Consider the following 72089-nt stretch of genomic DNA (forward strand, 5'->3'; position numbering starts at 1 on the left):
AGCCTCTTATAGGCTGATGCTGTTGAAAAAGACTGTGGACAAGGCTGTTATTTTCTGTCAGAGAAGGTGGAAAGTGTTTTTTTTTAAAAAAAGTGAATTCTTACCAGGCAAGAGGGATTTGTATTGCTCTGTATAATGGAGCATTCATTTCATTTGTATTAGGATTGCAAATACGAGTTGGTTACCATCCCTCAAGGGAACGTATCAGCATATTTAATATAATACTGACCTAAACAACAGTATTTCTGGAGGGAAAAGGAAAAACTTAGGGTACTTGGAAAAAAAGGTGCTCTCCTCACATGCCCTGTGCCCTTCACACTCTCTTTTCATGTCAAAACCAGATGTAGTGTTACAGATGAAAAAGATGTGTATGATTTTGTATAAATGTGTTGGAGTCTTTGTAGGGAATCTTAGCCTGCTTGAAGCCAAGGGCATTGCCGGGCTGCAGCAGGTGATCTTTCAGCATCAGTCTGCTACTTCCCTCTTACCAACGTGATGACTAACACAAGGAAAGAGAGGAGGGTACAAAGATTTATTTGAAGGACTTTTCCAAATATTTCCAGGCACATGGGAGGGAATGGTGAGAAGCCATGTTTCTTTTAAGAGAAAGGGCCTGAAAAGAAACTGGGACCTACATAAGGAAGTCTGGAGAATATCTTTGCAGTTGCATAGGTACTTTCAAGAGCAAAAAAGCAGTTTAGGGAAAAGAGCTCTGAATGTTGCTGGTCCCTAATAAAGACAGCTTCTGCTTCAGATTTTAAAAATATTGTCATACTCAACACCATTCATTAACTCTAATTTGGCCATTAAATTCCAGCCACCTTTGCCCTTTCCTAATGATTGTGACAAAATGCTGTCTGCAATCAGCGAGACTCAATCGTTGTGGGAATAATTTGAATAAATAATCAAGTCTGCAGCTCATCCATCACCTTGACTGATTTCTCTATTCCCTGTTCACCTCCTCATGACATTAGGCAGGTCACTTGATATAAAATATGCAAACAGTGAACTGAAATAGCCCAAGTCTGCTGAAATATGCTGACTGAACCTGTTGTCTTAAAGTAGCTATTCATCTTTGCACATACATTTTCTGTAGGCTTCTTTTCCTTATCACCTTTATTTCAAGTAGGAAGATATTTGTCCCCTTTACACTCACAGGACTTGTACTTACAAACCCATCTGTCTCATGTGAACACAGGAGTTGCCTGTTCAATCTCTTGGATACTTACTAAAAGATAAGAAGAAAGGAAGAGTGAGCAGGAAGAAAGACAATGGTGAGGAAATCAAAGGACTGAAGAAAGCAAGTAAAGGAATGTGAGGTGAGAAATTGATGAAAAATAATATGTAAAATCTATCTTCTGTTTTAATGAAATAAGTGTAAATATTTTTAATAGGGTTAAATAGGCTACAATTGAGTTATATTAAGGGTACCTCCAGATTGGATCATCTGAGTATTTCCAGGGCTATTTGGGAACTTACTTAGTGACAGCCTGCTATCCACCTGCCTCTCTGCCAGACTTACTGCCCTGGCTATGTACTGGGCAGCAGCCAGCACACACTAGCTTCCCTGCAGCCAGCTGCTGCAGAACTCAGCCTGGTATACAGGCACAAGGCTAAGCTGGAGTTGGTTCAAAGCAGCATGCTGGTCTGCGAATGATTGTGCTGAGGTATGGGCATATATGCTCATTTCCACCAGCTGTGCTGTGTATGGCGAAAGGCTCTTCTGGCAGTGAGGGAGGATATCAGCTGGGAATAGCAACCTCCAAAACAGTCAAGAGCTCACCTGGAGGCTCCTTAGGACTACTGTCTCAATACAAGTAAAGTAATCTGAATATCGCCCTAGGAGAACGAAACATAAGCATAGTTTGGGTTTTGACTCTTAATTTTTTTTCACCTCCTTACTTAGATCATTCTCCTGTTTCTTCCTCTTTTCATGGTCTGTGTTTTCACATACTAGTATGTTAGCATGTGTTTATGCTTCTTACATGCTTATGAAAGAAATAGAGACAGAGTCATGTTGTGCTAGTATTTAATAAAGCTCAGCATCAAATCACTTTAGACTATGGGCCTTTTTCTGTTAGTTTCTGTAAGGAAGCCTACATCATTCTGGTCAAATCTACCCTACTGTGTAATCAGGAATGATTCTTGGTCTGCACAGGTACTAGAGTGTATCAGCGATCACCTGTGAAATACCTGAGTGACAGAAGAAAGTTAAGCATCATCGGTCTTACCTGTTCTCCATAAGCAGTCCTGATTCCAGAATTTAGGGTTTAAAGTACAAAACCAGACTTGTTTGGGGAGGTACAAACACTGATTTCTCTTCTTGGTGCAACTGAAACCAAGTTTTTCTCTAATAGCACAGCCTAGAACTGACCCTACTTACTGATTTCTGCCTTTCTTATCTGTGTTGGTAAGCTCTGTTGTGATAATTGTATTATAAACCAAATAAATTAAAAGAAGTAATTTCAAAATAAGCCCACCAAAGGAGGAGTATTTGGAAAGTCTTCTTCAGCACTCATTTTTATTATCAGCACAGACTCAGTTATGCCATTAAAGATAATACTCATAGAGCTACATCTCCAATCATGGAGAGTAGTTACCCACTTCTGTCTCAGCAGGTGTTTCTCTGGCTGCTCATTTCTGTCCTCTTGCTACCACCTGCACTTCAAAGATACAACCAGAAAACAGGATATTAAATATTTTCCAGCTAAAAATATAGTGTGTCCCCCACTTCCTTCTTTTCTAGGACACTTTCAGCCAAGCCATATCCCGTACATCCTGTGATTGCACAATCGTCTGCACATAAAGGACGGATGAATGGGGAAGATGTCTTAAAACAGCTGAAGAAGTACCATCTCTAAAGTAATAACATCGACAGAGAAGTGGGATGAGCTCCCCCAGCAATGGCAGTATTGTTACCAGGATACACCACAGACAGCTAAACTGCTTTGTCTACATCTAAGTTATATTGCAGTATAGGCATGCACAATGTGTGAAGTTGTTTGCTAGTTCAACAAAGAAAGAATATATTCTACTTTTGAATTATTTGACTTTTATTATGCTGAATAAAAAATCTGAACAAACTTTCATTATATCAAAAAGATGCATATACATAAAATAGTAAAATTATTCAATAATTTGATACAAATGGAATTCAATATAATGTGATTTAAAGTAAAAATGCTTTTAATCTTCAAAGTTTCCATCTCCAGGTATTCCACGACGCACTGTAATAAAACAATAATAAAATAAAAAACAAGAAGGAAAAAAAAACCTACTTCTTTTGAGAAGATATGTTCATAAAAGCAAAATAACAAGCTAGTGAGGTACGATAAATGTCTCGAAACAACTGATATCTTCATAAAAATGACATACATTTTGTTTGACAAACATTTTATTGCATGTCTCAGAGCTCTTAAATAATTCCCAGTTTAATTTTCATTGTGTCCTACACAGTCAACAGTAAAGATTGTATTCCCTTGGTCTCTTATATTTTCATCTATATTCATAAAGAAAACTTTCAGGTTTTATGTTCATTTCTTTTTCATTTTGTATGCAGAACTCAGTAACATTTTACCCTGAGACTCAGTTCTTAGCTTATACGATGACAAACTTTCAGCAATTAGATATATGTCCTGCATCTTTCACCCTCTCTTTTAGGCCACGTAACTGGAATGCATGAGAATAAGTAAGCTCATCACTGGCAGTTAAGAACCCATTTTTTAATTTCTTTCCAGTTTCCTGTAATGTGTGGTGAGCTCCTTAGACTAATTTTGGGTCTTACCATCATCATCCAGAGTTGTGTGGTTTCCCTTTGAAGGTACCAAACCACAAAGATTTATCTTGGCATAGTTGGATTAGTCAGATACTGTACTGGGGTATCAAGGGGTCTTCCCTGTCACAGCAAAACACAAACACCTGGGAGACCTGCAGAGGCTATAAGCCTTGTCCCTAACACTTGCGCTTCTTCTGAGGCACTCCATTGCTGCATGGTAGGGGAGTACTCCTTATAGCTGATACTTCAATGTTTTGTGAGTTTTGTGGCAGATAACAGGCAATCTTGCTGATGTGTCCCTGGTGCACCTTTCCTCTGGTCAGTGTGTCAGGACTGCTTTGAACTCAGGAGTCCCCAGTTGTGAATCTGTGTGCCATTCTGCTGCGTTTCTGGACCCTGATCAGGTGGAGGCAAGAAATAGAAACTCAGCTGCTCACTACATGGTCATCCCAGGCATGCACAAAAGCATTTGGAGAACTTTCAGGTCAAATTTGGATACCTCTTATTAGGGTAAATGACTAAGCAAATTCTTTCTGGAGTACAGTGCTGAACAGGGACCTCACTTCTATTCTGGCAATATTTTTCAACATATTAAAGCAGAAATGTATGTGACTAAACAGAAATAAAAGAAGTCTGCAAATGCTCAATCTGATTTGTTCATAGGAATGTTTCTCCTGATTCCAGCAGAGATAAAATTAGGTTTCAAATAAGTAATTAAATAGCATGAACCTTGGAAGCAACCTTTGTCTGCAGAGAATTATAAACAGTAGTATAATATACATGGAAAGAAACCGGCCCTTCTTACTTAATCTTAATATACCTCTGTAACACCTGACCACTTTTCTCGCGTGTGACATGGTTAAACATTTATCAGATTGTGGTTAGAATCATAGAATAGTTAGGGTTGGAAAGGACCTTAAGATCATCCAGTTCCAACCACCCTGCCATCGGCAGGGACACCTCACATTAAACCATGTCACCCAAGGCTCTGTCACACCTGGCCTTCAACACCACCAGGGATGGAGCATTCACAACCTCCCTGGGCAACCCATTCCAGTGCCTCACCACCCTCACAGTAAAGAATTTCTTCCTTATTTCCAATCTAAACTTCCCCTGTTTAAGCTTTAAGTCATTACCCCTTCTCCTATCACTACAGTCCCTAATGAAGAGTCCCTCCCCAGCATCCTTATAGGCCCCCTTCAGATACTGGAAGGCTGCTATGAGGTCTCCATGCAGCCTTCTCTTCTCCAGGCTGAACAGCCCAAATTTCCTCAGCCTGTCTTCATACGGGAGGTGCTCCAGTCCCCTGATCATCCTCGTGGCCCTCCTCAAGACTTGTTCCAACAGTTCCATGTCCTTTTTATGTTGAGGACACCAGAACTGCACACAATACTCCAGGTGAGGTCTCACGAGAGCAGAGTAGAGGGGAAGGATCACCTCCTTTGACCTGCTGGTCACGCTTCTTTTGATGCAGCCCAGGATACGGTTGGCTTTCTGGGCTGCAAGCGCACACTGAAGCCAGCTCATGTTCATTTTCTCATCAACCAACACCCCCAAGTCCTTCTCCACAGGGCTGCTCTGAATCTCTTTGCTGCCCAACCTGTCGCTGTGCCTGGGATTGCTCCGACCCAGGTGTAGGACCTTGCACTTGGCATGGTTAAACTTCATGAGGTTGGCATCAGCCCACCTCACAAGCGTGTCAAGGTCCCTCTGGATGGCATTCCTTCCGTCCAGCATTATCAACCGAACCACACAGCTTGGTGTCATCAGCAAACTTGCTGAAGGCACACTCAATCCCACTGTCCATGTCAGCGATGAAGATGTTAAACAAGACCAGTCCTAACACTGATCCCTGAGAGACACCACTCATTACTGGTCTCCAGCCGGACACTGAGCCATTGACCACAACTGTTTGCGTGCGGCCATCCAGCCAGTTCTTTATCCACCGAGTGGTCCATCCATCAAATTGATGTCTCTCCAATTTAGAGACAAGGATGTTGTGTGGGACAGTGTCGAATGCTTTACACAAGTCCAGGTAGATGACACCAACTGCTCTACCCCTGTCCATCAGTTCTGTAGCCCCATCATAGAAGGCCAGCAGATTGGTCAGGCAGGATTTCCCCTTAGTGAAGCCATGCTGGCTGTCACCAAGCACCTTGTTGATTTTCATGTGCCTTAGCATGCCTTCCAGGAGAATCTGCTCCAAGATTTTGCCAGGCACAGAGATGAGACTGACTGGTCTGTATTTCCCTGGGTCATCAATTTTCCCCTTCTTGAAAATGGGGGTTATATTTCCCTTTTTCCAGTCATCGGGAACTTCACCTGACTGCCATGATTTTTCAAATATGATGGACAGCGGCTTAGCAACTTCATTTGCCAGCTTCTTCAGGACCCACGGATGGATTTTATCAGGTCCCATGGACGTGTGCACGTTCAGGTTCTTAAGATGGTCTCAAACCAGTTCCTCTCCTACAGTGAGTGCAAGGTCTTCATTCTCACAGTCCCTGCGTCTGCCTTCCAAGACTTGGATGTTGTGGTCAGAGCCTTTGCCAGTGAAGGCCAAGGCAAAGAAGTCATTCAGAACCTCAGCCTTCTCCAAATCTTGTGTACCTAGTTCTCCCAAGAGCTTCCTGAGGGGGCCTGCATTCTACCTAGTCTGTTTTTTATTTGCTATGTACTTGTAGAATCCCTTCCTGTTATCTTTAATACCTCTAGCCAAGTTTAATTCTAACTGGGCCTTAGCTTTCCTAACCTGGTCCCTAGCTTCCTGGACAACATCCCTGTATTCCTCCTAGGCCGCCTGTCCTTGCTTCCACCTTTTATAAGGCTCTGTTTTCCTTCTGAGTTTCCTCAGCAGCTCCTTATCCATCCAAGGAGGTCTCCTGGCCCTCCTGATGCACTTCCTTCTGGTTGGGATGCAACACTCCTGAGCTTGTAGCAGGTGATCCTTGAATATCAACCAACAGTCTTGGGCCCCCCTGCCCTCTAGGGCTATATCCCATGGAACCTTCCTAAGCAGGTTCCTGAAGAGGCCAAAGTCTGTTCTTTTGAAGTCCAGGGCAGTGAGCTTGCTGCACACTCTTCTCACTGTCCTGAGGATCTCAGATTTAAGCATCTCATGATCGCTGCATCCAAGGCTGCCCTGGAGCATCACGTTTCCAACGAGCCCTTCCCTGTTGGTGAGCCGAGGTCAAGCATGGCACCTCTCCTTGTCGGCTCCTCTATTACTTGCAGAAGGAAGTTGTCTTCCACACAATCAAGGAACCTCTTGGATTTCTTGTTCCAGGCCGTACCGTCCTTCCAACAGATGTCAGGGTGGTTGAAGTCACCCATGAGAACAAGGGCCTGCGAGCGTGAGGTTTTTCCTATCTGTCTATGGAGTGCTTCATCCGCAGGTTCTCCTTGATCAGGCGGTCTGTAACAGATCCCCACAGTTAACGTCTCCCATAGCTGTATTCCCTTTAACCCTGACCCACAAACTCTCTGTTAACTGCTCACCTGTCCCCAGACAGAGTTCCATACTCTCCAGCCTATCCCTAACATAAAGGGCAACTCCCCCTCCCCACCTGCCAGGCCTGTCTCCTCTAAAGAGCCTATAACCTTCCATTCCAACACTCCAGTCATAGCAGCCATCCCACCATGTTTCTGTGATATCATACCCCTGTAGACGTGCACACATCTCTAATTCCTCTTGTTTGCTCCCCATGCTATGGGCATTTGTATAGAGGCATCTGAGCCAAGTTCCAACTGAAGCCGGCTCATTGGCTTGAGCAGCTGGGATATCTCTACATTGCTCCGAGCATTTATTATAGGTGCTGGCAACTGACTGGGTGTGTTGGGATGGAATGATGCCCCGCTCCCCCAACACATCTAGTTTAAAGCCTCCTTGACCAGTCTGGCAAACCTCCTACCAAAACTGCTCTTTCCCTTCTTTATCATCAGACCACCTCCACCAGCCCCCACTAGATCTGGCCTACAAACTTGGGTCCTGTGTTCAAGGCATCCAAACCCCTGAACTACTGGTTCCATAGTTATTTATTATTGGATTTATGTATCACTTCCTAGTATAAAAACAGCCTAAAATAAGGCCAGCATATGCCAGCCTTGCAGTTAGATCAGGCAAAATATGTAATATGCCATTTACAGAAAAGAGTGGAGAACACCTGATGCAGGACAAAACCTGTCAGAAATTCAGGCTGAAGTCTGAACTGCCAGACTGATACACTAAGTCTGAGCTGTAGTGTGGCCATAGTGGTTGTGCTCTAGTTCTAAGATCCCTTACACTGGATTTACTGTACTGTTGACACTGAGCCTCATTATCTTCCCTTGAGAGAAATTAATGTAGGAATGAAAGATTTTATTTTGTAAGGGAAGACAAAAAATGTAATGGCAGGAAGCATCCCAAGAACAGTCAATAATATGTTTTATAGTTCATTTGTTTGAACAGTCTTTCAACATCAGATTGTAGCTCTGTCATCCTTCACTGCAATATATTTTAAAGCTCAGTCAGGTGCTCCTGGCTTGATACCAGGATCTTTAAATGTTTGCTTTCCTAGTCTATAATAATACTGAAAGAAGAGAAACTGAAAAGAAATGATACAGTCAGCCTATTAAGCAGGTGATGGTATATACTTAATGTTTGCATATAATTTCAGTTAGATAATTAATACTAACACTATTTCTGCTGACAGAATGATTTTTTTAGTCTGTAGCTCTCAATTTCTGTTACAAGATACCACAGCCTTTGTCTTGCACAAAGCAAAACTTAGAGTCAAAGAAGCTTAAATGACTTGTTTATACCAACACAGTGAGTCAGCATTACTGCCAAGCACGAAAAGAAGACCTTCCAAGTTTCCATGGTGCTACATAGTCTACTACAAAACATTAGTACTCTGGTCAGTATTGTATGTGTTACAATGCCTCGTTTGGTATCTGTTATCCTTTCCAACACAACGCACCTGAGTCACGTTGCAAAGATCTTTCAGTTATGTCTCCAACAGAATTGTGTAGTAAAATACAGAAGTGAACTTTTTCCACCCAGCTGACAAACCAAATAATTAATGTACTGAATCTCTCCACCCTGGTACTCACTGATGTTAAAGTATGGCCCTTCTCCCCAGCATTTCAATGTGCAGCTTGCAGCTGAATATGAAATTTAAGGTTGCCTTCTGGGAAATGGGAAAGCCAAAAGTAGTATCACTTATAAATTTGCTTTCACTGGGGAGATTAGGAAGTTTAAATGCAACACCTGTTTCCTAAAGGTAGCAGGAAAACTGCTGTGCTATTGCATTTCTTGTGTTTGCTAATGTTAGCTTGGCTTTTTCTCAGTAAATGGCTGTCCTGGCACCATGCTCAAATTCTGGGTGCAAAATGAAAAACACTGTTTGCTTCATGATGGGATCACCTGTGTTTAACTCTGGTATTTCTGAGGGGGGTTGTTTTTTTGTTAATATGAGCCCACAACAACCTAACAGCTCTTTCTTGCCCATCTTATAGTATTTGTCATAGGCTGAATACTATTTAGTCAAATGTCCTTTCCTTTCTAGCAGAGTAAGATCTATTCTTTACACTGTTTGGAAGCCAGCATATCAAACAAAAAAGTAAAGAATGAACACTCAAGTGAACACATCACTTTTACTGACCAAATTATAGTCTTACCAGTGTAGCACAGGAATTTATATGACCCCCAATGAGTTGTTTTAATTATTTTATTTGAAAATGGGATATTTCAGAGCTCAGACTTACAAACTGAGCCCTTCAAGTAGTTAAAGTGCAATAAAGATATCAGCAAACTGTTTGATGAAGGTGGTAGCTTTGGCTAAGGACTGTCAGGAGCATGAAATTTTGAATCTAGGTGTGGTACAGACTCCAAAAAAATCATACAAACTGTATCCTGAAAGAAATTTGTTATGATGGATTCCTCTAGTTTTATATATTGTGAGTTAAAAACCCAAGGGTACTAGTTCCAGAAAAGATAGGTGGTATTTTCTGAAACAAATAATCAGACTTGTTCTACAGAAGGCATTGGCAGCTCCCCTGAAGCAAAATTAAAGAGCTTTTCATCCACTGTATATATGCACTGTTAGCATGTCCATCCTGGGATTTCTCTTAGAAGTTCACATAAAAAAAGACAAGCAAGAAAATTGCAGAAGATAATGTGATTCTTGCTGGCTATGGATCAGTTTTGTATGTAGGAAATGATACAGTATCTCACATGATATATTCATTGTCAGCAAAAGTTCAGTGAAATTTCTGCTATCTTAACTAGTTGTTAAAAGCTACTGCTGATAGGATTGTCAACAAGAGGAAATTATTTTGCCTTTGTCCAGAAATCAAGTCGTTACAGGTGGAAAATACTATAACCTTGAAGACAGATATATTTCTTAAACCAGCAATAAAATTTATCAAAAGTTGACTTTGGAAAACCTTTTTTAATAGAGTTTTGTATCTGAAGTTAATGTCAGAGTCTAAGGCATAGGCATCATGGAGATCACCTTGACTTCGATAATTAAAAATGTAAGGAATCAAGTCTAGTCAGAAATAGGGTGTACTAAAGCATCTAAAGTGAAGACTGAGGAGTGCGATCACATATATAGATATTTCAGCCACTTTAAAAAAAAATCAATACAAAACCTGAAAACCTTAACTTCTGGCATAAAACCATTCTTATTTCTTTGAGAATACAGAGAGAGTATTGAAAATGAAAACTAGTGCTAAGCAAATTGCACAAACATCATACGCAACATTCAAACTAAATTTTACATTAAGTGCTACTAAACTCAGAGGTACTCATATATCTGAGAAAAACGTTTTTCCTAGCTGTCTTTTCATGTTGTCCACTGGTGTAGTATTGTTATCAAAGAATTAAAAATTAATATATATCTTGTATTACATAAATAACAATATTACATGAATAATATTTTAATTATAATTTATCAACATATAGCAATGTGAGACTAAAATGTATGAACTTAAAATTATTTTATATATAGAGATATGTATTATATACATATATAAATATTCACTGAAACTTCTGGTCTGCAATTCCCCTTCAATGTCAATGCAAACTGCCCATACTTATCCCAGCACATTGTCTGTTTTTTTCATCCTGTTCTTTTATAGAAGCGTGTAACATAAAGACACCTCTCCACATCTCTTGTCATGAGGAGCAATGTTCAGTTTTCCCCCTGATTTGTTTTGGCTTTCAGCCCCACTTCAGTTATACTCTCCTCATGAAAACAGAGATGTGGAAAGGACTTTCAGAGGTCATCTAGGCCAAGGTGGGAACTACTAAACCTACGTCACTGCTGACGTTCATACAAAATAAGGGAAATTTCACATCCTCCTTGCACAGCCTTCTACAGGACTTAACTGTCCCTGAGACTGAGAAGTTTCTTCCCAAGAACTACGTTAGATCTGTACTGCTGCAAACCCATTGCTAAAACTCTCTACACTGGACAAGGAGAACAACAATTTCCTTTTCTTTTCAGCATCTTTTCATATTTGAAGATTATTATCATATCGTCCCTCAGACTTCTCTTTATTCTGAGCAACTCTGCTTCCTTCAGTGTTTCCTGTCAGGCTGAATCTTCTATTAAAACTTGCTGCACACTTCTAAACTTGAACAAATCTATCTCAAGTGCCTCAGACCAGAGATATTAATCCAACTAGTCCTAGCCAGTGCTGAACAGGGTGGAAAGAATAATCCATGCTTTGCAGTCTGCACTCCTGTTAGTAAATCCCAGTGTGAAATCTGAGTTTTTCACAATAATACACTATTACTGATCTGTGTTCAGCTTATGATCCATTAATGAGGATCTTTCTTTAAAGAATCAGGATAATACCAGCTGTTCTCTGTGTGTGTGTTATTTTGCAGTTAATAATTCTACTTAAGTTCAGAACCTCATATTATTACACACAGAGTTGAAGTAGCTGAAGATAGACTTTTCTGGATTCAGGATGCCATTTCAAAGATCCTAATTCAAAAAATACATCCTTCCAGTTGGACTGTAGATTAATGGCAGCTTCAGTTGTGGTTTTATATTATTTTTTAACACCAGTTTTTCTCCAGATCTTTCCAACTTGTTAATGAGAATGCCACATGAGAATCAAAAACCACATTAAAGTCGAGATATATTACAGCTCTTGCTGTCCTTCTGTCCACAAGATCTATTACCTTATCATAGAAGAAAATTAGATTGATTTGACACAATTTGTTCTTGACAAATCCCTGTTGGCTCTTGTTCATCTCCCTTGTTATCTTCAAGGTGCTTACAGATAGCTTGATTATTTGTCCCAGTGCTTTTCCAAGAATTTGAGTTTGTTGTTTTGTAATTCTGTTTCTGTTTTCCTCTTGTTTTATCTTCTCTGTCTCTTTCTTTCCCTTCACTCCCTCATTGCCTCCTTATTTATTAAACCAGGGATTATGTTTACCCTTTTTAGTATTTTGAGAACTTCATCCCTTTCCCTGAGTTCCCAAAGAGAACAGGTAACAACTCAATTTTCTATAAGTGTTAATATGAATATGTGTTCATATATTAATAGGAATAGCCTCTTCAGAACAACTAATACTGGGATGGAAGGACCCAGGGCTAATTTAATATTTAATCTACCCCCACAACCAAATACCTCAGTTAACTTCATATAAAAGTGCATTTGAATTAAGAAGTCAAACCATTAACTGAAGCAGCTGAAGCTGCTTTTTCTTGTTTTATTGTTCCTGCTGCAGGGACAGTGACCTGGAACAGAAGTTCAGACTGATAAACAAGGAGCTTTATGCTCATCTGAGTTCAGTGTTACGAGCCCAAAGTATCATTAAACCAGTGCTGCACATTGCAGCTAAAGCCTCAATGAAATGCCGCAACACAAGACAACACTCTTGCCCGTCCAGTGACATCTGTGACCAGAGTTTCATCCCACTTAATAGTGAATCAGCTCTCACTGGATTTTCCACATACTAATAATGTATTTACAGATGTTTTCTTTTTTCTCTTTGTGGTCTTTTCTGATTGTACCATATTTCATGGCTTGGCTTTTCTAATTTTGTCCAGACATACTTACACTGTTCTTTTATCCTTGTCCCTGATATACTGACCTAGTTTCCAATTTCTTCCTGCTTCCTTTTTGTGTTTGAGGTTAATGAAGAGCAGAAGATTTAGCCAAGCTGATGTCTTGCGTAAGAATAGTTTATGATTGTGATCTTAATAGTGTTTCAGTAAGGAACTGCAAAATTTCCTTTTTTCTTTACCTTTGTTTCTCAAGAGAACTAACCTAATAATTCTCTGAAGGCAGAGCTTTTCTCAGAAGCTTTTAGCTCCATTTATTTTCCATTATTTGTATTTAAAATAATCTGTCCTGCTTCAGATGAGACAAATGGGACAAGCTGTCTAAATAAAAACACCCAGGATCCAGCCCATGAATGAAATTCAGCTGTTGACTGTGAAATAAGTCTTCAACATAAGTTTTTTCAGGTAGGCTCTGATTTTAAAACATCAGGGTATATTTCAAAAGTAAAATAAGAAACTGTGACTCATAATGGCCGGACTCCTCAGTTTCACAAGAAGAATGTACAAATACTAGCTTTCCCTTTCAGCAAGTTTATAAAACTCACTATTACGAGAAGGAATGCGAAAAGTTGCCCTGTTGCAGAAAACAGCTAATGGAACTCTGCAATTCATGTTCTACATTAAGAAATCTCTCTAAATTTTATTCTCCCTGAAATGTGTGAATTTCTTTGGTCTTTTGTGTCTTTACAACAGCTGTAAGGCTTTAAAGGAGATCACTTTTTAGCATTAAATCCCATTATGCATTGTATAAGCTTCTTTGATGTAGGATGTAATTTCAAGTATCCATATACTGACATAGCTTGCAGCAGTCAGCACCACCACTTAGAATTTATTATCGTGGGTTTTACATTTTGTAACTTTCTTTTAATCTTTGAAGTGTCTCTAGGGAAGTCAGTCATATTTCTCAATAAAAAGTTGAAACAGTAGCAACCTTCTGAAGGTATTATATAGATAATTTCAGTATTTTTAATAACATTGATTACTTAATTGCACTTCAAGTCCTAATATGGGAGTTTCCAATTTAAGGTAATGGGCTAATGGATTGCCCGTAACAATGTGTAACTAATACTTTTTATTGCTATGAAACACTGCCCTGAACCCAAGCAACCGAACCTGAGAAAACAGGAAAAATAAAATCTACTGCTCAGACACAGTCAAGGCCCAGAGAGTCACTCACAGAAGGTTGTATAACCTTTCTTGTACATAAGTGAAGACCTTGTTTATTTATCCATCAACTTTAACAGTTGTTATACTAGGTTACAAATACTTACAATAACAAAATCAAATTTGGGAAGTTCATTATAAATTATCTAGGATTGAGAACAGGTTTTGGAGGTGAATGAGAGAAAGTATATCTGGCATTTTGACCAGTCAGAAAGGAGATGAAGCTGATTTCTTTTGGTCCAAATTCTGTCAGCAATCAGAATATTGCAAGTACGAACAGTCATGGGGGTCTTGCAATATTTTTCTAATGAGATTAATACTTTAGCATGCAAGATAGAAGTGTGGATCATGATGTATTTGATAAAACTATTATGGGTTAATGTCTGAATTAATAAAAAATGCCTGTTACAAAGATACTTTGTTATATACAAGAGAACTTATAACTTTAAATTAGTATGTACTTCTATAAGTTGCACACATGTAAATAATAATCAGATATCTACTTTTTGTGAGGTCTTTAAATTTTCTTGACCTGTAAGACAAACTATTGACCAAAGCTAAGCTGAGGTCAGTATTCTTTCAATGTGCAATAAATCTCAGGGATCTCTGTAACATAGTCAATTCAATGTAAAGCTTACATTAATGCAAAGGTAATATGGCTATCACAGGCCCTGGAAAATAAAGTTGTTTCATGGGGAGTTTTTCTTTCAGTTCTACTGACTGTTTTACAGATGAGGAAAAAATAATTGTAATGAAAATTAAAAACTGGGAGAATAACTATTGTGGCACTAATAGACTTGTACAGCTGTATATTAATTAATAATTTATAGAATGTTAAACACCCTCCCATAATGGCAAAGTAGCTATAATCCTGGTAGTTATGAATTTGACAGAGGATAAAGCTCTGACTTTGTATGTGTAATAAAGAACTGGTGTAGTTGGCTCTGGTCTCTTCCTGATGCTCTGCTCCAGTAGCTTCTGAGGTTGCAAAATAAGCAATGGTTTATCTTTAATGTACTTCTGAAAACTACAGCAGTTCAGAAGCAGATCAGCAAGCTGCTTCACATCCTGACTGCTGGAGCAGAGCATAACACTCGCTGTGGAAACCTCCTGGGGTGCCTCAAACTAAACTGCAAATGTGTGCTAGCCCAAAGTAGGAGGAAAATTGCTGTTGTCTTATTTTGTTTGACTTCAGACACGGATTTAATTTTTCTAAAACCTTTTTCACTCAGATGCGTGGGCTTTTCATCAAAGTGATAAACTCTGATTTGCTACTACTCAAGAGTTTTCCCGATTGCTTCTGCAGCTTCTGAACTCCCATCAGGGCTGACATTTCTTGTCTGAGCTCTTAGTGATGTCACCTTGAGTTATGGTGATGTACTTCCATGCAGACAAGCAGCTTTGGTCCCATGAACTCTGAAAAACACAGAAAAACCTCAAGTATTCCCAGACTCTGTATTTAGTCAGTCACTGTTTATAGGTACGCGGTGGTTGCAAAAGAATGAAGTTTGACATTTTTGTGGCAACAAAATAAAAAAATGTAATTGTTTTCCATCAGGTGGAAGAAATAATTTCACTTGCTTTTGCTTGATGAGACTGAGTACAGTATATAAAATCACTAAAGATATCTTCAAAGGAGTGATGCTGTGATGCTGGTAAGAAACTAAACTAGCTTGATGTTCTGTGTTTGAGGGTACAGTGACAAAATTCTCTCTGAGAGTACCAGCAGGAAGGTGAAATCCTTGGGAGGAAAGCTGGAACTCAATGAGTGTAAGCCATGCTGAATGGGAACTATGACTCCATTAAATCAGTGAGGCTATTGTTTTGAGAATGTTAAAGCAGCAGAGCTGACATTATAAAGATATTCCCAGATGCAATTCTGACAGTTTGGAACAGGGCTTTGCAGATTCCTGGAAGTTTGGACTGGAACAGCAATGTACAATGAACAGAAATGTACAGTGTCTACCCTTTCCCAGGGAAGTTGTGTGCCTAAGTAAAGTAACGTGGTTATATCAATGGCCTCTTCTAGGGAGTCCAGTCTAGCTGGTTTTAGCTTGTTTTGATAAACACCCACAAAGTATTTGGAAATCTACAGTAACACATTTGGAGTTACATGGTAAATGAAGAGCAGAAAAGATCATAAGAGACATTGACATGCAGAAACATATTAGGTCAACCACTGGGGGCTCCTGACTATGGCAGATTCACTCAGTCAAGTTTAGAGTATTAAAGGTTCCATGCATTGCTGTAAGTGGGGCATAGGCTTCCTCTGCCTTGGTACCCAGCACCTGCAAAACTGAACATGTATCTTGGTCTGACAGCCTACCTCCCAATGCAGGTGTTGTTTTCCTCTGAAGTCAGAAAAATTGAGCCCCAGTCCTGATATAGGTCCCGTAAGATTAATTCATTGTTCAGTTAACAAGTTAAAAATACAAAGTGTCTTTCAAGAGTCTCCAGTAGTCATCTACTAATTCTATAGCACAGTCACTTATTTTCATTCATCTAAGGAAAAAAAAACCCTAAACACATAAATAACTGCTATACTAGTTTCTGGCAGTAAGAACTGTATGACTGAAGTCCTTTTTCAAACAAATAAATACTTACTGTAAATGAACTTTTTTACATGTTCATGAGGGTATTTAGACCTGCAAACATACCTACCCAAAGGAAACCCTTAAAGAGTCAGAATGGGATTATTTCACTCAAATTCATCTTTTCGAAATTTCTACATGTAGCAGGGTTATCTAGACTTTTTCCTAATACAGACAGGCAATTTGGATGATGCCCTCCTTGTCCCATCCTATTTTAAGTGCCTGAAATAATTGAAATCATTTCCCTTCTGAAGACATTTCTGTTTATTTTCTATAGGGAGATCCTAAGAAATAGCATAACACCATCCATCTGCATGTTGCTTCAGTACAAAAGCTGGCTTAAGAAGTCCTTGTCCATCACTGTCCACTCCAGCCATGCATTTATGTTTATGTGAAATTACCAAAGCCACTGTCATGGTTTAAGCTCAGCCAGTAACTCAGAGGTGACAAACAGAACAGCTCTGGGCTAAACATGACTGTTCAGTGGGTGGAGGAAGGCATTTCTAATCCTCTTTTGCAGAGATGTTACAGATCCAATAGCAAATATACCAGCAACACAGAGACAGAGCTAGGGAGAATAAATAGTATTACCTTAAATCAGAACCACAATCCATTATCCTAACTCATTTGCTAGGATACCTCTTTTAGTTGGTTTAAATGTGATTAAATCTACATTAATGAGCATAAATACATATAAATTAATAATTTTCTTAAAATTAACTTGTGTTTTTAAGCAAAAAATAGTAAATTTTGCAACATTTGAAAAACTGTTAACAAATCTGTTTGGGTCTTTTCTTTCTTGATACCTGTTATTTTTATGTTTTTCACATAGGTTGATGCAGGAATTTTACAATTCTGTAGGATAAATACTAATAAAATCAGCAGGACAAGAAGAAATGAATAACAGAATATTTTCAGTTACAGCTACCCTTGGGAGAAGTAGACAGTGTTCCAAGTGCAATAATTTTTATTGGATTAGAAAATAAATTATAATACAAAAGCATTTCAGGACTGACAATTGAAGCAGGAACTGAAGAACTCTGTAAAGTTATAATTGGTTTGTCGAATTAAATCAGAAAGTAAAATATTGGGTGTCACAACCTCTTCTATAGACTGGCTATTAAACAGCCATTTTTTATGGGATTCATCTTCTGATGAAATGAGATTCATCTCACCAAACTTTAAATATCTACTTCGTAGCATTCTACATCTGAGGTAGTCTCCCTAACATCCCTTTATGTCAGTTTTATATCAGATACAAAGGTCAGTTTAGAGTTCAATTCATTTGATTTATTCTGGTTGCCTACTTTGACATGAGTTTTATAGCACCCAGGAAGAACATGTTTTTTTTTTCCAGAGATTATTAAAAAAGCTATGGAAGAAAAAAAGGATTAGATATTCACGTCTATATCGTGGAGCTGAGTTTGGGTAAGTTCATTTGCATGGTCCACAGAACATAATTTTCATAAACATTTATTTCAGTTACTGGAGTCACTCATCAGGTGATTAATGGCTTGTTTGAAGGTAAATGGTTTATCTGAAAGAAAAGGGTATAGTGGCACAGAAAAATTGTGACTGAGTTGGTTGGTTACTTTTCCAGTCTTCTGAAAGCATTTAAAGTATTTCTACTCTCATTTCAAATTAACTGCAAAAATTCTCTATCTGTAAAGTTGTATGTATTCACTAGGCTTCATTGCTTGCATAAGACAAACAGGCTTTGAGATAATCCTACAGAAGCAGTCTTAGGGTTTCAAAATGCAATGAGAGTCACAAGAAGCCACAGTTGTGGGGTAATATCTTTTATTGGATCACGTAATATGGGCGGAAAGGGAAGACAAGTTTCCATCATACCATCTTGCCATATGCCTGCCTTCTTTTTTGTTCATATTGTGTCATCTCTGGTAGACAACAAGAATTTAGTAAGAGCTGGTGACACTGAGTTTGTGAAGGACACCTTTTAACTGATTACACAGGGAAGAATATTATGATCAGAGGCCTTGGGATGCAAATCAGAACTTTTCTTGTTGTGAACAATGTTTAGGATATCCCTTCACTTATACATCTGGGTTTTTTTTATGTATTTATTAGGTGAGAATTGTGTGCTTTTTGTTTCACACATTAAGCAGCTGTGTCTTCAAGCTTGGGACTAAAATAAGTTATTGATTTTACAAAAAGAACTGGAACAGGCACACAGATTTCACAAGTTCCTCATACAACATGCTTTCTTAAATGTTGTGGCTCCCTCGGACAGTTTAAGTATGTAGCCTCTTGATATAAATGTCTATACATCATGACAAAATGCTCTAGGAATTTTACAGAACACATTGAAAAAGCAGTGTCTACACTCAGAAAAAAAGAAACAAGCTGCAAAGAGCTATCAGAAGGAAGAATTTTATTGAGAGTTTCTTCTTTTCTATAAAAAGACATTGAGATTTATTTGTATGGTTTCATGTATGTTTAATTCATTTTCTTCACATAAAGCAAATCCTAAGGTGATTTTCCTTTGGAACCAATGGGATTTGCTGCACAAATTAGTACTGCACAGAATTTAGTAGTGCCATAATCAGTCCATGAGGTTTTGGCCCCTTGTGGATAGTCACAGATTGATGTGTCTCAGTCTCATTCCTGCAGCTCCTGGTGACCTGTTAGGTTTCTGGTTTCCTGAATGCCTCACTAAAAGTCTTCTTGATGGCTGCAGTCACCACATATGGGTTTCTGTGTGCCATCTTACCCTACCATGCCCAGATTCCTCTTGGGATGGTTAGGCCTTTCCCCTGCCTAAAGATCTGAATCTGGCATGCAGCCTTGAGAGGAAGTTTCACAGGAGAGTTCCTTGAGCTAGCAGTAACTCTTGATGAAGACCACCTTTGTAGGGGCTGTTACTTTGCACTTGAAAGAGAGGGAACGACTGAAGAACACTTCAGATACACTCAGCTATTTGATGGTGATCAGGACAAAGCAAATATGCATTACCTTCTTATCTGGAGAAGGAGAGAGAGTGTGATCTGAGAACTGGTTTATTTTGTACATAAAGTTTAAAATACAAAGGTAGAGGAAAAAAATATTTGTAAGAAAGGCTTCTCACACATTCCTGAACCTCAAAGTAACATTCCTGCATGTAAAAAGATCATTCAGAGGAAATTTAGGAGAGTGTTCTCATGAAGCTTAAATTAATGTTAGTAGTATGAGAAATGTCTAGCAACTTTCATCAGCAAAGACCATGCTTTGTGCGGGGCACATAAAATCTTTCTAAGAAAGAGCTCATTTCATATGAAAACAAAAACTGAGATGTTTGTTAGTCTTGCCACAAAATTTTAGACCAAGAATTTTTAGTCTCCCTGAAACAAGAAAACGAATCAAACGTTTCATAAAAGTAAATAGCATAAGAGTAGTAAAAATCTGTGGTTTTCTCTGCAGATCAATTCATACTGGAAAAGTGAAATAAATTAGCTGCATTTATTAAATAGAATACAAAACTTTGGGTTAATCTAGTGATTACAATTGTAAAAAGAATCATGTATCCAAATGTACTTAGCTGTTTGTTTTGGAAATATGATTTATGTTTCAAAGAACATTCTGCTGTTATTCACCAGTGGAAAATTTTCTCCATGTCTGTAGCTTGGAGGAGCCATTATGTGGTGATCTTTACTACAGCTAGGTATTTACTATAATTCCTAGACTTAGTTAGAGTGGAAATTATGGTAAATTTTTTAATGAGGGATAAACACCCAGATTGCAGTCACTGTTCTTTCCTATATCTGACTTTCTAGGTTTATGATACAGTCATAGAAAAGAATGACATGAAGAGACTGCTATGGTAGCAGAAGCTATTCTTAGCTAGTCAGCACTATCTGCAGAAACAGACTGATTCACTTTGATTGCCACTCAGCAGGACTGAAGGTAAAAGTCATATGTAAATAGATGGGCTAGAAATGGATGCCTGTATTCATTAATCTTTCATTAGACTCAATCTCAAAATTACCCAAAGGTTTTACAAGGACTTTTCAAACTCTAATTTGGCCCCTGGCCTTTAAACAAAATGAAAGCTATTGATTGATGTTCTGGCCAGGATGCAAATGAGCCCATCAGTTCCTGAATCAGGCTTTATTGGTTTAGATGCACTTTCTTATATCTGAACAGGAAAGCTACTTGGAAATGAAAATTTTTATGAAGCTTCATAGTAAGGCTGATGCTATGTTAAATTAACTAATTAAGCTCCAGTGAAAGCAAAGACTTATTCTATTATTTCCAGAAACACACAAAAATTTGCTTTACTGTCCTTTAAAAAGAGAAAAAAAAAAAAAACCCAGCACAGTTTTTAAAGACAGTAAATACATATTTTCCTGGTTAAATTTTAAAAAGCACAGATTTCTGGATGTAATGGATCTTACATTCATATTCCTTACAGAATGATCTATACTTCTAAAGCAAATATTGGTGTGCCCTCTACTATTAGAAGAATAGATGTCTTCAAATTTGGAGCAGCAGGCTTATTATTTATCTATTTTCAGCGATGAAGTGTCAGGATATTTTTGTTACTATTGGTTTTTTTTGTCTGTTTTTTTTTTTTTTTTGGTTGGTTGGTTGGGTTTGGGTTTGGGTTTTTTATTGTTAGGAGGACTTAGTGCTCCTCTGTCTCTGCTCTTTTTGAATAGCCAGGCAATAAAAAGGCTCTGAGAAAGTGACCTGGATTCCCAGACCCTCTCAGTATGAGAAGGTCTCTCTCCTTTTCTAGGACCTAGTCAGCCACCAGTCTCCAGGATGACCTCATCAGCAAATCAACTACAGCAGAGAAAAGAGTGCAAGAGAAAGCAAACAAAAGAGTTCTAGCCCAAATTAATAGAAGGGAAGTCAAGTTACCTGACATTTATTGGACAAAAAATGCAAAAAATAGTCATAAACATAAAGATTACCACCATCTACAGCTTTTGTCTTATCTGAATGTCTTGTACACCAGAGGAGAACTAGGCAGCACCTAGGTGAGTGTTCTTTCTCTTAGTGTGACTCTCAGGTCAGAGTCATAGAGACACAGCCAGAGAAGGAAGAATGGGCTTAAAAAAACTCAGTGTCAAAGGTCATCCCTGAAGAGTTGTGAGATTCAGTAACCCTGAATTCAGATCTTCACATCAGGAAGGAGTATTCCAATACATAAGATGGCAGCAGTAGTCAGGACCATAGCTACATTTTCAGGGACCTTCAGTGACTTACTGCAGGGTTTACCCTCCATAAACTGAGTACACCACCCATTTTGCTCAGAGCTGGCATATAAGGAGAGCTACAGACAGTACTCTGTGGTATTTTAAGCCAATCATGGAGACACTTTGTGAGGTTAAGAGCAAATAAATACAAAAACTGTGTTGTAATCAAAAGTATGGATAGTTTCTGAATTTCTGTTACAGACAGATGTTATAAAGCACTAAGATTACTTAAATAGGTCTTGGACCAGATTTAAGTTCTCCTTGTGGCTATGAAAACTCATTACTGCACAACTACTTAATGTGATTGCACTTGAACTTCGTAGATGCTCCTCTGTGTGACCCCAAGCTTTGCTAGGCATGCAAAAAATGGATAGAGATACCTTTTCTTGACATGACTGAACAACCCAAAACCTATTTCAAAGCTCAGTCATATCAGGACTTTCAAAGTATGGTCTTGCTTCCTTAATCCTGGACAGTTCAGTTGGGCTATAAGGAAGCTGCAGGTTGTCTCACTCTCCAACTGAAACTGTGTCAATATGCTTTAAGAAAGCAAGATAATTAATGCCCTGCCTGCTGAAGAATGCAAGAGAGACTTTCATAGGGAGAAAATCTTCTGCAGAGAGAAAGTATTGACTGCTGGTACCTGTTGTAGGCACTGTCTATGTTAGATCCAGTGATCTGCTGACATGACACTCTGGAAAAGCCTGGTTCTTGTCAGAATTTTCAACAGTGGGAAAAGACATGGCTTTCAGTTCCAGCCAATGTTACCATTAAATCCTGCAAGAGCATAATAAATCCATGAAGTAAAAAAGGCATTGAATAAAACAGCAAAGGGAATAAACCAGACACTGTTTGCACTCTCTCTTTTTCTTTTAACTGGAATTTGTTGCCTAAAAAGTAGTTGAACCTTATTGGATAAAAAAAAAATATTGACCTCAGAAGCAAAGGCAAAGTTGAGGTGATCCATAATGGACATTGGTAAGTCACAGACATATCACTGGGTCAGCTCTTGGCAGGTCAAACTCTACAGCACAAAGTATCTGTGAAAGTCTAACACAGTCCCTGAGAGTAATATACCTCTGGCCCAAAAAAGACTTATTTAGCCCTGGCATTTTCGCATGCCTACCTTACATGCAGTTGACACCACTCATCTTGCTCCAGCCTGGAACCCCAAGTCTCTCTTCTGTTCTGTGTTGAGAATAGGTACTGATTATTTATGAGTCATAGACAAGTGAAAATGGGCAATTATAGAAACATCTGAGTGGTGGCATGAGTCTGATCTACTGTAAATACTTATGTGATCCAAACTTTTGCCACGAACTTTGGAAAAGGAAAAGAAGTTTACCCGAAACAGGCATATACACTGCTCATGAGATTATTTCCTTACAGTTTAACCTTCAGGTCTTACAACAACAACAACAACAACAAAAAAAAATCACAGCTATAGAAACTGAATGTTGTTCATCACAGTCATCGGATTTTCTCATACAGGGGTGGCAGAAGCTGGTGGAGTTGGTCTCTGTCCTGTGGCTAGCTGTGGTTAGTGGAGCTGTCAATCTGGCATTCTTCCACAGTACTCAAAATTCATTTTGGCTTCTGGGTGTGTTTTTCTGTTAATCAGTTGCCAATATCATTGTATAAATCTTTCCAGCCTATTTTATATAAGTTTCCAGTCTAGCAAAGTGGGGCTCTATAGGCTATTTCCAGACTTGCTGTCTCAGTGGCGTTGGCAGGATCCCAAGCTGTGGACACTGAGTGGCAGAAAGCCTGCTCAAAAAAACAGGGGCAGGAGGAAGAGGAGGGCAAAACTTAGGGGTGAGATAGCTATTAACACTGAAGAAGGAACTAAATTCAAAGGAGTTGGCATGACCTTGAAAATGGGTAGGATCATGCGGAAACAAGATGGAGCAAAGGAGCTTGGAATAATCAGGAGTTTTCAAGGTGCTAGTCCACCCTTCCTTCCCATCAGGGTAGTGGTAATGCCACCATCACCCTTAGCTTTACAGGATAATCCTTCCTTGGCAGTCACTTCCAGAGCCACAAGCAATAGGGAGCAAAGAGACCATTGCTTCCAGTGCCGGAAATCTTAGCAGTCTGTTGAACAGATTAAGTGAATGCCTGTGCAGAAAACACTGCAGAGACTAAAGCCATAAATTCTTGCTTGAGTTCTCTTAAATAACCCTATATAACAGTCTGTTATATCTCTGTAAGAATAGCCATCCCAAAAGACAAAGGGTGGCAGACAGCTGCCTTTCACAGTCACATCTTCTGAACTATTATTAACAGGTTAGCATGTGTTGTTTATTTGTTTGCTTGAAGTTTTATGTTTTAAGGAAATTGATCCTGCTCCTTTTCAGAATCATAGCGCACATCCTCTTACACACATCTGCACATGCATGTGCACATCTATTCCATGGAAATAGACTGCATTGACTGCATATGCCACAGAATATAAACCTTGGATTATAAAATAGGCAAAGTCATATTCTGAATGCGTTTTACAGGTGTAAATGTTAATACAGTGAGATTTGGGTTATTTTTCATCTTCACATAATAAAAATATTTATTTCAAACTTTCTGTAAAACAGAATCACTTTAAAGCTAGGATGGAACTTGCAAAATTTCAGGGTCTAAAGTATTTGCTTGCCTTGTGTGGTGTATGTCAGACAAGGGTAGATGAAGAAGGACCACAGCAGGAAACACAGCTCTGCCTTAGTGCATTACTTGCTGTTTTCAAATAGTACATTCACCACTGAAATTTCAGTGACCTTAGAGATCTATCAGGAGATCTCTGTCTAGTTTTAGTACATTTACATTTAAACACATATTAGGACCCTCACTATGTCTGGGGAGGTCTTTCCATATTATCTTGTAGTTACAGGTTTGTTTTTTCTTTTTCTTAATTAAATTGAAGAAGACCAGCTGCATGCACTGCTTACAACAGAAGTATGGTATTCAATACTGTAAAACAGGAAAGGTTGCCCAGGGAAAAGGAAATATATTACAATTCCATCGCATTTGTAACATGATAGCTGTATTCTGAAAGATAGTAAATATCACTCATAAGACATCACTTTGATGGCAGTTTGACAAATAAACAAGGTTAACAGAATTCAAGGTCTTTTTCCAATGCACACTGAGTATCCATGGTTCCTTTTGTAACAAATGTTTTGAATTATATTTAATTTACAAACTGTTTTGAAGTTTTTGTTGTTATTGTTAGGAGTTTTCCCCAGGGAAAAAAAAAAAGAACAACAACAAAAAAACAAATGCAAAAACCAAACAAACTGCCCTCTACATTTATCCAAACATCTTCTGGATATCAGTCTCTCAGGTGTTTTTGCCTTTCTGTTGCTTGACAATCCAAGCAGAAATTCTACTCAGCTAACAGAAAACGGGCAATTTCCACTGATGAATTTTCAGTCATAGACAAGGTTTATTCTTGTCATCCAGGGGAAAAGAAAAACACTTCCTAGCAGTCAGCTTTCATTTTGCCTTGAGTACACTACCAGTTTCCTGCCCAGATATTTCTAACTTCTTGCCATTAGCTGCATGTACTTTGATTTGCTTCATCCTATTTTCTTGATGCAGAGATTAAGCATACTAACATTTATATTCAGAATATTTCTTGGAATAAAAGCTTCTTCCAGAAAGGATGGAAAACCATTTTTTATATTATCTGTACACAAAAATCAAGTAACAGTTACTTGAGACATGCACCTAAATGCTACAGCTAAACCAATGTAAAATAGAGAAGCTATAATTTGAAAACTTTATCTAGGTGTTCCTGCTCCGGCAGGGGGATTGGACTAGATGATCTTTTGAGGTTCCTTCCAATCTCTAACATACTGTGATACTGTGATACTGTGAAAACAGAAAATACAATTTCAGGACTTGTACTGCCAAAAACCATGTTAGCCAAATGATACAGAATGCTGATATGGAATAAATTCCACCTGGCTGTTTGAATTTGTTTTAAAGTGTTGACAGATTATTGTTGTACTAACAAGCTTTGTGCTGGATCAGGTATCATTTGACTGTGGCTTAGGTTTTACGAGCATAAAATGTAAAACCTACACAAACTACAGTGTTTTTGCTAGTTTAAATTCATAATATTAAACAATTCTACACATAAAGTGGCTGTAAGTTTTAATTAAACTGAAAACTACTCTGTTAAATACATTTTTTTTCCACTTGAAGATTAGCATTGGTGTAATGAAAGCTCTTTTTTAACAAAACTGGTTTCTTTATAGGAACACAGTTTATGTGTATCTCAGTCTAAATAGGCAGTGTGTCTCCTTCTATACACCCTTTGAGTGATCCTAACACAGCTGATTTTCATCTGCCACACCTGGGTAAATCTCAGAAGCAGATGCTGTGTTCAGTGAGACAGGGATGTCAACTGGAAAGCAATCTTTTGACCTGTACCTGAAGTAGAACACATAATAAAACCTCGAAGCGAAAAATTCTTTTTTTTTTCCTTTTCAGAATAGTCATAAGCAGATTGAGAAACTTTAATTTTATTCTTTTTAATAATTTTAAAATTATTCAAAACGAATTCATCATCATTCTGTTGTGAATATCAATATTCCTTTTTCCCAATTTCTATGCCATTGGCTATTTACACAACTCACATGTTAATGTCTCTTTCCTGATGGATTGATCTGTTTAATCAAGCATCAAAAATCAAGGAGTAGAAATGAAAAGAAATAATAAATATGTTTCAGCAAACATTTTAGCTTAAATTTATCTGCTTTTTTTTTTATAATGTCATCTTAGGAAGCTTGATCCCTTGAATATTTTTTTAAATGAGCATGAAAAGATGTAAACACAGCTGAAGTGACATTTTCCTGACTCAGTACTCACAGGATACAGAAAAGCTGCTGATGCTTTGGGTGCCAACAAAACACATTTCATTGTCTCCAGAAAGCTAAATGTCCATTTCGACACCAGCAAGACAGGATAGTCCCCTTTACTGCTGTCTGAGTTCACAGGACAGAAATATGCCTTATGAATTCACATTAACATGGAAGAATGTTAATATTTCAGCAATGTAAAAGAAATGTATGAAAACATCTTGACTTACAGGACAGGTGAATTAGACTCGGGATATGTCTACAATTTATAAAGCAGCCCTATAAATGATGGCTCATTGAAGTGAAAGCAAAACCATGTCATATGGCAGAGTGCACTAGCTTTACTGCAGCTATGTGTTGTTCAACACTCCTGTATTGTATTTTTTTTTCAACATGAGAACAGGTACCACCTCACTAGTTGCTCCTATCTATCTGGAAGTCTAATATAGCTAAAACCTTGTGGCTTTGTACATCACTCCATGGATACACTTTGGGTGAAGTAGGCTTAAGGAAGACTAAGTGCTGACTTGGAAAGTGCTTATCATAAATTGTGCATCTTTTGGAGACACCACTCAGAAACTTGGTCACTCACTTTTTGTCACCTTTCTCAAAAAGTTTACAACTTGGATAGTGCATTTCTTGCATTATATTCTGAATACTTGCATTATGTTTATGACATTATTTCATGAAGAAATCATAATGAATATATTGATATACTACTATGAATTCCTTGATTAAATTCTGGAGCTGAATCTAATTTTCTGTTCATTCTCATTTGTACTCTGAGCATGTGGTTACACAGGTTTCCTGTGCTTTTGATGAGTACTATATAAGTGTCAGAGCTGCTTCATTTCCTGCTCAACTGTAGGACTGGGAACTACAGACACAAAATATAAAAGTCTAATTCTGCAGTGGCACCAAGGAGCTTGGGCTTGAAAACTGTTCTTCACTCTTTCTTAAAGAGAGTATGATTTTTTTTCTGTAAAGAACATACAGAGCTTTTCAAAAGTAAGTGGGACCAGAGCCCAACTAAACTCTGTTTCTTTTGCTTCAGCATTACAGCCTGCTGCCCTGAATTTAAATCTCTACTGGACATTCAAGACCACAAGGAATGAAGCGTTACACATCACTGGTTTTGGCTTGGATTGAAGCTCAGTAGTAATTGAAGACGCTTGTCATGGTCTTTCATGGTAGTTCAGTCAGAGATTAGATCAAAAGAGTAATAAATATAGAAAATATTGGAAAAAAATACTCTGCTGCCTCAATAAGGAAATATGCTTGCTTCCTTCTATGCTCACTGGGCAAAACAAAACAAAACAACCCCAAACATTTGATTTACATTTATTTATGATATCCAAGATACTGACATGTGTTCTTCCAGGTATTAATTTCTGTCTTTAGAAATAAGCCTTGCGTACCTTTTATGCTGTTTTATGCAATGTGCAGCATAGCCTGCTGTCCCCAGATGTATCATGGAATACGTGCTTCTGAGTTTTAAGGGCTGATCACTGCTCAGTAACTTTTTTCATTATGGTATGAGAGTGATTTGGAGTAGGTTATTCTGATTGCGAGATGGACAAAAGGAAAATCCAGGAAACTTGAGTCCAGATGTCAGTAGCAGATCAAATAGTAGATACTGAAGCTATATGAATGTCCTGGGTTCAGCAGTAGCAGTCATGTTTCTCCTTCTTGGTAGCTGGTGCAGTGCTGTGTTTTGACTTTCGGCCTGGGAACAGCTGATAACAAGGATGTTTTGGTTTGGCCAAGGACTTTGTGAGCCTCATGTTCTGCCAGGGAGGAGGGGAAGCCAGGAGGAAGCAGAGACAGGACATCTGACCCAAACTAGCCAAAGAGGTATTCCATACCACAGCACGTCATGCCCAGGGGTAACTGGAAGTTACCCGGAAGGACACGGGCTTCTGGGTGGGACTCATTTCTTGGCCGGTGGTATCGTATTCTCTTCCCTTGTTATTTTCCCTTATCATTGTTGTAGTTGGTAGTAGCGGTGGTGATTTGTGTTGTACATTGGTTGCTGGACTGTTCTTGTCTCAACCCGTAGGAGTTGCACCCTTTCGATCCTCCTCCCCATTCCTCCGGGAGAGGGGAAGGGGAGAGCCGGGGGGGGGGCCTCTATTGTTGTCAGCCCAGCACCACTCACTGGTAGTGAGTGAACAAGTTGCCTGACTGGATTTAAACCATGACAATGAATCACCTTGATCTGCTTGCATGGTCTCTGGCTGCTCATTATGAACAAAGGTATAAATGCTGGCCTGATACAATTTTTTCATCATCTCCCAAAGGAAGATGATTATTAAGTTATTAAACAAGCCTTGATGATGAAGTTATCATTCCTCATGAGTTCTTGGTCTGAAACAAGAGGGATCTTGCTGAACTATAGTAAAAAGATTATATGTCAGATTAGTTATATTCATCAGTGGGTCAAAAAATTAAGTAGGTGACCATCATGAAGCTAACACTGAGTTCTCTCCATATCAAACAAAGCAAGCAGCAATTCACTATCAGCCATTGACCATAGAAAATAGGACTGTTAGCAGCCAGTCTATTTGAATCTGGAAGAACTACAGCTAGATCTGCTTTTTGAGAATTTAGTGACATAAAGAGTTTTTCACACCCACAGATCACACAATGCATTGCTGACTTTGTACAAATAGGATGGCTTAGCACTTACAGGACTATCCAGTTATATCAGGGCTTTCCAGAGCATGCATATGTCCATATAGTGCCTAGAGACTTGTTGAAGTAATATATCAGTAAGAAAAGATTTTTCTCTGCAATTTTGCATGCCTTGCATACTACCAGGGCCACTTAACCTCCCTCAGCTGTAGATCACCAGGTCAAATAATACGACTCTCTAACTTTCTACAGCTCCTCTGTGGATGCAGAAAGGGAAGTACATGCATTTCTAGCTTTTTCCTATGCAGATAAATAGCTTGCTATTCTTATCAGGATCTGGTAAACTGTGCATTCCTTTAAGGCTCCTGAAGTCAACTGAGAGAAGTTATCCATCTACCAGCTGAACAGCTGCAGTGTGGTGATGGAATGTGTATCTGGCTGGTGGCAATCTAACAAACAACTTCTGTGTCACTTATCAAAAATACACGCTAAAGTACGAGCCTTATCATATGGTTCTTGTTAGTGTCTGCAAGAGCCCATTGCTGCTGTGTACAAGTATCATGTGTCAAAAAGATGATACCAAACCAGCAAGCCTCATTTGGATAGCAAGGTCATAAGGGACACTGTGAAAGGCTAGCTTAAATCTCAGATGGAGAAATCTCACATGTATGTTCTCTGTTTTGTCTGGCTAAACACAGTCCAGAGCATATATCCTTTGCCAAAGAAATGTACACATGGATCCAGCTCAAAGTGTGGTACTCCTGAGAAAGAGATTTGTGCTTGCTGAAAGCCTAAAAAGACATACATTAAGAACACCTCCCAAAGTCAGTGTTCTTGAAATCTACACCTAAAGTTCATCAGCTTTTGGATAGCAGTTTGTTTATACAGAAGTGCCAGAAGAGGAGGATGTGTGTGAGACTGGGGCTTTGGATTTTGGCCCAGTGATAATCAGGTTTCTAACAAAAGTTGTTTACTGAATCTTCTGAAAGAAGCTATTACATTAGATAAAACAATATGGATGGACATAAGTGGCCAAGAAGCTGGATGGCTCATAGAAGCTTCAGACCTGGACCAAAGAGGAACAGAAATGAGTTAATAACAAATGAGGTCAGGTAATGAAATCAACAGACTGAATCTTTGAGTAGTCACATTGTAAGCAAGTGAAATCACACAGCCATTAAAAAGCAACACTCACTTCTTTTCTTCTAGCCTATTAATTTGCCCAGACCTAGCAGAAGTGGGCAAACCTTTCACATCAGTGGAAAACCAAACTTCAGCACTTAGAAGGCTGAGCTGACCCTGATCTCAATGAAGATGTGAAATAGAATTTTGGATGTTAATAGGTCTGAATTGCTTTCATATGGCAAAAGTAGAGGGTACCACAATGTGCCTCCTGTTTGTATGTGAAGTAGGAGACCTGGAAGTCAGTGTCCTATGGATAATAATATTAAATTCCTCACCAGTCTAATGCTAGAATGGTCACAATGTGTTTTACACGTATTTTACATATGTTTACTTCATCATTTCCCTTAAAAAATGCAGTTTCTAGGTAAGGTTACACACATTCATTCAACACAGGTTTATTTCCACCTGAAAAAAATGTTCTGGTTCAGAACACAGTAGATTTGTCATGTTCCATATTCTTAATCATGGCATGTTCCTAGCTTTGCATACACAATTTTTGTTACACTGCGATCATAAAAATGGTCACAAAAATGGCTTGAAGGCCAAATAGAATCACAGAATCGTTAGGGTTGGAAAGGACCTTAAGATGATCTAGTTCCAACCACCCTGCCATGGGCAAGGACACCTTACGCTAAATCATATCACCCAAGGCTTCGTCCAACCTGGTCTTGAACACCACCAGGGATGGAGCATTCACAACCTCCCTGGGCAACCTATTCCAGTGCCTTACCACCCTAACAGGAAAGAATTTCCTTCTTATATCCAATCTAAACTTCCCCTGTTTAAGTTTTAACCTGTTACCCCTTGTCCTGTCATTACAGTCTCTAATGAAGAGTCCCTCCCCAGCATCCCTATAGGCCCCCTTCAGATACTGGAAGGCTGCTATGAGGTCTCCATGCAGCCTTCTCTCCTCCAGGCTGAACAGCCCCAACTTCCTCAGCCTGTCTTCATACGGGAGGTGCTCCAGTCCCCTGATCATCCTCGTGGCCCTCCTCTGGACTTGTTCCAACAGTTCCATGTCCTTTTTATGTTGAAGATGCCAGAACTGCACACAATACTCCAGGTGAGGTCTCACAAGAGCAGAGTAGAGGGGCAGGATCACCTCCTTTGACCTGCTGGTCATGCTCCTTTTGATGCAGCCCAGGATACGGTTGGCGTTCCGGGCTGCAAGTGCACACCGCCAGCTCATGTTCATTTTCTCATCAACCAACACCCCCAAGTCCTTCTCCACAGGGCTGCTCTGAATCTCTTCTCTGCCCAACCTGTAGCTGTGCCTGGGATTGCTCTGACCCAGGTATAGAACCTTGCACTTGGCATGGTTAAACTTCATGAGGTTGGCATCAGCCCACCTCACAAGTGTGTCAAGGTCCCTCTGGATGGCATTCCTTCCCTCCAGTGTATCAACCAAGCCACACAGCTTGGTGTCATTGGCAAACTTGCTGAGGGCACACTCAATCCCACTGTCCATGTCAGCGATGACGATGTTAAACAAGACCGGTCCCAACACCGATCCCTGAGAGACACCACTCATTACTGGTCTCCAGCTGGACATTGAGCCATTGACCACAACTCTGTGTGCGGCCATCCAGCCAGTTCTTTATCCACCGAGTGGTCCATCCATCAAATTGATGTCGCTCCAATTTAGAGACAAGGATGTTGTGTGGGACAGTGTCGAACGCTTTACACAAGTCCAGGTAGATGACATCAGTAGTGACTGGGGAGCTCAGATTGTTCAGGAACTTGACATTCCTAAGAAAGGTAGTAGCGTCTTAGACATTGTTTGCTCATGAGTCAAACACTCAGCACCCATACACAGGAATAGCTGTAGGATAAACGGAATAGTAGCATTCTTCTCTAGTTCCTAGAAAAACCCTAACTATTCAGCAGAATAGCATGCAAGCCTCCTGAGAATACTGATAAGAAGGAATACAAAAATTAGGCACAAAAGTTATAATTAGACTAAATGATACAGTGCAAAGTAGACAGAAGCAAATATACCAGGAACAACAGTCATTCTGATTTCATCTTGCTATTACAAGGGATCAAGAAGCCAAACTTATGGTGGCTGCATGGTCTGTGACAAGAACAGTGACATTTTTCAGATGATTTTATTTGGTAAAAGAGTCATGCTTGTGAACCAAGTATCAGACTACATTTAGACATATTGATCATATTTTAGAGTAAGAGATGCAATTAAATCTTATGTTGCTATATATAATTAAAAGGCAGGTAAACTAATATTAAGCTGTGGGCATTGTTACTTGACATCTGAAAAAAGGGAGCATTAGTGGCTTGGACTGAAACTAAATATGAGTAATAGACCAAGTTCTGTTTTTAGATATAATGACAATCCTCTCATAAGGTATATTTTATTGCAGTTATAAATTAAATAACCTAAACCAAGCATTTTTAGAAATTTCTGACTTTTTTTTTTTTTAATCATAGGTGTCCATGCAAATGAAACAAGAAGCAAAAGTAACATAATTCTGCAATTCTCTAATGTTGTTATTTGGGCATTTTTTCTGTTCTATCTACTGACTGTATCAGGTCTGTAACTTCGGTTCTTTTGTTGACAAAAACTTTCCATATGTTAGCACTTGCACATACATTTTGGTACACTCTCATCTTTATGTCTGACTGAATTATTATTACAGTTATTAAGTCTGGGTATGAAATTCTAATACAAACAAGTTTGCATATGATATTTTGGATGCAGGAGCAAAACCATACAAAAATCTAAGTGAACATTTTATTTCTATACCTGACTGTCAGTTAAGCAGGTGAGCTTTTCTGTTTGTGAAGAAAGGTAAGCTTGATGTCAGTCACAGAAAATTTTTAGTACTATAAGCACAAATACTGGCTACATGATTGAGCTATAAGAGTAACGTTAATTAGTGCACATCATCTCCTACATTTTTAATTTCAACTGTTTTTTCCTTGTAGCTAACCAACAAAGCTATTTAGATGGCAGAAAAGTAGCTGTCTTCTCCCTTCACGTAGAAATAGCAGGGAGGGAGCAGGAGAGTTTTTTGCATCACAGAGCTCCCTGAGTTGACAGTACTTCATTCAAGACTGAAAGTGCATTAAGAGCATAGTGAGCACCACAACTGCTGAGACTCTCACATGTAGCTCATTCTGAAAGAGTAGGTATTTATAATAATACTTTGAGAATCAGTGTACCATCAGTTTCTCCTTACAGAAGACAATAACCTAAGTCTTCCATCAAAAATTGTGCTTTGGGAAAAAGGAAGATCAAGGTGGTTCAGTTAAACACAGTCAAAGATGTCCAGCCTTTATGTATCATCAGGTTTGGAAAGATCACACAACAAATCGTGATGATGATGTGGGGAAATAGAAAGAAAAATTACAGTATTTTTCCTAACTTAATTACTCAAAGTTACCTCTATATTACCTTGGAGACACATTTCAAAGCAGTATGATTTCTCTACTCACTGAGCTTCAAGACATTAGGAATATGAAATGCTTGTTTTCCTAGAGCATATGTCAAAGAAATTGGTGCATGAAATGTGATCGTTTGCTGTGGCAGTCACTTTGAAGGCTGGAGTACTGTAGACCATTAGTCATCACAACCTTGTGAGTACGTGGTATTTGGCAGCTTTACCCAAGAATGATGTTTATACCCAGGAATTGAAAGGAAGAAATGATCTTTGCCTTGGAGTCTGTTTAAAACCAAATGTGGAATGAAATAGTTAAACCATTTTTCACTTTGTCTTTTGATGAAAACATGTAGATATATCATACATATTGTAGTGTATTGCAATTTTATGCTGGGTTTTAATTTTCTTTTTTGTTACTTATGTTAAATTCTTTTGTTTATTCTGAACCTGCTAAAATAGGTGTAAAAACCTCCAAAATCCTCTGATGCACTTTTTGCACATATTAAATAAGAGGCAAAGACAAGTTTATTTTCAACAATCTCTTGCAAACAACCTTTAACAGCATTTGGCTTTTTTTTTTATTTTAAACTCTTTCCTTTCAGTTACTCTTATCTTAGCCATTGCTAAGATAAGCATCCAGCAAAATATGTGCTAATAGATGCTAATAAATTCTTGCCTTAATGCAGACATGTGGCAAAGCAAACAAAACATTGTCTTTAGTCCTGCCTGATGCCATCATAATGTTGCTATTTATTCTCAAAGATGTTTGTCTCCTGTGTGGTTTTTCTTTTCCACTTGTGGGCCACTTGTAGCTTCATGGAACATCTCAATTTTGCCTTTCCAATAACTTTGACAATGACCTTCATCAAGGAAAATGAAACAAAAGCTTTCTTGGGCCATTTTAATGTGCCTTGTGAAGGAACCATTGATAATAAAAATGCATGTGTTTTATGGTTTAACTTTATACAGAATACTCTAGCTATAGTGCAGGGTAATCAAGCTGGGCTCAAGTAAAATCTTTACTACAGGTCAGACTATCTGGTCTGTTACCTCTGGCCAGTGGTGTTTACATCACAAATTTATAGGGACAGGTGAGGAAATATGTGGGGATGAGAAAACGCATGCCTTTTAAGATGTTGTCTTAGGAAGATCATCTGTATTCCTCTTAAACATTTGCCTTATACATATAAAAGGTGATCTCGGTTTGCCAAGACTTAACGTTGGAAGTGTAAGTAATAAGTAGGTTAAATGGCTAACCTAGGGTTGTTTTTTTTTTTTGAAAATGTCAATTTTTCTTAAAAAAAGTTTCATTTGGATTCGGCTTCTGTCTCTCTGTAGTAATTCTGCTCTTACACAAATAAAAATTGTGTATTTCGACGTAATTATACCTTGTACTCACTGCTGAAATGAACAGGGTCTGTTTTAAATAAAGACTTTTGCACAACAAGAATGGTGTGTGATTTAATTTACCTTTAAAAACATTATTTGTTGTTTCTGGTAAAAATCTCAGTTTGCTCTAGGGCAGAATTCTGCATTAGTCAAAGTGCATCTTGTCTTGGAAAAAAAAAATCTAAATTAACACCAAGAAAAGCAATTCTGTATAGAGATAATAACAGCAGAATACATTATTAATTATTTTTATTGTGACACTTCTCTTAGGAGAAAAAAAAAAAAAAACAAAAAAACAACAAAACCCTCACACACCTAAGATGCTGGGAATTCATATATTTTTAATTGTCTTACAGATCAAAAACATGACTAGACTCAGCTATTGAAGTTTCATTTACCGCCGGGCGCTTAACGAACTGTCACTGTCTAGACAAAGCTCTTGAGGGGAGATGGGAGTCACCTCCCTGCAGAGCTGAGTGTGGCAATGTTGCTGCGCTCAGGAGCCCTGACCTGGCTTCCTTTCTTAACGCTCTGCGGTCTCTCAGCCTAATTGTACTTGAAGCAGTGAAACTGATGTGTTCCATGTGACATGTGCAGGGAACTAATTGAATTTTTTTTTTTTTAATGAAATTTCTCTGAATACTGAACCGATATGCAGGGATTTATTTTCTTCCTTTTTCTTTTTTTAACATTTAGTAGCATGTAATCATTGGTCATTTATCCTGGCTTTTACTATCTAAAGATCCAATTCCTCTGCAGCTATTTGGCTAACAGTTAAAAAGTCTAAAATACATGTGTGACCTTGACATTCAGAGATCTACTGCAAATGCAGATTGAAGGCCTGGAGGAATATATCCCTAAGTTTTTAATAATACAGAGAATATTTCTATTGACTGGAAATCAGAAAGAGATTACATCTTTCCTCTCCAGGTCTCTATGATAGCTTTAACTACTTTAAGTGAAGGTAGCTAAAATAACAAGTGTTACAGTAATAGGAAAAATCATAGAATCATAGAATGGTATTGGTTGGAAAGGACCTTAAGATCATTTACTTCAAACCCTCCTGCCCATGGCACCTTACGGTACGCCAGGTTGACACTGAATGGTGCCAGGGATGGAGCATTTACCACTTCCCTTGGCAACCCATTCCAGTGCCTCACCACCCTTACAGTAAAGAATTTCCTCCTTATATCCAATCTAAAATTCCCCTGTTTAAGTTTTAACCTGTTACCCCTTGTCCTGTCACTACAGTCCCTAACGAAGAGTCCCTCCCCAGCATCCTTATAGGCTTCCTTTAGACACCAGAAGGCTGCCATGAGGTCCCCATGCAGCCTTCTGTTCTCCAGGCTGAACAGCCCCAGCTTTTTCAGCCTATTTTCATACGGGAGGTGCTCCAGTCCCCTGATCATCCTAATAGCCCCCTCTGAACTTATCCCAACAGCTCCATGTCCTTCCTATGTTGGGGACACCAGAACTTCACACAGCCAGAGGCCATTGCTTTTCCAATGTATTTTAGCTACTAATGTGGCATGTGGCTTTTGAAATGAGGAAGAAAAATAGGCCAACACGTTATACATATAATTGAGCAAGACAAACCCTCAAGTTTTGAATGCTTTTATAATAGAAATATGGAAACTAACCAGTATAGAACCATTAATGTAACTATGGGGTCTTAAATTGAGTGGCAATAAGATATATGCATTGAGCCGCTGGGGAAAATGTGACTTTCTTGCTTTTATAACACTTAGGTAGGAATATAGGCTATAAAATTAGGCTGAGAAAGTTGGGGCTGTTCAGCCTGGAGAATAGAAGGCTGTGTGGAGACCTCATAGCAGCCTTCCAGTATCTGAAGGGGGCCTATAGGGATGCTGGGGACGGACTCTTCATTAGGGACTGTAGTGATAGGACAAGGGGTAACGACTTAAAACTTAAACAGGGGAAGTTTAGATTGGTTATAAGGAAGAAGTTCTTTACTGTAAGGGTGGTGAGGCACTGGAATGGGTTGCCCAAGAAAGTTGTGAATGCTCCATCCCTGGCAGTGTTCAAGGCCAGGTTGGACAGAGCCTTGGGTGACATGGTTTAGTGTGAGGTGTCCCTGCCCATGGACAGGGGGTTGGAACTAGATGATCTCAAGGTCCTTTCCAACCCTAACTATTCTATGATTCTATGATTCTAAAATTGCCACTGACTGAGACCACTCATGTAATGGCAATGTGGAGAAATTGTGAGAGTATATTGTTGAAATCAGTCCCTCCACTGCTAGTATGAGGCTTCTTTGCAAGCACCATAACTGCTTGCCAACTGCTTCGACACAGTCAAAAAACAGCTCAAATAGTACTCAGACTATTTTGAAAAAATAAAAAAGGAACTAGATGTGGATGTATTTGCTGGGGGCAGGCAGTAGGGGACAACAGGCTGAGAAAGGTTATTAGAGTAGACTTGTCTCAGATTTCCCCATGCAGGAAGAAGAGTTCAGGAGAGAAAGGGATGAGACAGAACAAGGGAAAGATGTCATAGAAAAGGGAAAACTGGCACATAACTTCAAGAACAAATGCATACTAGGAATTAAAGAGGGAAGGGACAGGGATATCTGTCCTCCCTCGTGAAAACAAGGGCGATAAAGGTCCCTGTCCCTCCAACGGTCTTTTGGACTCTCTGGGTACTTCCCCAAAAATCTGGAATGAAACTTCTCCTGGAACCATTTTCTCTTATTGGAAAAAGGATCTGGCAGATCCCTTTTGCCGCTGGAGGCCTCTGAAGTGCTGTCCCTTCTCCCTGTGTGAGCTCAAGAGGGTTCAGTGGTTCCTGACTCTCTCGCAGAGGCGAAGAAGGGGCTGGGGGGGGAAGGATGGGAGGAGGGAAAGGAAGGACTGCCCTTTCAACTGCCCCTTGGGTGTTCTCGGGGGTGCAGGAGGGACTGGAGGCTCTGGTGCACTAAACTTGCCTGAGTCCTTCTCTCTGTTTCAGTGATAATGATGTGTGACATAGGTATATGATGTAAATAACCTCCAGGCCTCACTGTGCTAGCTGACAACAACCGGCCTGATGAGATCACAGACTGTAAACCCCTGGCCCCAGGCAAGGAGGATGAGGACCCACCAAGGTGAATGGAGCCGTTCACACCTCTCAGAGCTGCGTTGTTTTCTCTCTGTACTCATCTGCAAGAGGTATTTTCATTCATGAGAAACTGCCGCTGAGAAGATTGGTGTACTTAACATCTACTGGAGAGGCTCTCTTTAAGCACTGATTTCTTACAGACTGGCTAGATTCTCTGCAGCAGTAGACATAAGGACTTTGATTGCCTTAAAATTGGTATGACTCTTCACAGGGCTGGAAGGAAGAGGGAGTTACTGAAACCTCCTCCCTTTCATTTACATCTGTTGGAGCCTTGTTTATCTTAGAGGCCTGGAAAGGCTCAGGATGCAACGATGGAAATGAAATCTGTGTTAACAAAATCATCTGCCACTGAGCACTGAGGATAAAGATACCTTTCACTAATCTTTGGCTTTAAGGGTTTAACAGGTAGTGAATTCTTTTGAGGAAAAATCACAGCTTTAGTAGTGGTGGTGTTAGGAACAAGCACTTCTTTTCCATGTGTCTTCACATCTGCACCTCAACAGGAGTTCACTGAATTAATGATATGCTAATAAATCCTATTAAATTAATATCACACGGGAAAAAAAAACAAACCCAAACCCTAAAAACAAACAAACAAAACCACCACCAAAACAGCGAACCAACCAACCACATAAAAAAAAAAAACCTCACCAAAAACCAAACATAAGAAATGAGAGACTTTATCTAATCTCCCTGAAACCTGTCTAATCTAGGGCAAACTGTCCTCGGTCTCCAGGTCTAGACAGAACTTTAGATAGTGACATTATGTGCTTAAAACCTTTGCAATATTGATCCCTAAACCTGCCATGAAAGGACTTTTCCAAGACATCATCTTTGTACATTGTCACCCCTCAGTGTTCCTCACCCAGTGTTCACTACTTAGTCACCTGCAGAATGAGATCATATGATTCTCACTCACCTTCTGAGCTTTTTCTGCTGTAGGTCAGTCTTTCCTTTCCTTAGAACAATGTGAGACAGATATATAATCTTTCTTTCTAATTGCCACAGGGCACAAAGGTTTGAGATGATTCTCAGGCCTCCCTGCAGCCCCAACAGCTCCTGAAGCTAACGCAGTTAAGACAGATCTATACCCTTTCCATTGCTTCTGCATTTAGTCACTTGGTATTTTTCTAACAGTTCATTTCATAGTCCTTCCCAGCTCCTCTGGAAATACTCCAAGGCAGATCTGGGAAGATTCTTGCTCTGATGTGCTTGTGCTCTATACAAAAAATAGTCATTCCCACATTTCTTGGACTTAATTGATTCCAAGCTAACAGGATGTAACTACCTGCCTGCAGCTCACTGATTTTTCTGAAAGCCAAGTTTGCTTTCAATACGCTAACACTTGCCTTGATGACAGAATTAATTTCTGAAGTCAAAAATAAGTGAGACCTAAGATGATATCCTCTCTTTCTCTCCAGCTTGGCAGCCCAACTGCTGGCAGTGAAAACATAGTGTTAACAGGGATAATAACAATGGGTAAGGAGTTGGAGGGGGAACCTGAAGTTGTGGCATGACTTGATTTTAAGAAGTGCAGATATAAGGGAAAGAACACAGAATTCATCTGCTTGAAAAGCAGTAGTTTACAGAGAACATTTGCATGAATAACTGTCTCTTAGTTCCAACAGGAACATGTAAGGTTTATAGGCACCTATATGTGTGGTAGACTAGAGATTTTACTACATGACACTAACATAATGAAGCTAGAAACATTAAGTTAGGCAGTGAGAGATCTCCAGCAACTCCATTTTGCCAGGGCAGTCTGTTATGTATCTTGAAACAAAAGCCTACCTTATGCTTTTCTAGATGTACTTTTCTATACTTATCTGCTTTTATCACTGTGTTTTGTAATGTCTTCCGTTTTAGCAGACCAGCTGTGGCTTGTACAGGTTCCTGTTAGAAGTGATATGATTGCTCTGACTAGATTAATTTTTGGTTGATGAAGGGGAGATGAGATCAGCTACCAACTATGACATTCTCATAGCTGTCAAGGGATAAAAATAGAGTAGTGTGCAACATGTGTAATATGTAAACATGTAAAAATAAGGTGCCTGTGTATATGGCAGAGGTGGGCTGGTTTCATTGGCTGCTCTTGTCCAAGGTTATTCTATGTTATAAGCTGATGTAGATGGTTATTGAACAGATTGGGGCCATCCAGCAACACCTAGCAACATCTAGCATCTGTTCACCTAGCAATGTCAGAACAAGGGGGCAGTTGCCTCTAAAAGCCACTTACATATTAATCCACTCAACTGTTTTCTGCTTGTACATCTGGGGATGAAGCAGGATCAGACTCTAGCCATGACCTCACATAATCCTGCTTCTGTAGCGACACCCTTGCATAATGCAGAAGAATATTTGTGGCATAAGGGTCATATGTCACAGCAGCACAGGGAGTCACAAGTGCTGTGACTGTGTCAAGGAGTTTTTAAACAAGTGTGACTGGCTCCGAGCCTTACATATGTCTGTCACATGGCTTTGTAAAGGAGATTTGGGAAGCTGTAGGCAAGGCTGTTCCCAGATGTAAGGTCACAGTCACAAAACAATGATGTCCCTGTGAGGTGATCCAAAAGACAATCATCACATTTGACCATTAGATTATTAGAGTGGATGTTGTAACAACATAGTGTTGAGTTTGAAAGGAAATTATTTTCACAACTGAGCCAAGAAAAATTTTCCAGTAACAGCAGGAAGATTCAACTTGGATGCCTACGAACTAATGCAAGTTAATAATGGCTAGGCAGAGGGCCAGTGGAAATAGATGGTATTTGTTTAAAAAAATATATTCCCCTTCCCCCTTACACTTTGTCTGCTGTTTGTCTTCCTGGACTGCAAGCACTTAATAGCAAAGCTGTGCTTTTTGCTTTGGATCGCTCATACTGCTCACTTAATCAATGGTTGGTAATGATAAATAGTAATAATATAAAACATTAACACCTTTTTACCCATATCTGCATCTGTTTCTCAGTGACTTACTGCCCTTGTTACAGCTGCATCTGACCATACCTTCATGGTGCGATCACTTTAATGTCATCACAACAACAATACACCTGGGATGTGAAAGCTGTTAGCAAATCTTTGGTGTCAGTGCTGGAGGAAAGAGGCAGAAACCAAGAAAGCCAAGAGATACACCAAACTAAAGTGTGTGGCGTAAAAACGGCAAAGAATGTGAAGAGTCAAGAAATCCATGTAGCCAAAGGAGAATCCTGGGCCAAGGAACAGGCAGAGACAGAGCAAAACCTGGCAAGCTACATAACAGTGAGATCCTACAACACACAGGGCTGGAACTAGATGATCTTTAAGCTCCCATCCAACCCAAACCATTCTATGAATCTATGATTCTATGATTCCCTTATCACTGATAGGTCTAACAAGCTAACTCTTAATCTCAGCTTTGGCCAAATGGTTGACTGCAGCTCGGTCTTCTTGATGTATACAGCAATATCTATTACACTCTGGCAAGAACCTGGGGCCCAGATGACATTCTGCACCGATAAAAGTAATGAGATACACACCTCTTACATGTTCCTACATACTTATGATGCAGCCGAACGCTAATATATGTGAGGAGCCATTGAAAACAGGCAGTGTTTTGCAAGTCTTTGCACCTCACTATAACAATAAAAAGTAATCAGTCATTGTCATTTTCCTGCATTTTTCCTTCTGACTCTTCAGATGAATGTTACACCAAAACAATCTGGTTTCATTAGCTTTGAACAAGCTGCTGTAGTCACTTCTCTAGCAACAGCAAATATACACAAAATCACATTTTCTGTGAGTATTGTAATAAAGATTTAAGCAGAAATGGTTGTACAAAATTCTAGCACCCATATCATTCACAAGACCTAATTAACACAATGAATCCCCAAATCTGTAAAGCAATATTTTTCCTCTCACTATTCTTCACTTTCTCATTTTTAAGACCATTCAATTTCATTAGTATTCCTTCACTGTGTTGTCAGTCTGCATTATGGTGGGTTTTTGGAAAGCCTTCAGTAAAAGAATATTTGACTGTGCTATAACCCTCACCCTTTGTACCTCCATTCAGATCCCAACAGAATGAAATTCTACATGCCTACATGCTGCAGGAAAAGAATTCTTAACAAATCTTAGGATACAAGTCCAAACAGATGACAGTACTTCCAATCTGCTACGGAAACAATATGTTTTAATTAAGTATAAGGTTTAATAAAATTTTCACTCCTTGTACAAAAATGAATGGTGATTAACAGATGGCGGACAAACCAACTCTAATAATTTCTGATAAAATGCTTTTGTTTAGTGTCTTCAGTCACTCTCTACAGGGAATTAATTACTGGAAATTAAAAAAATGAAGTTTCATGCCAGTCAATATCCTTGAGAAACTGGAAGGTAATCAACTGTATAGATTACAGTGGCATGTGCAGGGCAGCTTGTGGTCAAAATTTGTACAACATACCCCAGACAGTTTTGAAGTTGGTTAGACTAAAAAATGTGTGTACGGAGAATCTTAAGCAACTACTCCATAGTTTTAAGTAAGCAGTGAGCAGCTGTATGCAGAACAAGATTCCATTGTGACTTTTCTTCAGTTTATGATCTTTAAATGACATTTATTTATTTACAGTGGCCACTACTAGGCCACTATTTGCCTTCTAAGGGCAAATCTGCATGGAAATATGCATGAGGAGAAGCATCCACCAGTGACTTAATGTGAAAAATGTAAGTAGACAAGCAGGGAGTGCAGTCACGCTGCTCTGAGATGCTGCTTGCTGCAGTTGGCACTCAGCTCCCCACCCAGATGCAGGTTTACCTAAGTTGCTGAGGCCATTCTAGGTAAATTGGTACAACCAATAAGTGTCCCCAAACAGGCTTCATATAAAACTAATTAAAAAGGAGAAGAAAAATCACTTTTTATTGTGCATTGTCCTCAAAGAGATGCTACTTTGAAAATTTGCCTGGTAAACTTTATTTGGCAATAATCTTCAGCAGGCAATGCTTTAGCTGAAGTCTGTGACTCTGGGCAATGTTCTCCTCTGAACTGATTGCCAATTAACCTGAGCTAGTTAACAGCTTTGTAAATGTTAATCTAGATATTTCATGAACAATTGAACAGAAATGTTTGTGTTTTTCTCCAGGTCTAAGCCAATTGGCAATCAATTAACTTGAATTTTAGCAGCTTAGGTGCAGTACTCTAGAACAAACACGTCCTCTGTGCAACAAGGCAGCTGATTTTTCCCTGCAGAAAACCAGTACCAAGCCATGTAATGTCTTGACACTATGCTATTGGAAGCGCCTTCTGTTCCAGTTTGTCTTCAGTGCCACATTAACTTTGTATTGGCCATCTGCAAGAGCCGAGAGAGAACTTCATGTGCACTTCTGATAAACTTGTGTTTTTCCAGGGTTCTTTAAGACTTTCTAATACTGCCTTGATCATCACCACTTACGGTGTTTAGCCGTCAGTGAGCTTCAGCTGAACTAATTTTTCATTGCATAAGACTTACTACAGTAGTCTGAAATATTAGTAAATTGTATAGTCACATATATGAACTTGTGTCATTCAAAATTTCCATTATACAAATCCAAAGTTTTCCAGTGTAACCAAACGAAAAAAAGAATAAATCAGTAAGTAAGAGCAAATAATTTCAGGTATTTTGGGGTCACTGGCTACAGCTAAAGGCAAGAAAATATAATTAAATGATGAATTCCTCCATGATGAAGCTTCATTGGGCAATTTCTGTTCATTTTTAAACTTTTCTCCGGTAGGTTTCATTGGGAGCTGAAACAGCAAAGGCTTAAGAAATGTGAATTATTACAAAATGCAGAGACTTCTTTCCTAGAATCCTCTTTTAATTTTGTATTTTATATTATACAACATATAATAACTAATTATATAATAAATGTAAGTATAATAAACATCTTTATTCTTTTTTAGAGCTCTAGAAAATAAAATTAATTTTCTTAATTTAGTTAATTGCTCAGTCCTGTCAATTGTATTACTTTAGAATTGAGAAAGCTTTTCTGTAAGGTGGTAGGAAGATGTGAGCAAAGGGTTGCTATCATATGTACATTTGCAATCAACCAAGGAAGTTTCTAAAGCACTGTGAAAACTATGTGGATGAAAAATAACATTGGCACCAGTGCAGTTTTTGCCATTGTGGATGTCAGTTTTTTTAATAATTTTTAATTAATAAAAACATAACTAAGTAAAGAATATGCAAACATGTATTAATGTCTGTTCTGCAAGTGTGACTACTCACACGTACTTGCCTCGTCACCTGTATCAGTACCAGCTTGTCACAGGAGTCGGATGGCGCTCTTGGTTTGTGACATAAAAAGTCTGTTCAGCAGGGGAAGAGGAAAAGAGGTGTCAATTACCATCAACATTGCAAGGAACACTCTCACACTAACAGGCAGTTACATGGGAAAAAAAGACTTCTAGTGCGTAACTGCTCTTTGTGGTATTAACAAAAACACCACCCACGTCTCAGGCTTTGAGATAATTTTTATGTTCTACTTTTCTTTCTGGTTACCTTGCCCTTGCTTTCCAAGTATCTCCTTTGTTGTCTTTCAGAGCAACGCAGGTCTGACTCTGGAAAGGCAGAAAGGCTCCCTTTCTCTTCTCTCTACCACTTTTCAGCATTGCAGTAGAGGGTTTTCAGTACAACTTGAGGCCTTCTCATTAATTTTCTTCCAGGGAAGCCCTTCTTTTGTCACAACTTGAGAGATAATCCTATAGCCATCATACAGACAACATTCCCCTTGAAATGATTGGAATCTCTGAGCAGGAATTGCAGAATTGAGTCCTATGCCACCAAGAGCTCTTTGACTGGGAGTTGTCAGGGAAGCCATTAGAGCTACTTGAGTGTATTACCACAACAAGCACTAGACTGGGTAAAGAGGTATCTTCAAAATGCACTCAAAATTCATGGTTTACTAGGACTGACAAAGATTTCCAAGATCAATTGCTGACGTTTTCCTTTTTATGTATTAAATTATAGCATAGGTAGAGATATCTTAGAGATAACAGTGGAGCTCATGCCTGCTAAACAGACTCACAATGACAGAGAAATTGGAAAATAAAGATCTTGAGATAAAATAATAAATGCAGTTATGAGCTTTCAACTCATTTGTGTTAATTTTTCTCACTGCAACTTTTTTAATGCATACACAGCTGTAAAGTGTCATTATTTATTAGCTATTCTAATATGTTTCATGTATTTTCTTATTTGCAAATGTACCTGTGAAGCTGGTTAGAAAGTAGGGCATACTGTTGGGATGTGTAAAAATATTTGTGAATTAAGTTCTGATCTTTATAAGATTCTAAGTGATCTTAGCAGGAACTGAGGTGCTGTGAACCTTTCAAGCAAGTGCTCAGAATTTGATTTGAAAAAAACCCACCTGAAATATTTCACATACAAGGTTGAAAACAGCAGGATTCGTCAACATTCATTGGAGATTCTTGTTGCAGAAGCCATAAGGTAGAAACTAGGGGTCTGTTTGATGTTATTAGAGAAAATGAAGGTTATCACACATACCCTTTCTTCAGCAGTAACATCTCCCTTCCCCCCAACCGCAGTCCCAAGCAGTTGTGCATATCACTTATGCTGGGTGGTTATCAGGGAGATCAGTTTATTGATCTGAATATCAGTGCGCCAGCAAAAGGAAGGGATGGTGTGAGAGAGGACCGGTTTAGTGATGCTGGCTGTGAGCAAAGGTCAGTAGCCTCATAGCCTCACCATCATGACAAAGTCTGTCACTACTTCTATTGATTAGGCCAAATTTGCATTAAAAAGTGTCTTGCCACTAGCAAAAGGGATACTGTCAATAAATTTTATACTGGTTCAACAAGCAGAATGAATGCTGTGGATGGAAATCTCTTTTTGTTAACTCATGACCATTAGGCTGATGAAATCCACAGCTGTAATTTCCAGATGATTTATGAAAAATGCTTGTTTCAAAAAATGATTTGATATACTCCACAGTTAGTTTACTGTGGTGCTCATCTATCCTTACAGATATAAATCTCTTCCTTACTGCAACTTCACCTGCCTTCCTGCAGATTAAATTTGTTATCTGTTTACCTCTCCTTGAACAATAGGTAAGTTACCTCTGGAAAGATGAGATTCTTTATGGTTTTCTATGCTGATGTAAATCTGTATATTGCAAGACTTTAGCTATTACATGGAAAAAACCCTTGCATGGAATCTGAACACAGGAGCATTTTCCCCTGATTAATGGATTCCCATAGGATGATCTTGAAGGAGACTGGTCTCTTTCACGACACTGTAAGGTTTGGAAACCTGGCAAAAATAACCCCCCGTGGGGGATCCCCGCTCCCACTTTTATAGCATATGCTTGTTAACGTATTTCTGTATTTTAGCTGGAATAAACTGATATTTCATGCTTATGTTTTCCTGTCCTAAACCAAGGGAAGTAGAGAAGTGGAGACACAAACTTCAACCCTGAAACCAGCCCAATTCTTGTTGCAAGCAGAACTTGTTTTATTTCAACAAAACAGCAGGTTTTTTTTTTCTGTAGACCATGTATACAAAAAGCTATTCTAATTAGCCATTACACAGACAATGATTCACAGAACTATGAAATTTATTTTTTATAATTCTACAAAGAATGGAGCAAAATACCCTTTGGTTTTCAGTATAATTTTATGCAATCTTTCATTATTCCTGATTGGAGAGTCAAAGTGACTGCTGAGTCATTAATACTCATACTGATCTACAAGATGCTTTGCTGCTTATGACTTAACTGTTACTTCAAGGTTTTACAAAAATTTCCTTGAGAAAGGGTGCAAGTTAAGTCTGCATCTCACTAATTCTCTACTAGTGGACTCGTATAAGCAGCTTTTTGGCATAATGATTTGCGTAGTCAATTAGCAGAGTAATGTCTCTGGTTTATCAGCTACCTGAAGGAAACCCTTAGGCAAAAACATATTACATTTTTAAATCACAGATAACCGTGAAACTAAGCAATTGCAAATTTACAAGCAGAGAAAACTTCAGTATAATATCAGAAAAACCATGTATTGCAACAAAATTAAAATTCCATGATCTTGACTTCTGCTACCAACAGTAGCATAGCTGCTGTTAGTAGTAAAAATCCACTAATTATAAGCTGATAGGGCCACAATGTTCTGTTCTGTTGTCTGCTTACACCACTGAGAATTATTGCCCATCTGTATGCCAGAAGACAAGTGCTTCTCATTGTGACTGAAATAAGCGCAAGAATGAGGGAGGCCTAATGGTCATAAATGCTTACGCCAAGAGTCATATAAGTGACTGGGGGAATCACTAGGCATGTCACCCCTGTAACTTCAGCTGCAGAGTTGGCAACCTTTTGATTTCATATTCCCCTCTCCCATTCTCATTGAAAAGCGGTTTTCATAGTTGCAGTGTCTTTTTATCTTTTTTTCTGGTTTTGTTTCCTTTTGTAATTGTAGCTTTTCAAACACTATGGGATACCTAACTATTAGCCATACTCTTCCATGCCTAAACATGGCAGTCAGCACTGTTTTAAAATACCTCTTCCCAATTTATGCATCATTATTTTGGGAACATATACTTTAATTTCACCAACAGAGGTCAGTAAATCACTGAAAGAGAACCATAAGTGTTTGGCGAGAACACACCCTCGTCAAGCTTTCTAACATCCCCCTGACAGTTTTGTTCAAAGGGCCTCAGTAAATATAAGCTTAGTTAACTAAAATTAAAAGAAAGAAGAGAGTGTGTGCTTATGCACACAGAAGAGTGAGTTTTATTAAGGATATGAATTACACAAGATACTACATTGTTAAAGATCTGTCAGCATTAGAACGTATTTCATATACCTGTTATGAAGCCAGTAACATACATATGTGCATAGGTATGATCACTGCTAAATCAATTTGTCAAGGTTAAAACAGACTGTGACACACATAGTAGTATTCTGAATGATCTGCTGAATTCTACTTTTCAAGCTCTGTGCTGTTGAAAACCAACCTAATGGGGGAGAGTACGAAGAGGAGGATCCCAGAGAAGTAACATTTTACAATATTAAAATACCAGATAGAAGCGCAGGAGAAACCAAGAGCTGTCACTTACTTGCTCATTTTGGCAGTAACACTCAGCTAATGGAACTATATTAACACATCATTTTCTGACTTTCAGCTGTAATGAAAAGCTATTTTTACAAATCATTACTTTCGGTATATGGTGTTTCAGCCACGTGGCTTCTATTAGTGTACAGGGGAGTTTCACAACTAAAGCTGCCTGCACAGTACTGAAAGTGCACCTTTTATGTTGAACTAATCCCAGAGGGGAGTCAGCACTCGAGCCAGTGTCCTTTTGACCTTTATCCTTTTAATGCATTTTGCCTCAGTAGCAGAAGGTGAAAACCTAGTTTTTACGTTTCAAAACAGATTGCTTCAACAGTAATTCTCTATGAAGCTAAGGCAAGTAACATAGGCTCCTGTGGAAACGTTGAAAGTCCCCAGTTCAGCCACCAACAATAGCTTTACAAATGTATTTTTAGAACTGCTTTTCTGGTAGCCCTTTGAAGCTCACCCGCACGGCCTCACTGCCACCCCTTCTCAACAGCTGCGAGCATGTGAAGCCACTGGAGTGGAAGATGTTAATTATCATCAGCTACTGGAATTTCTCCAGGGACCACTTGTGGTTAGAAACATGCTTCCCTGAAGAACTGCAGTAGGCACTGGGATCATCTCTCCTGTAGCTTTACCCAAGTCCCTCCTCGTAAGCAAAAGAAACCTCTAATTCCAAAGCAAAACTCCCAATCTTCACTTCTAAGTGTTCTTCCCTTCAGGTAGGATTGAATGATTTTCTTAAGCAAATTTAAGATCAAATTAAATTACACATAAGTATAAAAACTTTCATTTCTGTGATCAGAGTTCCAAAAATAGGGATTTTCATGGATATGTGTTTCACAGGGACTAAGTTTAATGTATATACAGATTTTTATTTAAAACTGGAGAAACAAGTCTAAAATGAAAAACAAAACCAGAAAACAGCCAAATTGGACAAAACTGTAGTTATTTTTTTTCTGAGTAATTTGAACTTTGTTTATATGGCCAAGAAAAACCTACTCACCTTCTCCCCATGTCATAAGAAAACTGCAAGCACAAAAAATGGTCTTTTCCCTTCTGCTTTACCTCCTGCTAATTCAGTGGCATTAAACTAGTTAGCATCAGGAGCTTGATGTGATGTTAGCAAGTGAGATATTCCCCACAGGGATCCAAAATAATAGATGAGGTGGCAGAAAGATCCCCAGAAAGGGAAATAACATAAACCCAACAGATTCTAAGCCTAGCCCTTTGCTGTGACTACTACAAAGCACCTTTAATGACTGAACACATCCATAAATGTACTCTGTAGATCCCTCTGTGGTAGTTAAATCCACTAATAGCTACCATGCCCACAAAAGGACTGAGCCAGGTTAGTCTCTAGCTGCAGAGAACGTAGGATGAACTCAGTAGTCTGCAAGACTTGTTTCCCAACATACTAAGATGGATATTTCTCTTGCCTTTTGCTATGGATGAGAATGGCATGTGTTCCCCAGAACTTTATAAAGTGACACAGCAGTCTTTTCAATAAGCTACAGGAGCTGAAGAAAAACAGTTACCCTGCTCTCCAAGAATGCTGTCCCTTTCCTGTAAGGGCACAGGAAATTCCTGTGCACCCCCCCAGGAGGAAAGGGTAAGCAGGAAGAAGGAAACTGAATGTAATGGAAAGTAAACATGTCAACTGTTAAAACAGTTACCACCAGTGACTACAAAAAAAGAAATCCTTACTTGTTATACTTAAGGGCAGCAAGTACAGTGACACTTCAGCTATTCAGTGTTTACAGAGCTACCCCCTCTCCTCCCATTACTGGCTAATTCCCTTCTATGCAGGCCACTGGTGCTGTTGTATTGTACACCATCGCCATATCAACACCAAATACAGCAATGCAGTAGATACAGTCAAGATGAGCAATTGTTTTAATTCTCCAAAATGGTCAGTGCTTAATGGCATAGACCTATTAACTGCAGGCCTTTACAATCTGTAAGTTAAGAGAATACATATTCCCCAGGCGGTATCAAGAGTAGCAGCGAAGGTAAAAGTGAGGACACAAACACAGAACTGTTATATACAAAAAAAGTTTAATTGAAATACCTGTATAAAAAATATGATCTCCATACATTTCACACTGTTAAACAGAAAAAAAAAAATCCAAATCCAAGCTGCATAAATGCAACCAGATCACAGAAACACAGCTATTAAAATAAATTAAGGTTTATGACTCTGCCACTCTTACCTTCCAGAGCCAATGCACGGAGACTGTACAATGTCAATAATTTAAAACCCTTCCGAACAGCATTACTTTACATTTCTGGTACAATAATACCAGACAAAAGGCATACCGACTAACTTTAAAAAGTCTATTTCCCTTAAATTAGACTTTGTACAACAATTTTCCATCTTCCAACAAAAATTGATAAGGTCAGAATTTTTTTTGTCTTTTTTTTTTTAAACAAAAGTTGACAGGAATGCAGAAAAGAAAAAGTGCCATGGGCAAACCACTAGAATTCCCATGGGGAGAAGGAAGGGAAAGCACAGTGTTGAGTAACTATAACCAAATAAATTAACCAAATAAATAGCCACAGCTGAAACCTGTGGGAAGTCTTCTAAATTCCGAACAATAAATAACTGTATAGTACATGGGAAAAAAACAAATTTACATAAACACATTATACAGGTATGGAAAAAAAAAAGTAAAGTTCTTGAATATTGCATTGATTGTGCATTCAACATGCCCATACATACTTTAAGACTCGCAGGGTGACAAAAGGCCGGGGGGAGTTGAGAAAGGGGCTTCTCATGCCCAATGATAGAGATGCTAAAAGGAACATGAATAAATGTTTCTGATAAAAAAGCTGATATACCTGTTCATATTTCTGTGCAGGCTATGGGAAATATTTTGAGCAGCAGAGATGGGTTGGATTTGGAAAAGGACTGGGGCAGGGGGGGCAGGAGTGAAATGTCTGTGTTCAAGTATTCCATCACCAGTGGATGGGACTACTTCATTCAATCACCGAACATGTTCTCCAATGCATCATAGGAGCTGCTTCCTCCAGCACAGAGTCTAAAGGGAGCAAATTCCTATAATGAACTGGATCTTCTTTGGACATACACAGCTCAAAAAAGAAAGTCCCACTGAAGCAGCTTTCAAAAAGGCACTCAAAAGCAAATAAAATCTAGTCCAGGCTCTATGAGAGCAAAAAAGTTTACCATGTATTCAAGAGGTCACTGCTTTCTTAATAAGGTCAGTCTTTGACTAAGTACTGGCCTGCATCTCCCAAACATCAGCGTTTCCAAAGGAAATCTCATTCCAAAGCAGAAACCAGCAAAGGGGGAAAATAAAATCAAGTCCCTCAGACAAAGATTCAACTACAGAATAATGAATGCATTTTTCTAGCCCCTCCTAAGTATTGGCAGCAGCACTGTGGTCTTTCTGCTTGTAGCTCCCCTCCCAGTGCGAGGTCCTTAGTAATTCACAGACTCTCATTACTTGAACTTGTGCTAGATACATCAGTATCAAGGGTCCGTAGCCTTATGTCACAGTCCTCGGACTTCACGACTTCAGATTTGTGCATCCATTGATGGTCAAAAATTTGCTCAAGTGTTGGTCTGTCTGAAGGCCTCAGTGAAAGGCACCATTTGATCAGCTGTTGACATTCTGTAACAAAAAAACATACCAAAAAAGGTGCTTTTAGACTAGGAAAGTAAAAGGAGAACCCTAAATAAAAAAATGCACCCATACAAGGTCAAAGGTCTTCTATTAGAAGAAAACCCACCACTTGTATAGGGGTCAACTCACCAGGTGAAATTCTTCTCCTGAAGTATAATCGTCCCCTCAAGATTTCTTCATCTTGCTCAAAAGGGATGTCTCCGCAAACCATATCATACAGCAAAACTCCCAGAGACCATACTGTTGCTGACCTCCCATGGTATCTGTGGTATCTGATCCACTCTGGAGGACTGTATACTCTCGTTCCTAAAAGCAGGAGGAAAAAGAAAAAAAAAAAAATTGAGGTTTAGAGCATTTCCCCATTTTTCAGCTCATTCTAGCAGGGATAAAATCAAATTCATAAGCTTGTCATGCGGTACTTAAAAAAAAAAAACCAACTTTTTATTTCTCATGTGCCAAAGCCATTAGCGGTGTAACATAAGGTCACCCGCGGGGTTACACCACTACCACTTGGCTCATCCGGTCCTGCTATCCGCTGCAGGGCCCAGCGCAGCCGATCAGCTGACTGTTTACCGAGGCAGCTCCTTTCACTGACCACGTGGCGTCTGCAGCATCGCACCAAAAATAGACACAAAAGGACAAAGGGGGCTGGCGGGCGGGGAGGTGAAACCCCGCTCTACCCGTGTGACACCAGGCTAATCCGCTTTATCCAATTCCACAAGGCGGTAAACAAAATACGGCCGCTTACCATTTCTACGTTTGTAAGCTCCCCCCCCCCCCACTGCCGCCCTGCTTCACCGGCTCTACGCCGGTGCCCGCCGCTCCCCGGGTAGCAAATAGAACGGGGAGCCGGGTGATGTGCAGCGAGACTTCGCGTTTCACAACAAACAGATGTGAGTGCAGCAGCTGGGGAGGAGGGAAGGTGTGGGGGAAAAAGTCCTCCGTTACACCAGGGCTGGGGGAAACGCTCCCTCTCTGTCACACACTGGCTTATTTCCAGCCTTTCCCCCTCCAAAGCACCAAGGCGGGGCCCCAAAAGCTCATATCCCGGCTTTTCCAGGGAGCATATGTATCCCCACCGCTTTAAAATCTGCAATGCGGGATTTCCAGGACACTGGCAAAAAGGAGGGGGGGAGCTACTGCTTCAAGTTAAAAAAAGCGACGCGTATAAAAACTGCATTTCCACACATGGAAACATCTGACACTGCCGGAGTCTCCGTGTAAACAGATCGCCCTCTAGGAAAAAAAAAAATCGCTTTTTCCAAGACAGGGAAACATAAACTGCTGCGTCACTGCCTGGAATCGCTTCTTCCCTACGCAACTGAACACCCCCTTAAGCTGCTTCGGGTCCAAAGGTTTCCATTATCGATAGACCCGATATGAACCCCTGCGTCAGCCACAAGGCTCGCTACCACCGGGGCGCCAGGAGCGGAAGAAACGGCGGCTGCGGGGACGGCATCACGCGGGGTGGATGGGCGGCGAGGGTCTGCCCCAACCCGGGCTGTCCCGGGCACTAGGGTGGATGGGCACGTACCATCAAAGTCGGTATAGACTGTGTCCTTGAGAAGGGCCCCCGAGCCGAAGTCGATCAGCTTCAGCTCGCCTGTCCTGAGGTCAACCAGGAGGTTCTCGTCCTTTATATCCCGGTGCACCACGCCGCAGCCGTAGCAGTGGCGCACGGCCTCCAGCACCTGCCGGAAGAACCCGCGGGCCGTCTCCTCGTCCAGAGCGCCCTTCTCCGTGATGAAGTCGAACAGGTCCTTCACCAGCTCGGGCCGCTCCATGATGATCAGGTAGCCGTCGGGCCGCTCGTACCAGTCCAGCAGCTTGATGACCCCTCGGAAGCCGGAGCCCACCTTCTTCAGCAAAACGATCTCCAGGGGCACCATGACCCCGCTCTGGGCAGAGAAAGGGGCGCGGGTCAGCGGCGCGGGGCGGGTGGAGGGGCGGGGGGAGGGCGCGGCCGCCGGGCCCCCTCCGCCGCTGCCGCAGTCCGAGGGGCGGGCGCGGCGCTGCGGCGGCAAACCCCCGCCAAATTCCCTCCCGACGCAGAGGCCGCGCCAACGGGGCGGGCCCCGCCGCCCACACAATAGCCCCGCCGCGCCGGAGCCCCGCAACGCGCCCGCAGCCCCTTCCCCATCGCGGTACTTACAATCGTGCCCCACTCGGTCACCCTCTCCTTCACCACATGCTTCACAGCGACCTGCGGAGCGCGGAGGAAAGGAGGCGCGTGAGCTGCGGCGGGGAGGGCACCGCCTGCGCCCGCAGCCCCCCGCGCCGCGCTCCCGCCCGCCGCCATCCCACGGCCACCCCTTGCATCCACCCGGTCCGCGGCTCACCGGCAAACCGTCGGCGATCCTGCTGCCCGCGTAGACGGTGCCGAAGCCCCCGCTGCCCAGCACGGAGCCCACCTGGTAGACTTTGTCAAACGGCTCCTTCTCCACTTTCACTGGGGAAACGAAAGGGAAACGCAATGCGTTAGTGCCCGCTGCCGTGCTGCACCAGGAATCGAAAATAATAGTAATAAAAATGCCCGTTGGGCGCTTATTATGCGCGCTGCCCTAGTTCTGCCCAAGGCTTTTTCTTACTGTATTAAAAAAAAAAATAAAAAATCTTCTATTTAAAAAATAGAAGGGCACCCGAAGTTCTGGGGACAACGAGGCACCGGCCCCAGCACCCTGTAATGCGGGGCCGCTCCGCTCTCGCGGAGGACACCCCGGCGCCGGTCCCGCCGTACCTGGCTGGAGGATCTTCACCGGCAAGTGGTCCATGCTGGTGGGACTGCAGATGTGAGCCAGCGAGCCAAACTTGGAGAGCAACATCTTCTGAAAGGCGGGGGGATGGTGGTGGTGGTGAACGGTGGGTCCTCCGCGGTGGCACCGCCGGCGTTTTCCCGGCGCGGCTCTCCTCCCCGCGGGGCCGGCGGGCCGCTGAGACCCTCCTCGCGCCTGTTTTCTCGGCCGGAGACGGACACCGACGGAGTCCTCGGGGGTCCCCAACGACGCGGGTCCACGCGGCGGCGGCGGCACTAATTCCTCCGGCGAAAGGCGGTTGGCTTAGGCGTCGCTCTCAAAGACGAGAGCCGCTCGCAGCACGCAGGCAGCGGTAGAGCTCAGCGGAGGCAGCCGGGTGAGCTCGGAGCCCGCCCCTGCGGGGGCCGCGGCGGCAGGGAGCTAGCTGGGCGCCGCAGTATGAAGCGAGCGCCGCCGATCCTGCCCGCGCGCTTCTGAGCCGGCGGCGCCGCCGAGCCGCCTCTTAACTCCCAATGTTTTGGTGCGGGCAGAGCGCGGCGAGCGCTCCCAGGATATCCCTCCGCGGGGTACGGGCGGGCGGGGCGGGGGAGGGAAACACCTCTCCCCGCCGCCACAGCCAGCCCCCCTCCCCTCCGCGCCGGGGCGCCCGCCTTGCGGCGGTCGTGACTGCAGCCTCCCGTCCCGCCCCTTCGTGCGGGCGGGCAGGGGGGGAAGATGGGGGTGCTGGGAACTATTTATTTGTAGTAACCGGCGCGCAGCGTTACAGGCTGTCTGAGGGAGCAGAGCATCACACATTAGCGGCGGCAAAAAAAAAAAGAAGGGCGGGGGAGATTCTCCCCTGCGTGAGCAGCCCCGAGCTACCAATCGCGGCTCCCCTTTTGAAAGGGCTGCCGGCGGAGCCAATGAGGAGGGCCGTCATTTGCATGCGAACAGCAGGTCCAGGCGGCTACGGCGGGAATGCCGCGGCGCGAGCGGCACTACCCGGCCCCGCCCCACTGCTGCGGGAAGGTCGCCTCGCTCCGTTTCGCGCCACGGCGGGCAGGGCAGAGCAGAGCAGGGCATGGCATGGCATGGCATGGCATGGCGGGGATTTGCGACTCGCTGCGGCTGGGGCCGCCGCCATCGCCGGGTACGCCGGCCTGCGGCGCTGGCAGCCCCCGGCACGGCGTGTCAAATCCCGGTCACTCAGCTGGTGCTCAACGACGACTCGCGTGGCGCGCTTCCCCCCCCCGCTTCGGCTCCCTTCTCGGTGCAGCCCGGCGGCGTGCCAGCGCCGGAGGACGCCGGGCGCCCACCCTCCGCGCCTGCTGCTGTCGGTCAGCTTCCCTGTGCAGAAGCCCCGCGGGGCCGCTGCGGCGCGACGGCGGGCGCCGGTGCCCCCGCGGCGCGCCTCAGAAGAGCTGAGGGCTTCCCTCCCTCCCTTCCCCCGCCCCGCCCGGGAGCCGTGCCGGGAAAGGACACGAAGCCCTTCTCCTTTCCGAGGCCTGCCGCTGTGCGGCCCCGCGGTTCTTCAGCTCGTCCCGCCCCGCAGGGGGCGCTGCATCAACAGAAATCCGGGCAGGCTGCGGCTGTCGAGGCTTTCGCCCCTTGTGCTGAGGTGTGCGGCCCGCCGCGGTCCAGGGAGCCGGTAACGGGGGGGCTGGGGCACTGCCGCTTGAGGCCCCCAGCACCGGCCTTGCCTGAGGGGAGGCCCAGGCAGCTGGGTCCATGGGGAGAGGAAGGCCAGAGTGCACACACGGGATCTTGCCGAGTGCCTGCCCAGCAAAATCTGTGGGCCGCTGGCTTAGAAATTACTTGGTCCTGTGCTGGGTGGCTATCATGGTAGCTGTTGTGGCAGTAGTAGCGTACTGCTCAGATGCAGATGAGCGGAGAAATGGCGTGCAGATGTACGAGGCTGAAGCTCAGTCGGGGAATACGGCGGCGTTTGTAGAGAACGGCAGCGTGCAGCACCTCACCCCTGCCTGGCCGCCTCTTTTGACAGCGCTGCAATCCTGGGCGCTGCCACCCTTCTGGCAGTCCAGGGTGCATAATGGTGGTGTCTCATGGCCCCTCAGTTGACAACAGTGAAGTTGGAGATGTCGGTTCTGCATGGGGATCCCTAACGTGAGGGTATTTTTGGACGATTACTTGAAGAGTTGGCTGTCTTTCCCACCCTGGGCGCTGGGAGAGCCTTGCAGTTGGCATTGTCTGATAATAGTAGTGCTGTAATCTCAGGCAGTCATGCCCATAAACAAAGCAAGGGCTTTTAGGGAGAGGTAATATCTTTTATTAGATTGGACCAGCTGATGTAAAGGTCAAGCTTTCAGGCGCAGTTTCAACCCTTCATGTTCCAGTACACGGTTTTTTTTTAAGCTAGATCAGTTAGGCTGTAGAAGTTACTACCCCTTGCACAGACCATGGTGTATGTAGAGGAACCAAACTAAACCATTCATTTTGTTGAGCAGCTGAAGGATTTGGGAGGTTTCATGTTTACACATTTCTTAAAGCTAATGATTTGGATTTATTGGATAAGGCAGTAAGAAAGCTGTTTTATTTTTTGTTAGTGTTTGATATCCTGCCTTTTGGCTATTTCTTACCACATTAAATAAATCTTCAGTAACTTTCTTCAGACAGTGGCAAATGCATGCTGTGCTTACGCTTATTGCTACTGAAATGTAAATAGGTAGAAACAGTAGGGAGATTTCATGATCTCACAATACCTGTTCCAGGTTTATTTTAAAGAATTTTGCTGTATCTTTTGCTATAATCCTTGTCAGTGACTTGATGTAAGTATTGTTGTAAATGGAGAGGAGGTATTTCTCACTTCTAAAATGAGATCTCTGGTTATTGAAATAGTAAGTATTTTTAAGGGAGAAAAGTGGCATTAAATATTACTATTCATAAATGCGAATTATTTAGGGAATTGACACTGCAAGTAGTTACTAATTCCTGCTTTTTTACATGGCTAAGTGTGAAAAATCACACATGTATCACTACTGTGCAAATGCAAAAACATCAGGCCTTTTCATTCCAAATGCGTTTCCAGTTTCTGATAACATCTCTGTGTTGTCAGTCTATGATAAGTCAGTGATATATCTGCCTTGACCCTCTTCAAGAAAACAGTACAATTTCCTCAAAATCTTCCTGACTTTAAGTTGCAACTTCAGTTGTGGCAGCTGCAATAGTTTGAGTCAAAAAGAGTACAGCATGACTTTACACATCTGTATTTGAAGCAAAATGGTAATCTGAAGACCACGATCAATGTCTGGTATTCTGATTTTGATCTGTATTTTCACAACAGTGGAAAAGGAAGGGTATTTTATATTTAACATTAAAGAAAACAAGGTAGCTACCGTAAAAATGATAAGGGGGTATTTGTTCTTCATTCACTTAATTTTGGCAGACAGACATTTCATTTGTATACAGCTACAAGGACTCTTGGTTTGACAGAGTTACAGATGGATCCCAGACATGGAATTTGCTCTGTCTTTACCCATAAGCCTTTCTTGGGTTTGTGGTGTTCCTTTTGATCTGGCTTGGAACATGCCGTTCAGTGGTCCTAAACAATTACAGTTGCAGAAATATTTTATAAACTAGTTTTGTCCTCTCTAGCAGTGGCTTTGCAACTATAAATGGAAAATCATTTACGAGTAGGATGCCAGTTTGTTCTTTGGTGTACAAATCATTTTTCTGTGCGACAGTCCCTGAGCAGGCATGATTTTGTCAGGCACAGAAATATGGAAGACCCGTGGGAGTTTCTGCTTGCAGCACAGGGGCAGTACCAGCTTCAGGCCACCTTTTAACGTCTGTGTGGAACCCAGTTCAGAGTTTGCTGTGGCACATCAGGAGCTGCACTGGTAGCATCAGTGTGCTCTAATAGGTACCTATGGCCGATGTAGGTCTTCTGGATGGGACAGAATGCATCTGTTTGCGTAATGAGACCATAAGAAATGCTGCTTAGTTGATAAGAATACTGGTATTCCCAGGTTCCCCATCCTCCTTGTATGTCAAAGCTCCTAGCCATCTTTATGACCGTTCGCTTGGTTCTCTTCAGTCTCTTTTATTTGGCGAGAGAACAAACTGAACATAGTACTCCAGATGTGGCTTCATATGTGCTGAATAGAGGGCAGTAATCATGTCCCTTGACCTGCTGGCTATGGTCTTGCTAATGCAGTCCAAGACATGGTTAGTCTTCACTACCACAGGGACACACTGCTGGCTTTGTTCAGTTTGTGGTCCCCTGGATCCTCTCCTGGAGAACTGTTAGTCTTAGCCAGCACTCCTCTGTAAGTATATCCTCTCCCAGATGCAGGACCCTGTGTTTATCTTTTTGAAACATCAAAACAGATGTGTCTGTTATACACTGATTTAGCTTGTTGAGGTCTCCCTGAATGGCAGCTATATCTGCCAGTGTACCAACAGCCCCCTTGATTTGGTGTCACCTTGTACTTCCTAAAGGGTCTCATCATGCAGGTCATGGATGAAAAAGTTAAGTAATATCAGCCCTTGTACTGAGCCATGGGAAGGTCCCTTCCAACCCTTACCGTTCTATGACTATGAACAGTGCTAATTTGACTTCAGTTATTAGCTACCCTTTGAGGCCAATGATCAGTCAGTTTTTAACCCACCTTGTAGTCCACCTGTGTCTCCACAGTTTGGCTGCAAGGACCCTAAGAAACTGTATCACAGGCTTTGCTAAAGACAAGGATAACAACACTTACTACTCTAACCTCACCCAGAGAACCTGTAATATAGTTGTAGAAGGCAATCAGTGGCTAGACACAGCTTGCCCAAGATGGCTGTTCTCAATAACATTATTGCATTGTATGAATGGAAGTGGTTTCTGTAAGTATTTGCTCCACAATTTTCCCAGTGACTGAGAGCAGGTTGGTCAGCTTGTTATCACCCAGATCCTTCTCCTTGCAGTTTTCTGAGACAGGCATAACATTTTTATCTGATCACTGTGTCCTTTCAAGAGGGATAGAGAGTGCCCTTCCAAAGACATTTAGCAGCAGTCTTAGTACTCTCAGATGTATCCTCTCCAATCCCATGGACTTGTATTACATTTCCAGCTTGTGTAAATAGACTCTAACTTGGTTCTTGCCGCTTGATGTGAAGCTCTGTGATGCCTGAGAGGAGACCTTGCCAGTAGAAATAGACAAAGAAGACACTGAGTACCCATGTGCTGTGTCACAATGTCACCTGCTGTATTCAGTAGCCGGCCGGCCTAGCTTTTACTCAGCCTCCCGTTTGGCTGCAAAAGTGTCGTTACCCTTGACATCCTTGAATTTTAACTGCACACAAGCATCAGCCCTCTAATTCCATCCCTGCATCCCTGGGCGATGCTCCTGTATTCCTCCTTGTCATGTCCCCACTTCCACTTCCCATATGTCTCATCTTGGTTGTTGAGCTCAGTCATATTCACGGTGCCACTAAGGCAGGCCCCTGCTATACCTGCCTGTTTACTTGCAAGTGTGTCAGGTCTTGCAGAAAGGTTGTAGGGTACTTTCAGCAACTTCACCGCTTTCCTTTTGACCATGTGGTAGTGGGGGGTAGGGCTATGGGACACTCGTAGAAATAACCACTTGTCTGGTGGAGACACTTGTAAGCTAAGGGGATGATCACTGACCTTTTATCAGGGGAGTACTAATTTAGGAGTAGGCAGAGAATATAATCCCTTTGATTCTGTGTGAGACCAGTACTGCGGTACTGTTAAATGAAGGTAGCAAAACTGGAAAGGGTTTCGAGGAGGATACAAGTTCTAGCACCAGTCTCTTAAAACATGGAGCTTTAATAGGTCAATCTGTTTTGTTTATTGGGGAGAAGGTTAAGAAGTAATCTCTTACCATCACAGTCTAGAAGTATCTACGATGTATTTACTTTTTTCCCCCAACTTGTTATTTCACAGCTCTTTAAGTTTCACACAGGAAGAGTTTCCCAGCTTGGGAACTGACATAAACCAGCAAATTATACAAGTAAAGTACAAACAGGTAGCAGATAACTGTGGATGTAGTACTCTGTTAATTGAAGACCTTGTATTGAAACTGGATTTAAAATAGGGCAAGGAGATATGCTCATGTTTAAAAAGAAGTTACAGATTTGATGCAGAATTTGCATTAGATACCATGACATTGTGTCAAGGGAACTCAGACTGGAAAGTCTCTGCAGCATTAATATTTATGAACTGAAGAGCATGGCTTTCCACTGAACTGAGTTCTCAGGATCTCATCTTCCACTGTTATGCAGGTGGTACATTCTGTTCAGTAGAGAGATTGTACAATTTCAGCAGCTGTTTTCCACGTTTCAAAAAGGTATTGGAGTACTAAAGTGAGATCAAGGAAGGGTAATAAGAATGACTGAAGATATGAAAAAAAAAAAACACCCTCTTCTGAAAGATTAGGTCTTTTTTTACTTTAGAGAGAAGATTAAGAAAAGTGATGCAGTAAAATAGTGGTCTAGCTACAGTAGATTAGATGACCATGTTCTCTGTCATCTAACATGAGCTCAGGAACATCAAGGAAAATTAAAAGGTAACATTCAAAACTGATAACCCTCTCCCCTCCTCCAACCTGTAATTACCTCTACTTATAAAACTTGTAATTAGAGTGTGGAACTCAGTGCCAAGACACAAAGGCCAAGAATGTAACAAGATTAAAAAGAGTATTGTGTTTTTTAGGGATAACAGGAATATTCAGAGTTATAATTGGAGCATAAAAATAATAGAAGGGTTATTAAGTCTCAAGTTTCAAGGTGGGAACCAGCTTTCTATCTTGTAGAATAAGATGATCAGAAGGCTGGAGCACCTCTCTTATGAAGACAAGCTGAGAGAGTTGGGCTTGGTTCAGCCTGGAGAAGAGAAGGCTGCATGGTGGCCGTCTAACAGCCTTCCAGTACCTAAAGGAGGCCTTACAAGATATCTGGAGAGGGACTTTTTAAAAAGCATGTAGTGGTAGGACAAGGGGGAATGGCTTTAAACTGAAAGAGGGGAGATTTAGATTAGATGTTGAGAAGAAATTCTTCATTATGGGGGTAGTGAGGCACTGCCACAGGTTGCCCTGAGAAGTTGTGGTTGTCATATCCCTGGCAGTGTTCAAGGCCAGGTTGGACAAGGTTTTGAGCAACCTGATCTAGTGGAAAGTGTCCCTGCTCATGGCAGGGGGGTTGGAACCAGCTGGTCCTTAAGGTCCCTTCCAACCCAAACCATTCTATGATTTTATGATTCTGATTTCTACTCTACATAGAGATATGTTTCTAATTTTAAAAGTAAAAGGAGTAATTTAAAAGAGACTGAAAGGAAGGTTGGTGGTGGAGCAGTTAAATCAAGAATTGTTATAATTATATAGTAGTGGTAATATGGGCATGATGGAATAACTTCACATTTTAAAGTGCAATAGGTGAATGCACTTTGGAACAACAGTTTAAGTTTTCAGCCAGTTTTACGGTTATGTAAGGTCCTACTTAAGGCTTTGCAAGCCAGAACTGAACAGTGTAAAAATATTTACACATTTCCTACTACCTTACCATCACTTCCTATGTGCCTCCATCTCCACTTTCTCCACTTTAGCTTCTCAACCACCCTGTAATGAGAAAACTGCTGTAAATTTTCACCTAAGTAAGATTTGCCCCTTGAACCACATACAGGAAGGAACCACCAGATTACTTTGAATGGGTGTGCCTCAGCATTCTGACTGGTGAACTGCTGGTGTTCCTGACCTTTGCTAAGCTAAAAGAATGTAATTATTAACCTGCATATGCATCCCACATGTAGTCTTCTGCAAAACCATTGCTGGTCACTGCTAGCTTCGTTAGTGCCAGCCAACAGCAGTATCACAAGCAACCTGAATTACTGTGTGTGCCTTTGCACAAAGGATCCTATATACTGTGCTAATGCATGTAATTGACAACAGAAGTTCACGTGGAGGAGAAGGTTACATACTGAGTACATTTTTTCTGTAAGTGTAATTGCTTTTGTCAGCATTGGCCACACTTTTATTTAAGTCAGATCAAGTCTATGAGAAGAACAATTCCATTTAGCATATACAGAAGGTTGATACCTGGTTTGTTAATGATACTCATCCCTTCCCATCTTTTTTTTTTTTTAAATTTTAATAATACATTAAGTGATCTTTGATCAAGGCTCAGCTGAATGAACTCCAACGCTTGTACTATAATTAAAAATGTAGTGACTGTCCTTGCTCAATGTTTTATGCATAGATAACTAAGGTATGTACCATAAACTACATATGACTGTGTGGTCAAAGGACACTTTACTGTATATCTTATCTGTAGTAATGTAATAACTTTATGATCAGAATTGTTCCTTTTCTGTTGTGTTTCCGTTGACTTCATGAAGATTATCATAGTTTTGTTATGTTAATCAATCTCTTATGGAGGTTTTTTTTTAATTGCTTCCTTAATGTTAAAATTTAAAGCAAATATTATAATGATTTAATAATTATGCTTTCTGAAAGCATGATTTTACGTATATTTCAAGCTGATAACTCTCTTATGCCTGTTTTAAAAATGTGTCCACTGAAAAACAGGAAAAGATAACAAAATTGGACAGCGAAAACTGGGACATAAAAGACAAGTCCATTCTGAATATTGTAACCATATTATCTTTTATTCCTTTCCCATGTGAAGGTTTTGAGACCACATGTGACACTTTCTGGCTTTGAATATATGTGGAGAGCATTCCAAAGGGTCTGATTATAAGGAGGTGGGGTCTCAGTATTCTGTTACTATTCATGCAGAGTTAGGAAGTAATTCAAGTATGTAAAGAGATGTCATTTTAGATGATAAGGGTATCCTATTTGGCCTCCTACAGCAGCTCAAGAACAATATGACTGCTGTGCAGTCATCTGTTGTCATCTGCTTTGTCATCTTCCTTTGTAGAAGCCTCAGGTATGCTGTTATCTGAAATTACTCATGCATCTAATAGTTTAGACACCTGAATAATTCTTTGTGTTATTTTTCAGTAATTGTGTTCCTGTAAGATGTTATGTGTATGTTCAGTTTGCAGTGGATTTTCAGATGTTCTATGAATGGATGCTCAGAATCATAACCAGATTGATATGGATGTATCATTGTGGGACACTTATAACTACCTAACTTGTGTTTATGCCTACACAGAAAATAAGCATGTATCTCGAGGTCATTCTCTAGTCTGTTTGTGTCAGTGAGCCACTGTTATCCTAATAATTGTTTAGCTCTGCTGGGCTTCCAGGAGTGATGCTCACCTGAAAACTCTGTCCTTCAACCCTTCCATTTCTGCTGTGTGTTAGAAACTACCTATGATCATGTCTTGTTGAAGATCTGCTGGCAGACTTATTCAGAATTACATTTTTTTTTACCTTTCCATATAACTTTCACTGTCTTTTAGAAGCAGCGAATCTGAGATGAGAAAGATACAGTTGTGCCGGAGACCAAAGACTCTGCTTTCCAAATGCAAAGCGTGAAGTGTACAGCTTTCATCCTGGCTGTTAATCCTAGCTTAAAGAAGAGTGAATCCTACTTGAGTTATTTTGACAATCGCTTTTGACCAACCCTCAATACTACTGTGGACATTCATCATGAGGAAGGGTATGTCTGAAGAGGCACTTGACAGAGTCTGGCAGAGGACAACAACATCCACTTGGGAATAAAACATTGTCCTGTGGTGAAACTATTAAAACACTCGAGTGGTTAGAGCCTTACAAAAGAAGGGATGGTATGTGTTCTAGACTCTGCATTAAGGAGAGGCACAGCTCTTGCTTTTTAGGAAAGATGGTCTTCTGTTTACCAGGCTAACGGTACTCTGAGTGCATCAACCCTCTGAGATGAAGAGTGTGTAGATTTGAGCACAAGACTGCACGGACACCAAAATGGAGTCCTCTAATAAGATTTAAAAAATAATGTTCAACAGTAAAGTGATTCTTGGGGTACCAGTGTATTCTTGAGCCTTGACAACTTAAATTCTCGTTTGCGATTTCATTTTAAAATGAAATTGCAATAGAAGCATTCTGAGCATGTCACTACTAGTCATTACTAGGGTAATTTTGTGTGAGGGAGGAGTACTGGAGTCTAAATCCTGCTCTAAAAGTAATTTCTGTATGTGTTGTGTAAAAGGACAGTGTTATACTAGGGCATAAAATGTATATTTCATGTGAGGTGAAAAGGAACAAAGTTATCTTCATTTAAGACAGTGATATGAAAAAAAAAGGTATTGAAGGAGCTGGTAGCAGTGTGGAACATGCTGCTAAAAATGTTTTAGATGGTACTGAAGTAGAAGCTGTAGACAATTGATAGGCTGATGGAGCTGGAAACTGAAAAAGACTGAATGGCTTGGACTGCAAGGAAGTGAGAAAAAACAAAAGTGTACCCAGTACTGCTTAGGCTAGAGAACGGTGACTAGGACTTCATTCTGGATGACACCCAAGAAGGAAACTGGTGACAACCACCACTCTCTCTGCTTCCACAAATAGTGGGGGCAGCTAACAGTATTCTGCTTCTACAGACTTTGGTTGTGATACTTAGCCTGTTAAGATTTAGTACTTCAGAAACTATATTTAAAATACATGTGAGAAGGCCTGTGTAGACAGTTCTAGCTAAGGTAAGAGGCTGAGATAAGATAGCACTTTCTCTAAGAACTGTGCCCTCTGTTACTATGTAGAGTTTGGGTTATCTCCTCACTTGGGGAACCTCTGTGTCTTTCACTCTTGTTAATTCTTGCTTCACCCAGAAGCAGCAATATGTTGTTTTAGTTAGGTGATCTAGCAGTGATGTACATAATTTTGACTTAATTGTTCAAGATAAACAGTCATCTTGCTGTAACACTTCAGTGAGATATCAACCATGCTCCCAGAATGGTAACCAACAGGAATGTGCACAACAGTATGCTGCCATCATATAAATTTAGGCCGTATAAATACAAACAGGAACAGGTTGCCCAGGGAAGTGGTGGAATCACCGTCCCTGGAGGTATTTAAAATACATGTAGATGTGGTGCTTAGGGACATGGTTTAGTGGTGTGTTAGGTTAATGGTTGAACTCCATGATCTTAAGGGTCTTCTCCAACCCAAATGATTCTATGATTCTAAAAATGGATTTGATATTTAGTGGGATAAAGTAATACATATTAACAATTCCCCTTTGGGAACTGTGGTGGTCCTGTTGCTACTGTGCCATTAGTTTGCCTTGGATCATAACATTTCCCTCTTGAAGCATTGGTGAAGAAAATTCCAAAAGGCAGGACAAAAAGCCAATTCTGAGTCTTCAAAATGTGTTGAAATTCTCAAGTATCCAGGTGACTCATTATTTTAGGATTCTTGGGAGAAAGTTACCCAGGCCTGCTTATTTTTCAGTGTTTATTTTTAATTGCTTCTCTTCAACATCATCCTTAGCTAATCTTGGAAAAGGAAATGTATCACCATTATTTTATGGTACAAAGACACACTTAGCTCTGTTCTGAGCAGAGCAGAAATGTGATGAGCACCTCTGACTTTTCCTGCATGATTAACAATCTTGTCATCTGTGTTTTCTGATGTGATATTCTTGCCACCTTTGCAGCAACATTCACAAAAGCTGGGATTTCTTTTACTTCTGATTTTTATTAAAAATCAGTTTTTGTCCTTAGTCCAATCAAACATGGAATTATTCTGTCTATACTTTTAATTTCCCCTGTTACCTGGTTTTCTTAACTTCTGTTTTACATTTCTTGATGCCGTATTTTATTACTGTTATTTGCTGTCTGTCTGCAGGGAAATTGGGTATACCTATATGACTAATACTTAAAGAAAAGACAAATGTGAGAAACTTACTACATTTTGAAAATGTGTAAAATACATGGGCTGAAGGTAGTGTCTCTGTAGTTTGAGACCTCATAATTTCTATTCTGTAGTCAAAAAGAAGAGAATAAGCCAATGTTGTATTGCTGGCCATACAAATGCTTTTTGTATTGTTTCATAGAGGATAAGCTTTCTGGTGAAATGAAAGATTTAAATGCATTATGTGAAAGTTGAAGTCCATTTTATGTGTGTAAAAAGTACCTGTCTGAGGACACTTACGGGCATGAGGGACCAGCTTAATATCTAATATTTATTAATTCGTTCCATTTTGTGCCTTACCCCTGAGAGGTCCACTACCACCTTTGGGGCAAAGGTGGCTGATGCACTTCTTGATGTGTCTGCTACAATTTTTAGGTCTGAACACTAAGAGAAAGGGATTTCAAGGCTGAATTGTTTTAGCTGAGTTTTCCATGAAAATAGTGAGTGTTAAGTTATAAAAATATAATTTAGTTATGGTTTCTTTAAATCCTGTGCAAGTAAAGAGAGGCAAAGTATAGTGACACCAATTCTGCCAACCACCTCTAATAATTCACAAGAGAAGCTGTTATTTCTGCTGCCATTCTTGTCATATTATTGGGTGCTTTTGTGTTTGTTCCCCAGTGCTTCACAAGGCCCACTTCTAATTTCTCACATCCTGGATTTTCTTCACTGAATTCAAAAGGATTTCCATTGCCAGAAGAGAGATCTAAATAAGACCATCGCAGACTCATCTATGCAGCTGCAGTCTTACTGTCCTATTGCTTTTTATGATTCCCATTGCGTACTTTATTTTGCTGGAGCAAATGGGCCTTCCCTCCCCCACCCATACCCAGGATCAAGAGGTAACAGAGCAAAGACTTATCAGCCTTGAAGGTCATATTGCTGAAAAATAGACTTAAATAATCTCTTGTACTTTGTTTGATTTTTAATTTTGTTTTTCAAGTTACATCCTATTACTCGCATATCTATTTTTTTAATTTTCATACTTTTCTTTTGGGTGTGGGTCCATGGTTATCCATATTGCTGAACTTTGCATTTTGACAGGAAATAATAATCAGTGAAAGGATTATATGTAGTAGAAGTGTAATTCATTGCCTGCTCTGATTTCAGTATTATACATTGCAGATAACAGAATGTCATAACACGTTGAGATCTGCTGTATAATACCATACAAACTGGTATACAAACTCTTTTAAGAGCATGATTAGGAATCATAGAATGCATTAGAAATGAATGGAAAAGCTTTCCTCTTAGACTAGTTGTCACTGTAATGAGTCTGTTCTTAACTTCTAAATGTCATAATAATAGTGTTAGCAACAACAAATGCTATACAAGGTCCAAAAGCTAAACAGCTTTCATAATTTATGACGTTTCATCTCACAAGCAATGTCTGATTCCCTTATGTATTAAACTGTATACACCTTCCACTCAGTGTGCAGAAACTGGCAAAATATTGCTTACTGGTTCCTTCATACAGATACAAGGTGGCAGAAATCTGTCTTGTATCCAAACTCCACTATGTATGTCTTCAGTATATCTTCATACCCTAACAGGTTGAGTATTATATTCTGATGGACCAAGTGTCCACTGTACACGGACTATACCTACTAGTTCAGGACTCTGTATTGCAAATGTAAAAATTTATTAAACTGCCTTTGATTCCAGTGTTTCCTGGTGTGCCTTCTCTTATACCTTCTCTTACATCAGCAAATAGGATACCTTTTCTCTGACCCCTCTGGAAATATCTGAAGGTGGGACAGTTGAACATTGTTTCCTCCTTGGTTTGGTGATGACATCTATTCCTCCCAGAGATGTGGTTATGCATTGCCAAGAACAAAAAAGGCGCTCCTAAAACTTTTTGTCTGTAAAGGCAGTATTGCCTTCCACCAAAGTTTATGGCCTTGTAAGACTCATTGGCTCTGGCAAGGTGATAATCTTACTCATTTTTCTTCTGTGTGAAAGGGGAGCGGCAATAGAGAAATAGCGTATTAAAACTTTCCAGTATAGTCCTGCTTACAGGTTCCCAGAAATGTGACTTGACCCAATGGTACTGTATTATGAAGAAGAGGGTTTTGTGTCTTTCAGACACTGTGGAGTCTTTGAAGAAATATGGAATGCATAAAGGCCAACAGGCACCGTCGTAGTGTGAAGACACAGTAGTGCACAGACTTCTGGATGTTGGCTGGCTTGAGTTCTTCAAGTCACCTTAAGATACCTAGGCTGTGCGTTGATTTGCTTTGAATATTGTGTGCTCTGGGAAATCAGGAGGGGAGCCTCTTGGAGCTAAATTCTAGGGCAATCAGGAGGCGTAGGAGTTGATAACAGCACTGCTACAGGACATTCAGTAAAAGCATGTGAAGTGCTAGGATGGATGAGTTTTTTATTCATCTATCTTTTAGTATTTCTTCTGTCTTCATAACAAACGCTCTTGATGGATCTGTAGATCTTCCCTTGAGCATGGACCATCAATTTTCCTATAATAACACCTGTTTTCCTAATGAGTCTCAGTATGCCTAACTGGGCTGTAACTGAATGCCACTGTGGAAGGAGGAGGTCTTTTACCCTCCCTGCCTACTACTACCCACACCATGCATTTCATGCTCCACTGCTTTCTTGCATTGATGTTGGTGCCCATTAGAACTGTGGCTGATTTATCCCTCTGTCATCATAGATCTAGGCTAGCAAAGAAATGACCAAACTCAGTGCACAGACATACGTTGTCAAAACCTGTATTAACTGACCATGCATTAAGTAAAAATCTCCCAAGTTGTACCAGTTTGCCTGTGACACCATGGTTGAAGGTAGATTATGTTCTACAAATAGTGTGGTGCAACTGAGGATATCCTACTATTGCTTTCTAGGCACATACTATTGCCTTCTGTTATAATTTATCCCATCCAGGACTTCAGCTGGAAGTTTCCCTGAGCACTTCCTACTTTCTTTTGACAAAATCAGCTAAGTAATTTCAAATATTTTATTTAACAATGTGAAGGGGGTTAGCTGATGTGGTTTGAAGCAGGCTAGGAAGCGCTTCACCTAGTTTAGTGCAGAAGAATTGGTAAAGGAGTGCTTTCATGGAAAAGCATTAACACTTCTGCTAGTGAAACCTGCATTTTGTAAAGCAATTGAAGTTTCACTTTACTAAAGGAGACTGACTCCATCCATTGTTACAGCACTCCATTTTGCACAACTCTACGTGTAATCTCCAGTGGCAGCATGGTGATGGATAGTGGGGAATCACTGTACCTATGGCTGGCACAGGGTATGTCTAGTCTCATTTCTGGCTCTATACTGCTGTGGATTGATAGCACCTGTCATGTCTACCTGTGCTGGTTGAAAACTTCCTCTCCTGATTGCGACTAGCCTGTAGATCTGTAAGTATTTCCTAGCCTATTTCAGGCAAAAGGGTTAGCAAGACCTGTTATTCAAATCCTTTAGGGCAAATTACCTATTTTGACCAAAATGGGTTAGGAACTCATCTGGAAGTGGCAGCCTATTGCTCTGTACAACTGGATTACAAAGTGGGTACAGACTGCTATCCTGTGTGGCTAGACTGCATTCAGTACCTAAAGCAAACTCCTTTAGAGGTACTTTTAATATTTTGACCAATTTATAGATAAGTTTTCTTTCCTTTTTTCAAGTTAGTTGTACTTCACTTAGCAGCATGTTCTCTGAATTGTATTTTATTCTTTGTCTCCCTAGGCCTCTTTGGCCTCTTTGGAGATAGAAGACATGATCATGTCTCTGAGTCACAGATTGCTGAAGCATGGGAGAATGTATAGAAGTTATATACTCTATGTTTGCCCTGTTCATATGCTTTCCCCTAGCATCCGCTAGTAGTTACTGTTGGGAATTGGACTCTAGGCTAAAGAGATCTTTGTTTTCACCTGTTACAGCTGTTCTTAGGGTTTGTTCCTATATGGCTGCAGGAGGACAGCAGCTACCTGGGGGGGTGGGGGGTTGCAGCACATTGTCCGGCATGAAAATAGTTTTTATTTTTTTGGCCATTTACAGTCAAGAAGGGGGAAAAGTTCACGAAAAGTTAGTGTAAAGAGAAGCATTTGGCATTTCCATATATAGAGGACACATAACGCATGTAAAAATTAAAGGATGGTGAAAACATGAAGTACAATGAAGAGCTAGGGTAGGTGCTCTTCATTGATAGAGAAAAGGACCAAAGAATGTATTAATAAGTCAAGGCATGAACTGAAGAAGACACTATATAACAGGGAAGCAGTAAGTACTGTAGCAAACAATACAGTAAAAGCAATATAAAATCTTTACATAGGATTTCAAGAATAGAGATAGTAATTTCTGAAACTTATTTTTGAAACTTTTGAAATCTTTAGGAAATAAAACCAAAAAGAAATACATTTTCTAAAAATCATTAGCCCTCATTAAAAGGGCAGCGTTTTTAATGATGCACTAATTCACCTGTTCAAAATGCTCCAGTCATCAAATCCTGGAGTTTAGGGTTGCAGTGTTTGTGTGTGCATGTGTGTGTTTGTGGTTTGGGTGAAACTGGTATTTTTTCATTTGAATCAGGCAAAGGTGGGGTCAGGGTTTTCTTCAGGCATTTATTTATCATAGCTTACAGTTTGGTTTGTTGTTTAAATAGTATGCGACTCCACCCTTTCTCATTGGTACCAAGCAGGGATATAAGGCTGCTTTAGACAGTTTCTAAATTAACGCTATTGAAGTCTGCTATCACGTAGCTTTCTAATATTTTTAGAAGTAAGACTTCTGAGGGAAAGTGGTAAGCATTGTATAGTGAATGCAGAAATATCTCTCTTTAGAAGGAAATACAGTGTTGAAAGAAAACTCTAATACTAGCTTGTTCCTTATTTAATGGGAAAGAAATTGTCCCCTTTCACCCCATTCGTTCCAAACATCCTGTGTAGTTAGCCTGTGCAAGCCCAGGAATGCAACCACTGTGTTTAAGAATGTGTGGGTTTAATCTTCTGAAAGTATTTCAAAGGAGTATGCAGACAGTAAGTGTAAGCATACCTTCATCTCCCTCTCAGACAGGCTACCAGAAGCGGTTGGTTGGTCATGCTGGAAGGAAATAGTGCTTTATTGCTAAGGGTGTCACAAATCACACCCAGTGTCTCTAATGCAAATGTAGAGCTCCAGGAAACAATCTGTTTCCTTCTGTCCCAGTATTCCTTGCAGGGTGATGCAACTCTACTGTCTTTAGTGCAGAACAGTAGCTGCAGCTGAAGGTTGGTTCCTGAAATTTATGGGTGTAAAGGAAAACCGCATTAACTACGTCTGTATATGAAACTGGGTCATAAGCCCATACAAATTTGTTTTGCTCAGACCTTGTCTATTAGAGCATTTCTAGATTTTCACAAGTCCTAAAATAGCAGGGAAGAGTGAGAGTGGGGTGGATGAAAATGAAGGTAAATTGTCAGTCTCTTTGGGAGTGCTGTCAGTATGCTTCATGCTACTGAAGTATATTT

The 72089-nt window shown here is 40.6% G+C and overlaps 1 protein-coding gene and 1 long non-coding RNA gene across 2 annotated transcripts; both read right to left on the minus strand.

The window, feature by feature from the left end:
- Positions 1-22898: 22898 nt before the first annotated feature.
- On the minus strand, positions 22899-49207 carry LOC133276581 (uncharacterized). Its single transcript, XR_009745922.1, has 3 exons — positions 48280-49207; positions 44627-44688; positions 22899-22981 (listed from the first exon to the last, which is right to left on the minus strand). It is a non-coding gene; the product is annotated as an uncharacterized LOC133276581 (long non-coding RNA).
- A 1276-nt stretch (positions 49208-50483) lies between these two features.
- On the minus strand, positions 50484-55595 carry PIM3 (Pim-3 proto-oncogene, serine/threonine kinase). Its single transcript, XM_061467518.1, has 6 exons — positions 54829-55595; positions 54431-54540; positions 54244-54294; positions 53626-53989; positions 52221-52397; positions 50484-52079 (listed from the first exon to the last, which is right to left on the minus strand). Exons 1-6 carry the CDS (start codon positions 54911-54913, stop codon positions 51895-51897), a joined length of 972 nt encoding a protein of 323 aa, XP_061323502.1. The 5' UTR covers positions 54914-55595; the 3' UTR covers positions 50484-51894.
- Positions 55596-72089: the final 16494 nt, after the last annotated feature.

Source organism: Pezoporus flaviventris, unplaced genomic scaffold (genome assembly GCF_033815535.1).
Source record: "Pezoporus flaviventris isolate CSIRO_AGI_PZ_B2104156 unplaced genomic scaffold, CSIRO_AGI_Pfla_v1 ptg000045l, whole genome shotgun sequence".
Classification (NCBI taxonomy): domain Eukaryota; kingdom Metazoa; phylum Chordata; class Aves; order Psittaciformes; family Psittacidae; genus Pezoporus; species Pezoporus flaviventris.

Bases quoted from the DNA above. Each gene is read 5' to 3' on its own strand.
- PIM3 (XM_061467518.1), bottom strand. From the start codon at position 54,913: ATGTTGCTCTCCAAGTTTGGCTCGCTGGCTCACATCTGCAGTCCCACC. The intron at 52,398-53,625 runs GTACGTGCCCAT...TCCTGCTTTTAG, and splicing joins AGTCTATACCGACTTTGATG to GAACGAGAGTATACAGTCCT. The intron at 52,080-52,220 runs GTGAGTTGACCC...TTTTTGTTACAG, and splicing joins CAGGAGAAGAATTTCACCTG to AATGTCAACAGCTGATCAAA.